Source organism: Glycine soja, chromosome 6 (genome assembly GCF_004193775.1).
Source record: "Glycine soja cultivar W05 chromosome 6, ASM419377v2, whole genome shotgun sequence".
NCBI classification, from domain to species: Eukaryota; Viridiplantae; Streptophyta; class Magnoliopsida; order Fabales; family Fabaceae; genus Glycine; species Glycine soja.
In genome coordinates, this window is record NC_041007.1 from 15856731 (window position 1) to 15918694 (window position 61964).

A 61964-nucleotide genomic window follows, 5' to 3' on the forward strand; every position below is an offset into this window, starting at 1 on the left:
TGTAATTAATGTCATTCAACTACAGTGAACATTTTAGCATGTTCTAAAATAGGCGTGAAACAACATGCTTTGGCCATAATGTAATTTTAATAAGCTGTTTAATTTATCCCATTAAATAATCTCATTATATTTTATAGGTATAATTCTCTAATATGTTTTAAGATGATTTGTTGCGGGTATTAATTAGTTGGTTACCGGTGCCTTCGCATGGGTCACCTTGATTTTTATGTATTTCTTACATGATTTTAGTATATTATAATTTGTTTAAAAATAAATATTAAATATACATATTTATTACTTGGTGAGAATAAAAATAATTAAATTATTAATGTTTAATAAGAATAATAGAATAAGAAATGCTTATCCGGCCAATATTGCATAAATTATTTTAAAACAATAACTTAAAACTTATTAAAAAATTTAGTCTCACAGTAAAAGTGTCTCGAAAAGTATTAATTAGAAGAAACACCAGCAAATTAAAATAGCACAAAATATCCATGCATCCACTAGGTAGTCTTTTTACACATATTTAAAATAGATATATTTATAAAATTAAATTTATATATTAAGAAAAATGTAAATAATTATTTAAGTTTTCCAAAAATGCCGAAAGAGTTGAAGTATTAAAACAGAGAAATATATGTGGTTATAATTTCATAATTATTTCTTATATTCATTTAAAATATTTATAGAATTGTATGAGAATTTTAAGTTAAAAAAATTATAAAGGATTTAATTTATGTTTAATATTTTTTTTTAATTTTGAAATGTGAAATGATAAAATAATTCAGTTATTTTACAACACTAAAAAAAAAAAAAAAAGTTTCTCCAAAGTAGGGCGATCGACCTCAGGTGAGTTAAGTGTGTGGATGTGAACAAAGTGTGGAAACACGATGTTCTAAAAGGAAATGCCCTCATTTTGTGGATTACCAAGCTCTTGAGGATTCCAATTTCCCCCCATTGCCTCAATCAGGGATTGACCATTAGATCTGGTCAATGTAATCGGATGAGCATCCAATTCCTTTGAATCCACATGTATATAATCTAGTCCCCCAATCTCCGTTTGAGCCCTCTTTTGGGAGTTGGGGGTATTCCCAGCAACATTAATGTTCAGTTGTGGGGTGATCGGTGTGTTTGATCCACCAACGTCATTCACAACCGTCATCGCAGTAGCAATGGTAGCTTCTCGTCTCTCCTTCTCTGCCAAAAGCCGAGCCATTTCACACTTTGTTAAGGTCATGGACTTCTATGTCGTCCTTTATGTGTAATCATACATACAATTAATAGAGGTCAATACAAAAAATCAAAGAAGAAACAAACAACGAATCAAAATTATACCGATGTACACCCTAAAATCCACCTAATGATACTCAAGTTCAATAATCGTAGTTAAGATTATCAAACTCGAAAGTTTATGTAAATTCGTAAGAGTTCCATAAACTCGACTCGTGGAATCAACTCGTAGACTCGTAAGAGTCCACTTCATATAAAAATAATAATAAAATATCTATAAATAGCATACCAATTGAACATTTCAACAGTATAATAAAGTAAAATAGTAAATCATAAATTTCACAATACTTAAATAACTAAGTGTAGTAATGCATCATTACTAGATAATAACTTGCAGATGTTATAATAGTGGTAGATTATTCCCATTAAGGATTTGATGTTATTAGAGAATAATTGTTTGATGCTATTAAAGGTGAGAATTTTTTATTTGGAAACAACACATTAAATGAAAGTATGTTGAACACTAAGCAGATATAAAACAATCCTAAAAATAACTTAGATTTTGGTTTAATTTTTTTAACTTATTGACTCGTTGACTCGGTGGTAAACTCGAGAGTCTACCTAAAGTTTACTAAAAAGAGAGTTTACACACGAGTCAACTCACAGAGAGTAAGTAGACTCGTAAACTCATAAGAGTTAACGAGTTAACTCCAGAGTTTAATGACCATATTTCTAACTATCTTGAACATTACAGTATATAACGTCAGTTGCTTAATATCTTCAATTCCAGCTTGCTTGGCATATGAGTGGTCCTCCAAGTCCACATTCTTATTGTTTTGGGGATTACTAGTCCAATAACTCATAAAGTTGTCTAGAATATGTACGTTTTGTGCGGGGGGACTAACTTTAAAAACTTATCTTTGAAATTTTTATACGACAACAAAAATAACATCAATATTCTTCATCCTCTAACACTATTCACTGATACCCACAATGTCTTTTTGGTTTTTGTAAATTCAATAAAAATGGTTAAATAGGTTTGCAATCGATGACAGACAAAGGATTTTACACAACAAATTGAAAACCTTCACAAAAGTCTAATTGTTGGGGGTGTAGTTGAGTTGGGGGCCACGTTTAACATCAACAACAACCCTTTTTCAAACTTGGTCAAAAGAAACTTGATTCTTAGTTTCAAAAATAGAGTTTCATAAAACAACGCAAAGTCAAACACATTCCCTTATTGGTCAGTGCACGTTGGCTCACCCACCAAACATGGCTTTATGATAACGTTTTCATCATAACCATCAATGGTTAACATGAGATCGTTTTTCACCCGCTCTTAGGACAACCAGTCTGAATACATTGACCTCGCTTTCATGACTTCCTCCTTGGAACAAGGGTATAAAGTCCCGTAATCCACCTCTATTGTTTGGCACAAAGACGCTTGGCGCCCACCTTCATTGATCAATGAAGTTGCGCAACGGTCCCCTTGCCATCCGACAACTGGCCTAGTGGATTTTGCCTCTTCGAGCTTCCACACTCTAGGCTGTGAGATTATCTACCTCATTAGATGTATAGATTAGAAGGTGGGCGATCAACCTAGTGGTTTTATCCTCTTCGTGCTTCCACACTTGTGGCTTTGGGACTGTGTACCCCATCAAATGTATGGATCGAAAGGCAAACGATCAACCTACCTCTTGACAAAACTCTTGGTCGAGCCACTTTTACTCAAGTGTCTCGGAGTCCAATTGTTCTTATTTATGTGGCTAGTTAAGTGTCTTACACTATTAACAAACATGTGACTAAAACCTTAGATGTAAGCAACTTTAACCGTGCATGAGAATCTCAGGGTGATGGATCCTCACGAGAATATCAAATCGGTAAGTTACAATACACCCATATATAAATCCTAGTGCTTGATCTAGAAAGACAAATTACACTTGACACTTGATTCATTTTTCAATAACTTTTTCCTAATAAACATTATTTGATGTATTTTAAAAAATTAAAATTTATGATTATTTTTCAATAACTTTTTCCTAAAGAACATTATTTCTAAATTACCTCAAAATTTAAAAAGCTTTTCATATCTTTCTTCGATCTTCATATTCATTTTTGTAATTTATTGTGTAAAAACTGATTTTTGTTGCATTCAGAAAAAAATATATTTTTAAGCAAACTTATCCAAATAGAAACCATTCTATTATTATTATTATTATTATTATTATTATTATTATTATTATTATTATTATTATTATTATTTAACTTAATTGTACTTATAGTCTCTTATTAAATATTGTAATTGTATGATTTTAATTTCTTGGATTCTAATTGGATCCCTCTAAAAAGAATATTCTAATTGGATCAATGGGACTCTTTAGGTATCACAAATATGAGATTTAGTCTCTCAAATTTTAATTATGCCAATTGAAATTTTTAGTTATTGTAATTGTATAATTTTATTCTTTTAAATATCATAATTGTGAGGTTGAAATTATTTTTCTAAGGAGAAAAATTTCATAATTATAATGCTTTGAAAACTAAAACAACTCAATTATGATACTAAAAGACTTAATTGACAAAATTAAAATTTAAAAAAAATAAAAACTACTTGTTTGTAATATCTAAAGGATTCAACCAACAGACTAAAATCACATCTTTATAATACCTAAAGACTCGATTTGTACATTTAGAACTTAAAAACTAAAATGGCGTGATACCTTATAGATTAAAAATATAATTAAATCTTATTATTGTTGAAATAGCTAAGTTTTTACAACTAACTTGTTTGATGAAAATTAACTACTTAACATTGGACGGTGAAAGCGCGGGTTTGAAGGTAGTGGTCGGAATCAATGGTCAAGTCAAATGATGTTTAGTTCGAGTGATAGTGTCTATCCCTTAAACAATTGAACACAACGTTACTATTTGTATATCGTCAAATACCTTCATGATGCCAACCGGGAACAACGCGGTTTTCCGTGACCTCCAAATTCCACAAACTCTACATCAAGCTATGACGTAAGGGTTGATGTTACAAAAATAAAATAATCCTAAATTCTCCTATGCACTTGTACGGAAATTAAATGCATCCTATATCCTAACTTTCTTCATAAAGTTGGGAAATTCATAGAGAGATTTCTTCTAAAATATAATATTGTTAAAAATATTTCTAAATCTTTCTATTGGATCTTTCCACCAATTCTCTTGCTCACTTTACCTGATGAGTGTTGATTATTTCTCTGTTTTCAAAATATTAAGTTGATTTACATTTTTATATGAAATATTAAAAATATAATGGAACAAGATAATTGTGTGTCATCAACATAATTAGATATAATTGATAAATAATATTATCTCTTAAATATATTATGAAGAATTTAATTCCTACCTATAAATCAATAATTAAGCTGAAATAATTTGGTACATAGGATATAAATACAACCGCGTACATGTTAATTCAAACCATTTATACCAAAAATTATAAAATTGTAAAAGGATTTTGACGTAAATCGTACAATCAATAAGAATATTGGGGTACCCATGCCAATCCCACATGCATGCACTGCATAACCTGTGTGTCCCACAGCCTCCACAACATCTTATTCTGGAAGACTAAGACTGCCACAGACCACACAAAGTTTGTGTATATAAACACCTGAACTTCTTGAATACTCCAAATGATAAAACTTGTTTCTCTCATAATCTCATCATTGGTCCAACATAGCCCAGCCTAAAATTTAAGTAGCAGAAGCTAGCACTAGCTAGTTAGGTTTAATTTCTGTCTTGTAATTGAGACAATTAATGAAATAACCGCACAATTGATTCATGATGAAGAAGAGAGTAGCAAGCACCAGCAATGAGTCCTCTAAACTTGATCGCAAAACCATTGAAAGGAACCGCAGAACTCACATGAAATCCCTCTGCCATCAGCTTTCTTCTCTTATTCCTCCCAATCTCAAACCAGCCAAACCCAAGGTACATATATAACAACAGTCATCTACACATTTTTTTCTCTCTTTTAATTGAACTCTTCACCTAGAAGTTACCAACTAAGAGTGTGTTTGAAAACCCGTTTCCATGAAGTTCTCACTTTCCGAAGCACAATAGGAAGCAATAATTTGTTGCTTGTAGTTGAACGAAAGTTTAAAGGTTTTCAACTGCAAATCAAACACACTTTTAGTGCATGTTTTATTTAAGTTTGCAAAAATATTTTAAGTCTTGCTTCTTCAAAATTGTTTAATTTGCAGGAAAAATTTTATTTTCAAATATAGTTTTGGGAGATAACCAAACATGATTATAAACTAATTTTACTCTCAAACATATTTTTAGATATTTTTACCTGAAATGTGAACATACCTTAGTGGATGTTTGGATGTCAATTACATTCAAAATACTTTTACTCACAAAGTAATAAATTCTTCTATCTTTATTTTTGTCTTTGAATCCGAGAATGGACATTGAAATTCCCAAAAGCACATTCCTAACTGCTTTGATGAACTTTGTTTCAAACATAGATGTAAAAATTAACTAGCTAATTGAATGTTTTCAGTTGATGCTAGGGCTGCAGGACCAGCTGGATCTTGCAGCAAGGTATATAAGACAAATGACAGAGAGAGTAGAGAAACTGAAGAGGCAGAAGGAGCAAGCCATGTCAAACCAAAGCAATGATGGTAGAAAAATGTTCAACAATAATGTTGAGTCCAAATTGCCAATACTTGAGCTAAGGGACTTGGGTTCCGGCATCGAAGTGATATTGGTGACTGGGTTGAACAAGACATTCATGTTGTACGAAGTTATTAGTGTGCTCGAGGAAGAAGGTGCTGAAGTTGTCACTGCAAGCTTCTCAACTGTTGGGGACAAGATATTTTACGTTGTTCATGCTCAGGTACAAGTAGACATTTTTTTTCTTGTGGATAAGGGTATTTATCGGACCAATAAACCTCGTATACAAATCAAACTAGTCTAATTAAATGAGTTCAGATTAGTTTGAGTTACCTATTTTATTTTATTTCAAAGTAAAACCAAATCTATTACAATCGGTTAAATTTTCAATTTCTTTATCTAATTCTTTGTTTTTTAAAATTTTAATTATGAAAAAAAACTATGTTAGCATTAATTACTACAAAATATTTTATATTATCATCCTACCATAAATCATCATTTATGATATTTTTATAAAATTATCTTAAAAGTTCATATAAAATATAATTTGTAATTGATTTGATAATATAAAATCGAGTATATATCATTAAATTCTTTTTATATATATATATATATATATATATATATATATTTATTAGAGTATTTAAATATTTCCTCAATGTTTTCCATTTTATCTATTTATTTTAACTTTCTTATCTAATATTATTAAGTTTAGCCTACAAGTTCTTATTTTCGTTAGGCTGATGATTGATGTTATAATTTTGCCTAATTTTGATGACCCTTTTTCTTGTCTCAGGCTAAAATATCAAGAGTGGGAGTAGAGACCACGAGGGTGTATAATAGACTTCAAGAGTTTATTGTCCCACCAGAAATCTGGCCGGAAGATGTGTGAAGGCTTGAGAGTTATCCCTGTCTTTTCTATCACTGGCTAGCTAGCTGTATATGTATTGTTGCCTGGCCACATGCAAATTGATAGTTTGAGAGCTATATCTTAGCTGTGTACCAAAATAATAACAATAATATATATTAGTTTTTTCTTAAAAAGGCAGAAAAGAGAAATATATAATCTCTTTGTTTCTTTTAGTCGAATTAAAATTATAAAATAATGCTAGAATTGGGTTTTCAGCTAAGCGGTCAAGAAAAAGACATCTCAACGATGGGAATAATTAGTTAATAATCTTTAAAGAAAATTACACAGTTGAAAAGAACTAATGCGATATATTATATGCTTTAATTTACGGAAGGATCGATAATCCTATAGCGTCAATTCGACAGGCAATACGAAAATCATATTAGACTTTATTTTTTAGAGGGAAATTCACCTTTATAGACTTTATTTTTTAGAGGAAAATTCACCTTTATATACTATGTTATATTGTTAGCTATTTCTTTCTTATCGATCCCGTAATTTCCGTCTCTTCCTTCTTTTATACATGCCAAATATATTCTCTGATTTCGTTTCACACTGAATAGCAAAACCCTTTCTCCCAATTTGTATAATTTTCTTTTATAAAATTCATAAGCTTATCCAATAGAAAATAGACAAATAAGATTTGTATGATTTCTTACTAAAAAAAATTCATAGCAATGGATTTTACGAAAAGAACTTTCTAAGGATGAGCCTAGTGTAAGGATTATTAGTCTTGTCCTTAAAATTTGTGGTAATTAAATTCTTGCAAAACAAACGAAATCACAATCACTAATTTGCTTTCAAAGTAATGACCACAGATTAGGACAATAATAATAATAATTTCAAGAAGCAAATATGCCACGTGTTCACACGTGCTCAACGAAAATATTCTTGCTTAAAATGGAAATTAAAACTATGATTTTTGTCCATTTCCTGAAAAGGGTCACCAATTGGGTACGTTCATTTTGAATTTGTTGCGCCGCCGGAGATTTACAGCACAAATGTGTGAACTCAACCTACAAAATTTCGACTTAATTCCATGTATACATGTGTGAATAAGGGCATGTATGCATATAAGACAAAAGTCAGCACATAGTTAAAAGAAGAAGGTTTATAATAGGAAATTAAAGCTAAAATTAATGGCTTGAATTTACCAAGACCAAGTTCATGTATGTGTGCAAGCTAAGCTAGATAAGGGGCCATGAACTTGAAAAAGTGGTTTGAGGTCAAAAATTGCGTCTTCAAGTCACGTTTTCAGTACACTGATAAGTGATCATATTGTTTGATATGAAAAAATTAAATTAAATATTTGTTTTTGACTTGATTTTACGTTTAATCTCTGTACTTTATATTGCATGTGATTTTGTTTTCTCAAGTTGTTCTTAACTAATGATTTTTTTTCTTCTATTATTAAATTAAATGAATTAGGTCTCATTAATTTCCCTTCATTTAAAATTCTCAATTTATTTTTTATCCAAATATTTTAGGATTTATGATAAATTAAGACATGGAATCATTTTATAAAATAGAAATAAGAAAGTGGAAACTTGAAAAAATAATTATTAAAGGATTTTATAAGAAACAATATTAGGGTTTGAAGAGAAAAAATTGTAGATTTTTTTTTTATTTTGAAATAAATTTGATGTTGGGATTGACAAATTTTCATGATATCAAATTAATTTATTCAATTATAAAGATTTTTAGCATAAACTGAGAATTTAAGGGCTTTTAAGCAAAACAAAATCAATAGAGAAAATTTATAAAATTCTGAAAACAAAACTTAATTTAGTTGGGAGGCAAAAATTGCACAGTCTAAATTAGGGAGACAAATTAAAAAAATATAATTAACTTATAACTAGATTTCTTTCTTTTATCACATAAAGCTATATTTCTTTATCGATTATGTTCTTGTCAATACTTGAAGGTTATCTTCAAATAGGTTGACCGTGTATAATGTTTTAAAAGTGAAAAAAAGAGAAATCTAGTTATAAGCATGGTGATAAGCAATTAGAAGATGAATTTGATGATGCATTGCAATGGTCGCTAACATGGAGCTTTTCTCGTATTAATGGTGGTGTTTCAATGGTATTTGGAAGCACCAAAGGATGTTAGACAAAGGATATAGAAGTCCAGGAGGGGGTGAATTGAATTGTAAAATTGTTTTCTTCCAAAAAGCAATTCAATCACTTAAAAAAAATCAATAATTTAATTAATATTGTTTGTTTAAGATGTATAGAGATGGTCATATATGTAGTGGTTAATGAAATGCAAATTACCATAATATGAACAAGAATCTAAGTGTTCAACATAAATATTCAAGAAAATACATAATATTAAAAGTATAGGGAAAGAGAAATTATACACATACGAGATTTCATATTGATTCCACGATTGTCACTATGACCTATATCTAGTCCTTGGCACACTCATACATAACACCATGTTAACTATACTTTTCCTTACATTATGTTGTTTTAATTATAAAAATGGGAGTAATTTTTTTTTGCGTTTAATCGAAACATTTGTAATGCAAATTTAAAAATGTTGAAAGAAAATGTCTATCCCCAACTATAAAAAAAATAAAAAATCCTATATAAGAACAGTTAGGACCAAGACTATCAGCATTAGAGTATGTCACTTTCCGATTTTTTCGACTCCAAGAACGATTTATTTATGATTGTTGATTAACGCCTATATTTAAAAAATGAGGTGAATTGAGGTGAATCAATGAAAAAGATATGAAGAAAAGAGAAAAAGTGACACATAATCATATAACAAATGATTTGATAGAAAAAAAAATAGAGAAAAAATAGAATGAAAGTAAAATGGAAGAGTAAATAGATACATTATTATACATTTTCTTTAATTATTCACATATGTTCGGATAAAAACACTTATGTGTCAACAATTCAACATTATGTGTTTAAGATACACGCACGTTTAACTTGATGTTTCAGTTCACAATTTAGCTGCGCAACTGACTTCAACTTTTGAACACTGAACTGTACGTGAAGAACTAGCATTGGATTGGGATTCAATTGGATTCAAAGTTTCAAACTGTTGTTTCACGTCAATAAGATATTAAAACTTAAATCAATCTAGTTTCATGATTTTGGCTTTTATATTTTTCTGATTAACTGCACATGAACATTGACTACTATAGAGCATGCTTTTGGACGATTTTTTGGGAACATTGCGTGCTGTTGTTTGTCTTTATTTTTCGCGGCAAGAGGCAAACCGGAATCAAGTTCAAGACAAAAACGTCATCCGGATAATGTCAGTTCATACTTACGATAATATGGTAATTAAAAATATACTTAACTTATAATGTTAAATTAATAAACATATACAAAAAATATGTTTCTTTTTAATTCTTCCATTCTTATTTATAAAACTAAAATTTTAAATAGTATTTTTTATTTTTTATAAAACTCAATTTATAATGTTTCTTCTATTAATTATTTTTAGATTAGAAATATTCTTTATTAAAAGAAAAAAATGTATTGACAAACTATTATAAAAGGAAAAAATATTAATGATAAAAATAATTTTAATTTTTTTTATAAATTTAAGATAAATTTATTGTTATTAACTAAATTAATTATTCTTTTTAAGTTTGATGAAGTACGTAACTGGGTGGTCTTGTATATAAGAATAAATGGAGTATGATTTTTTTTATAATTTTTATTTCAATTTCATATTATTATATTTACTTTTATCTAATAAAATAGAATAATCATTATTAACAATGAAGATTTCTATTAACGTTTTTATTTTTAAAAAATATGCAATTTTATTACTGTTTAACTACTTCATTCACATTAATCCTATGTGAAAAAAGATTAAATAAAGTGAAAAATAAAAATTATATTAATAAAAATTGAATTCATAACTTTTTATTTATAAACAAGATAATAAATCACTAACACACTTCTTTTATTTAATTAACTATATTAACATTATTTTCTATGTATTATTAATCAAAAGTTATTAATTTTTTTTCAAATTATCAAAATTTATAAATTAAAAAATATTTAATATATAAATTTTTTTAATTTTATTTTATATCATTTTATATGTTTTTATTTTGAATAGTCTACATATTTTCATTTTTATTTTAACAATTTATAATAAATTTCATAAATTAATATGTAACTTATTTACATAATTTTTTTAAAAATTTATTTTAATATGAAGATTATTTTTAGTCTAATTATTTATGTTAAACTAAAAAGTATTTATATATTAAATAATTTTTAATTTATAAATTTGATAATTTGAAAATAATAAATCTTGATTAACGATACATAGACAATATTATTAATATAATTAACTAAATAAAATAAGTATTTTCTTTTCTTTTTTATGAATAATTTTACATAAATAATTAGAATAAAAATAATATTTCTATTAAAATAAATTTACAAAGAGTTATGTAAATAATTTACATATGAATTTATGAAATTTAATTATAAATTGATAAAATAAAAATATTTAAATTATTCAAAATAAAAAATATAAAATTATATAAAATAAAGTTAAAAAATTATATATTAAATATTTTTTAATTTATAAATTTTGATAATTTGAAAAAAAATTAATAACTCTTAGTGATATATAGAAAATAGTATTAACAAATAGAGGTTTATTGTTTTTATTATGAAAAATAAAAAAAAATAAATGTCCTGATTTAAAAATAGAAAAATAAAATTATAATTTAGACTAAAATCTTTTTTCACTAAATATCTATATATATAACACGTTTATGTATAGATTACACTTGGTACATATGAGACAAAAAAAAATTATTCTCTTTTCGTAGACAACTTATAAGTCACAATGTTTATTTTAATAATTAAAATAATAATTTTTTCTCTCTTATAGATTCTTTTACGTGGTTTCTCTCTAATAGTTGAATGACACAAATTAAAAAAAAAGGTTTTTTTAAGGCAATGTTTATTTCTTTTAATAAATACCAACTTTATCTTCATTTTTTTGGTGAGTCCAACTAGATCTTCATATCAGTTAATAATGACTACATTTATACATTTTTAAAAATTAAAAATATCACTGTATTATTTTAAGTTAATTACTATATACAATAATTTAATTTTCTTATAAATTGTATACCAACGTCATGCGTACATAATTAATTAATGGCATTAAATATAATATGATCATTTTTAATTTATCTAATGTTAATTTATGGATTAAATAAAATTAATCTTAATTGTGTGATACATTTAGTGATTTAGATGCATATCTTATTAGATGCAAGTTGATTAAAAGAAATAGTATAGGTGCATGTTATCTTTAGATAAGTAACTAAGGAAGGACGATAGATTTAAAAAAACTAAAATTTAGAGAATAAAGAAATCTCCACTTTAAGTTTTATATGTTTACAATTATAAAAATGTTTCAGAGTATCATTTGGCTTCTTTCGCAAATTAAAAAGTTTATAATTTTTTATCAAATGAAGATGATAATAATTTAAAAAACTAGTTCTTTACTCTATTATTTACTTATTTATTTAATTTTGCATATGTTTCACTTTTCTTTAAATTTAAAATTATAATGCTTTATTTTAATAATTTAGAGAATGATACAATTATATTGTATTCTGAAAATATACATTAATAAAATGCCTTAAAATACAAATATATTATAAACTAAATCATGTAAAAAAATTATAGATTATATTTTCACTTTATCTTTTAACCTTGCATGCATGTTGTAATCAAATATTAGAACATGTCCACATGAGACATCTTAGTTGACAGAATTGGGAGACATGCAATGTTAGGAGTGTTCAAGCTGTTTTTCTGCGGTTGTTGGCATTCTCATCTTTCTTGTACGGATTGCTCATAAGTTCATTTGCATAAGTTAAATGCTTATAAAGTTAGGCCTTATTATCTGGGCCCTTTGCTACCTATGTATGTAGCATATTTTAAGGGTTAGGCTGTATTGCCTAGTATAGCAGAACATGGTGAGACCATTCGATATATGTCTAGACATTAGAGCATTGAAGATTAAAAAGAGCACACACCTTTACTATGTCGTTTTTTCCCTAGATTTTTTTTTCAAAATTAATCTTATTTGTAACACAATTATATAGAAAATATTCTTCAACAAGATTCGAACCTTAATTTGTTATATATAAACATCTTTAATTCTCTTCCACTAAATGAAATCCCATTAATTTATTTTTGTAACAAAAAGAACCCTATCAATTTTAGTATGTCAAGTATATTGCACTTACATTAATGAAAAGAATCATATTGTTGAATTGGTATAGGTATAAGTAGTTCAAAGTTATTCATTTGACCATAAGCAAACAGTGGTTGAAAAAGTTATATATATATATATATAATATTTAGAATATATTAATTTTATTGTTGATAAGATGAGATGGAGACTTAAGAGAGAGCATTGTCGTTTCATTTACATTTTACAAATATTTTAGCATTAAAATATAAAATAATATTAAATTTAAAAAAGAGGAAGTGTCATGAGCTGATCAGTTTAAGTGACATGAGGGATATCATTTAAAGCACAGCGGAAAAAAAAAGTTATATATTAACTTGTATAGTGTAATGTAACTCGAAATTTACAATATTTATCTAGAAGGCTTAGTCACTCATATGTGAGGTTAGAGACTTATTTTTAATTGGATATTTATTATTTTAAATAAAAAATAACGGGCGATGCATTTTGTATTGAAGTTTTGGGATTTTGTTTTACTCTCTATGTACGACTTGGGCTTAGTCTGTTTATTATTTTTTAATCAAGTTTGAACAAGTTAATTGTATATTATTTGGAGTACGACTTTGCCATGCGATTTTTTTAACACGGAGCAAGTCATAATTTAGAAGTACGACATTGCTCTTTTTAAATTTCTTTTAAAACCCTAGATAAGTCATACTAACACCACTCAATTACAGGAGCAATAATTTTCATGCATTTCATATATACACTTTATTATTTGCATTATTTTTGTTGAGGTATCTCAGTACATTTTTTGTTGTTGCTTTGGCTAATACCTAGTTAGTTAGAAGGAAGTTTATATTAATTTTGATTATCAGTCTTTTAGTCATATTCTTTTTTTATTAGAAATCTGGATCCTCTCCTGCACACTCTTTTGGTCATGGTTAAGAAAAAGAATACTTCTCAAGCATGGGGCAGCATATTTCCTAGCCACTAATTAACGAGCTACCAGCTCAGCAATTCTAACATAATTTGTTAGATGTAATCCACCAAATGCTTGGGTGGAACGATTCTCCTTTTGGGGGTCTGTAGTTGGTGCACTTGCATTGCGTGGCTGGTGTTGCAGTATCTCATTCCAGTCAAATTCATTAAGAAAATTAAAATAAAAGAATAATGATAATAATCCATTATGAAGAATAAATTCATAATTAATTATGAAATTCTGGCAAAACAACTACTTTGACATGCAATAACATTCATAATTATTATTATTGTTGGAAAATGCAAACAATATAATTTTTGCATATTTCAGATAAAATAAAAATGTGTGAAACTCACACCTTTTTATTCATACCTATTTAATTTCCTCCATACATATTTTTATACAACCAAACAAACTTGCTTTTTTTTTATATTTTTCTCCTATTTTCTCACCATTCTCACCTACTAACCAAACTGCCAATTTCAATTAAATTATTTTGCACTATTTCAATTTTTATTCTTATTTTGACAAAAAGTTATAGAAAATTGAATGAAGAAAAACAAAGAAGGATGATTTAAAATAAATAAATAAAATGATAATTGAAAAATATTTCTTTTATCTGTATAGACAGTGATCTAAACCTGTCTCTCCCTTTGAACTATGATAGGCAACTAGCCTCTTGTTAGGCCAGATATTTTTAGACCAAGATATTGGCACTTTCTATTTAAACCTCTATTTTTCTAAGTACACCCTCATACTCCCCTTTTTATATCTTAATTATCCATTATACTCTTTTTCTTTAAAAAAGTACACCCCTTGCAATCCCTTTTTCTTTTTGAGAATTTCTTTTTGAAATAACATTTACTTCTGGAAATATATTTTTGGAACTATAATATATAGTTCTGGAAATGATATTTCCAATAGTAATAAAATATTACTTAAGATTGTTAACATTGTAAATGCTTATTTTACACTTCATATTTGCCTGTATTATTTTTATCCTATCATTAATATTCTTTAAATCCTATCTAAAATCTTATTTTCATCATATTTTGTATTGTTCTTTAAATCTTAATTTTTAATCTCATCTTCACCCATCTTCATTGAATAATATTGTGTATATTACATGTAACATTATGTGTTTTCTCTTCAGGTTTTTTTTTGCAAGTTGAAAGAAATACAAAGTAGCTGTTGTGGTGCCCTGCATCATGTTTTTCCAAGAGTTGTGGCTAAGGAGCTTCTACAGCTCCAAGTGCTTGGAATACGGTTGTCTGATAATATAGAGACTATTGTTGAAAAGAGTCACGGTGGTGATGCACAAAATGAGATTGCTTCTATGAAATTGGAGTTACAGAAAGTTGAAAGTGAGAATTAGGGTGATGGATTAGGTGAGTGAACTCGGAGGAATTAGAACAAGGAAGTGGAATAAAGGTGATGTGATGATGCTTTAGATGAGAGAGTTCTTATGAAATTAGAGGACTTGGAACTAACGATGTTACCAAGGCTTAGAAGCTAGCTTTTGCAAGGCAAGTTACAACTTCAAGTGATTGAATGTCCCATATGAAGACTTTCTGTCATGGAATTGTAATCACCCCAAGTCTCTCAAAAGTATGATTAAGATATTCGGAGGAGATCGAAGAAAAAGAGATTTGAGACGGTGACGTTAATACCACTATAGAAAGATAATCAATACATCAACCAAAAGTTATGAATCTCTATTTTTTATTCCTACTTTCAGGGTTTATATTAACACTCTAATTTCGTTGAGTGTACGTTCAGAGTAGCAAATTTTGAAGAAACTTGAGTTTGTCATCAAACTCTCAAAGCAAGAAGCTATTATTTGGTTGGGATATTTAGGTACGCTATTTTTCATGTTTTGATTTTTATTACCTTAATTTTTTTTATCTCTCACCTTATTTGGCTTTCAGTATTTTTTTTCTTCGATATTTAGGTATGTTATTATGCGTTTTTCCTTCAAATGGAGTTCAAAATTAGGGTTTATAGAAAAATAAAGATAAAATAAAAACAAGATTTTAGATAAGATTTAAAGAATATAAATCATAATATGAAAATAATACTAACATAATATGGGGTGTAAGACAAGCATTTATAACATCAATTTCCTTAAGTGATATGTTATTACTATTGGAAATGTGTTTTCGGAATAACATCTACGTATTCCAAAAATGTGTTTTCAAAACTATGATATATAATTCTGGAAATACAAATTTTCAGAATAGGTATATATTATTCCAAAAAAAATCATTTCTGAAAGGGAAAAGGGATTTCAAGGGGTGTAGGCGTCTCTGGAAAAGAATATAATGGGTAATTAAGATGTAAAAAGGGGTATGGGGATGTACCTAGCAAAAACCAAAGTGTAAATAGCAAGTAACATAGTTGCCTAGCCCGGGATGATCAACATTAACCGAGGTTCAGGATTCTTGAAATCATATATTGCACTGGGAATGGGATGCATCCTTTTCTGGCATGTCGATTCCAGACAAGGTATGGCATCATGCTAGAATCTCAGGCCCCATGTCCTATTTAGGTCTAAACCAAATTAAGTATTGACAAAGAGATTGTCATTCAGGTCATTATCTTAAAGACTATTTCCTATTTTACCATACCCTAGTTACCTTACTAGTAATTAAGATTGATGACATTAGTTTAGAAAATCTCATGAGACCTATGAATATATATCACCAAACACCTATAAATAACAAAGGCAAACTCTGGTGCCGTATGGCATCTCCTACCTTATTGTTACTCTAGACGTCAAAGTCTTTATTATCATTAAGACTTAAGAGCACCACCATCACTTACCAGAGGTTACACCAGATTCTCAACACTAGAGTAGAACCTTCTACTTAGTTATTGACATCCCTAAAAGCAACTCGTTGATCACTATTTTAAGTTCATAGAATTGAAGCTTTTATTCAGCATGAGTTTTTGTCATTAAAAAAAAACTAATATAAAAATTGAAAATTAAATTTTTTTTAAAAAAACAAGTAATTAGTTTATTTAAGAAAATAAATAAGTTAAATTGATTGCGTTCAGAGTTCAAAAGGGCTGATTAAAAAAAAGCACGCAACAAAGGAGGGCAGGAGTTAATTATTAAAAAGGCGGGACGGAAAAAATAAACCAAAGAAACAGAAAGAAGGTAGAGATTTTCAAAATCGTAGAGTATAATTTGAATAAAAGAACATGCACAAAAAGTAAAACAAAAATTGAAGCACAATAAGAGAGCAAGATAGAGGTACAAAATATATTTGAGTTAAATAGGTTTTGTTACATGAAAGTTTAGAATATATTATACTCGCATCCTTTTGTTTTTAGTGAATTGCATATGATATTTCTCTGTTATTTGACCCTGTGTTAGTGAATTGCATATGATATCCTATAAAAAATCGTTTTGAGCTTCCTCTTCAATCCATACCAATATTTCACACTTGTGAAAAAAATAAAAAGAAATAATCACGTTCACTATTTTCATCGGATTCCAGAAATTGGCATCATTTGTGTTCCCCCTTCAACCTTTGCTCGACCATTGCTTGCAACTCCTCCATCAAAGCCGTCGAACAAGAGCCCCTATTTTTTCCTTGTCTCATGTTTTTATTTTTATTTTTATTCTCTTTCAGATTTGAAGCTGTGAGGATTTTACTTTGGGCTTGTTATGACTTTTTGTTTTCTGGGCCGAATTCCTCTTTTAGTAGGCTTCTCCTATGTACATCCAGCAATTTAAATAAAGTGACAAAAATTTCCTTCACTTAAATTTTAAAAATCATCTCCCTGATATATTCATACTCCTCGGCCACAACACTTCTTCCTCTCTCCTCCGTCTCTGCATTTTTGTTGCTGCACCACCACCATCATTAGCATTCCTTTGCTCTATTGAGGCCGCCCACACCACCACTGTGGTATTCTGTCATCGAAGTAAGTATTTTTTTGTTTTCTTTTTTTTTTTCTGATTTTCAATTATTATTGTTGCTTTTGTATCTGTGTAACACATACAGATTAGTTAACACATACAGATTAGTTAATCTGCATAACCCATATCGATTATCTTATTCGTATTCGTTATACAAATTACTTAATCTTCATATTAGTTTGATGATGTAATCCGTATTAATTTTATTTATTTTTTAAATAATAAATGTTTTTTATTTATAAAAAGTATTAGTTTGATTTTTGTTTGTAAATAGTTATTTTATTTATTAAATATAAATATATTAATTTGTTTTTTGTTTGTAAATAGTTATTGTTTATTTTTTAAATAAAAATAGATTATTTAAAATTATGTTTTAAATAGTAATTGTTCTTTTTAATTGTAAATATATTAATTTTATTTTTTGTTTTAAATAGCTATTGTTTCTTTTTAAATAAAAATATTATATTTTGAATTATGTTTTTAAATAGTGAATTTTTTTAATTGTAAATATATTAATTTTATTTTTATTTTAAATTGATATTGTTTATTTTTAAATAAAAATATTTTATTTTGAATTATATATTTAAATAGTTATTTTTTTAATTGTAAATATATTAATTTTATTTTTGTTTTTAAATAGCTATTGTTTGTTTTTAAATAAAATATATTATTTTGAATTTTTATAAATAGTTATTGTATTTTTTTAATTATAAATATATTATTTAGAATGTTGTTTTGAAATAGTTAATATATTTTAATAAAAAATGTATTATTTTCATTTTTGTTTTGAAAAAACTATTGTTTTATTTTTAATTATAAATATATTTATAATTATTATATATTTGTTTTTGTATGTAATTAATTAATTATAGTGTTTTTTTAAGTTGCTTTTTAATAAAGAAGTTAATTCAATATAAAATTAATTAAATTTAAAATTTGAAAATATATATATATATATATATATATATATAATAATTTTTTTATTTATGAATGATTGTGGTTAGAACTAGAGATTAAGTTGTACTTTAGGCAAAGTTATTGAAAAAGCCCTAAAGAGAGAAGATAAGATAATCGTGATTCAAATGAACCTTTGCAGTAACAAAGGCTCACATCATCCACACGTAGACAATTCATAGTCATATAATACATTAAAAATTATAACCGAATCATATGTAGTAAAATCAATTATTTTATTCAACTTAATTCTAATTCATGAAATTATGACCACACAAAACAATCAATTTTTTAGATTAGAACAACTCAAATAAATTGTACATAAATTACAAGTGTAAATTATCTTACAATTAATACTATTTCCAAAATATAAAAATAAATAATTAAAAATTAATTATCAATCTACACTTATTTAAAAATATTTAAAACAATAATATGAATTACATTTCAAATAAACAAATAAATTTTCTATACACATTAATTTAATTTTTTTAACAATCATACTAACATATTTATATTTTAAAAATATTAAATATTAATTTTTTTTATTAAAAATTTGTATAACTCATATGGATTAATTAATTTGTATGAGTTATACGGATTACGTAACCTATATAACTCATACAGACTATGTAACCTATATAATTCATACGGATTAACTAATTCATAAGTTATAATAAAACTTACAGATTCTTTAATCTATATTTTACGCAAAAAAAGAGTAGAATGCTGACGTACCTCTTCAAAATATCTTCGTTAACAATCAAACCAACTATCACCACAAACACCACCGTAAAACTTTCACCTAGACCGAAGTGATACAATGCACCTGTTACAACAATGAAAAAATCAGAAGAAACAGCGACAAGGAACGAATGAGTGCACTACTATAAAAAAAATTAATTAAAAGCAACTAGAAAACACTAAAGGGCATTTTGAGATTTTTTTTAATGCTGAGTGTACAAGCAATGCACCTAGGAATGCCCCTTTTAGTAGGCGGTTTAAGTAGTGAGATTTTGTTTAGAGTGAGCTTGTTTAACAACCGTTTGGGATTAATTGCTTTAATCAATTTTTTAAGAAATAAAAAAACTTGAAAAAAGATAAAATGATCAGAAACTTCGGTGGGATTATGGGTTGGAAATTTGGAGTTAGGGCAATTTAGATTAATTTCTAATTTGAAAGAGTTTTTTATAGCAAAATGTTAACTCATTGGCAAGTGTACCAAATCGTCACAAGTAGTAAAGTTCTCGGAAGTCCGAGTGTCGAATCCACAGGGACTTTGTTTGTACTTAGATTAATGCAACTCAATTTAAAAGCAAGAGATAAGAATTTAGAATAAAAGATAAAGCAAGATAGAAGATAAAGTAAAGAAAATATAAGATATTTAAAGATAAACTTAGAAGAGAAAAGAAAAGATAAGATTCTTAAAGATAAAATTGGAAGAGAAAAGAAAAGATAAAAGATTGAAAATCAAAATAAAAGATAAAATATTTAAATTGCGGTATGATAAAGAGAACTACTTCTACGAAATTCAAATAAAGGAAAAATAAAATCTATATAATAAAATTGCTAAAACCTAACAAGTCTAATCAGCCTAGATATATGGATTCAGGATTTGTCTGTTATCAATACCAGTGAACTAATTCTGCCCCACATTTATCCATCTACTTGCCCCTGATGCCTCACGATGACAAGCCTACCTTAATTACCTATCTTCCAAATGCCCTTTGCGAAGACTCAATAACTAAGATGCATTAGGATTACATTCTAGATGTTTGCTAAAGCATGGGCATTGGGGCATTAAGTCATGCTAACCCAATAATTTCTTTCTTTAATTGTTCTATTAAGCGTTACCCTCTCCCGAGTGGCCTAACCCTTAAAACCGATTCACGCATTCATTCCTTACCCCTAATTAGGCTTTACCCTCTCCCGAGTGGCCTAAAGACTAACAGAAAACAAAGTCCGAGATGCAGAATAAGCAAGAAAGAAAAGCAGATAAAAGATACTGGAAGAAAAACCCTCTAAAAGATAACCCGATAATTTCCTTCTTTTAATGTTCTCTTAAGCGTTACCCTCTCCCGAGTGACCTAACCCTTAAAACAGATTCAAGTATTCATTCCTTACCCCTTATTAGGCTTTACCCTCTCCCGAGTGGACTAAACCCTAACAGAAAGCAAGTTCAGAGATACAGGATGTAAAAAGAAAGAACAGTAAATAAATAAAGAACCTGGAGGGAATTCCTCTTTTTATTGATAACTCTTGAAATGCTCCATACATCATTGGCTTTTTAGGCCTGCCAGGCCCTAGCTAGGGGGATTAGCCACTCATGGTCATGAGGGCTTTACAATGAGAGGAGGGGGTGAAAGAAAGGGAGTAAATGAAACCCCTAGGAGAGGGGGGTTCTGTGGTGGTCCTGTCCCTTGGACTGACTCTCTATTTATAGCTGCTGAAGTGGGCTTTGGACCTTCGTAGGCGCGCTTAGCGCGTGTACTCCGTGACGCGCGCTCAACGCGCGTATTGGCTTGGGCCTTCTTTAAATTTTCTTCTTTTTTTCAATTTTTCTGCCCTTTTTGCTTGTTACACCTCCAATTTTTATATCTGCAACCAAAAATTTAATTTAATTAATTTTCTAACTTTTAATCACAAATAACTGCTAAATAATTAATTTCTGGCCAATATTTGACTAATTTTCTACTATCAAAATACAGTTATTTAGCAGTTATCACAAAATCTCACTGATAAGACTGTTATAAGGTAAGAATACTTGGATTTTGTTAAGTTTATAGCAATTTGTGGAATTAGATAAGAGAATTCATCAAAAGTTGAAGTATATAAATTAATTTTAATTTATGTTAAACGTTTGATTTAATTTATCTTTCAATTTATTTTATTTTTCTCTGAATGTGTTATTTTTTTTAAATATTTATTCAAACGAACTTTTAGACCATCTCGGCATCTCCCATGTCTGATTCTAAATAGGGTTATTAAAATAAGAATTTTTTTTCTTATTTTAGTGTAGTAATGGAGTAAAATGATATGACATCTACCTATAGAACTGGTTCTTCTATAAGAGCCCAGTTCATAATAATATGCAACAAAAAGGTAGGGAAGTTAACAAATTTTCCCAAAAGATAAATTAAATATAAATAAAGAAGCTTATGGTTATCGAAGACACAAAGGTGACAAAGGAAGATACTTAGATACAGTCGAGGTTGCCAAAGTTGAGGTGGCAAAGGAGCTTCAAGTGACAAATGTGGAGGCTCTGTCGAAGAAAGCATCGAAGAAAAAGGGGGAAAGACAAAAGAGATAGGGAATGAGGGCATTGGTCAAGGGGTGGCAGAGGTTTAAATAGGGGAAAGTAGTTGAATAAATTAAATTAGTGAATAATTAATTTAAGTGAATAAATTAAATGAGTGGAAATCTTAAGTGAATTTTCTCTTGACCAAATAATCGATTATTTTAAGTGAATAATTAACCATTTGTGAACTCTTGCAAATTCTAGAAAATAGAGTGATCAAATCATGGATCAATATGTTCTAGTAAATGATTATATTGTTCAGTTTTAAATCTAAAGTTAATTACTAGTTCAATTTTACCATATGGATACTTAAGTGAGTCATTCAAATAAGGAATTCTATCTAATATGCATGCATCACACACAATCATGCAAAATATAGAAAATCAAGCAACCTATGATCCTAGTGTTCTCACTATACAAGGCATTTTACAAATACAAATGCATCATCAAAACCAACATGACATAAACAAATAAACCAAGTCATGATCATCAAAGAAAAGCCCAAAAAAAATTAAGTCAAACACTGCCTAAACATTATACTTTAGTACATACTTCAAAATTATCTTATGTTTGATTTGGATGAGTTAGTGCAAACTTAAAAGAAAAGCAATGTTTTAGATGATCTTTATATAAAACCTCCATTCAAAATTTCATACTATTCTTTTTTTTATGATTGACACTTAACCATTTTATTAATGAGCTAGTTCTCACCAAACAAACAAATTGTTAGTTTCAATTGAATTATTTTAATGTTATTAATGAATTGGTTAAATTAACCAAATTATTCATATTTCTTGTATATTTTAAGAGTATATATTAGGCTAATTTTGATGTATATGAATGATGCAATAAACAGTTTTAAATTAATATGTTTATTGTAGATATTATCTATGTAAAAGGATATCTCAATCCATTGCATCCACATAGTTTAATCCTCTCCTCCACATACACATATGTGTGTATTTGTCTCTATATCTATGTGTGTAAATAAATATATGTATGTGCAAGAAAGAAAATAATGGTAAAATAAGCTAACTTGACCCGTTATGACTCACCCCGTCTTCAGCCATCCAAAACAAATGTGCTTTGATTTGTTGGTGGAACTTGGTTGTGTCTGTTCCTTGGAGCAAGCGTTGGAAGGTAATGTTAAAGGTTAACATCAATGGTGTTGTGGAGAAGCCGCTAGAGGCTACAAAGAGGGAGGGGGAGTAAGGAGTGGAGAAGAGAAATGAAAGAGGAAAGAGGGAAAAAAAGTTGTTCCACAACCAAGAGAAGTTGTGGAGGGAGTTGGAAAAGGAATTTGATAAATAAAATTGATCTAATAATAAATAAAAATGATCTATGGTAGACCACTTATAAAAGTGATCTATTGTGGCGTCACTTTAATTATAATAGATGGTCAATAAATTAATTGACAAAAGTTGAGAAATTTGGAAAGTAGGGCAGAACTAAATGGAGAAAAAAACCTTGAGGTAAAATATGAAAGTGTAAAAGTAAGGGAGTAAAAAATAATATTAACCTACAACATCACTTTTATCGTTAAAAATGAAAAGAAGTTGATAAATTCCGTCTATTTTTTTACATCAATCTCTTTTCAGGTACTAATGTGATAGGCATTTTCTTTTTTCTTTTTAAGAAAAAAAATGATAATTTTCAATTTTTGAAGAGTAATGTAACTAATTATAGTTTTTTTATAAATTAAAAATGTGTCTCATTCCTCTTTTAAAACGCCATTAATTTTTTTAAAATGAGAATCATGTATCAACTTAACACTTAATAAAATTAGTTTTTTTTTATACTTAAGATGTATTAGACCATTTTATTTGACATTCAATTAATTTCTCCGAAAAAATTAAACCACTAATTTTAATTAAAGAATACAAGTGCCAAACTATCCAACAACTTTTGGTACCTAATAAAATCATTAACGACATAAATTAATTCAAGTGAAGGAAAGAAACAAAATATCCTATATATTTAATCTCCAAACAATTAAATAGTTTTTTTCCTTTTAAAATTCCAAATGTGTTCCAAAATTTTGATTAATTGTAATCTTGTATCTCATTTTCTTACAACTTACTTTCATCCCATTTTTCTTCTATCCATCTTCACCTTTTTTTATTACATCATATATTATAATTATGTTTGGCAAAACATCCTAGTTAATTTCTAAACTTTTTACTGGTTAAAAAACTCATTTGATTGTTTGATAAATAAATTTGTTAGTAATTTTTACTGTTTTTTGAAATGCTTTTGAAGTAGTATTTTTTAAAATATTAGTTTCTAATTTTTATTTTTTTTCTTTTTATAGTTAGTATATTTATCAAATTTATTACTTATTATTTTTAAATAAATCATGATTTTATTATTATTTTATTATTTTATACTTTTTAACTATTTTAATGACTAATTTTATTAAACACGCTTTTCAACTAGTCTAATAAATTACTTTTTTTTTTTACTTTCAACTAACTTTTGAGTTAATTTTTTTCAATATAATCTGTATCTGTTATTATTTTTTCTTTATTTTTCTCTATATCATTCTTTTTTAATGCTCCAATCCACCACAAATTAGGTGCATCTTTATCTTTTACCCGAAACTTCTCTTCAACGACCGACTGAAACATTTACTCTATCAAAATGTAACCGCCAACGACAATTCATGGCAGTTGGTGAGTGATCGTACACACGCATAAAAACACAAGAAAAAGAGAAAGGAGAGAAGAAACTCATGTAACCAAATTGAGTTAATAAATGAGTTAAATAATCATTTTCGTCCCTAAATGAGTTAAATTCGTCTGGAAGGATAAATATTCAAATTTTAATTCCCAAAAAAAAGTACAATAAATTTATTTGTTATCGTTAATTTCTGTTTATTACTCTGAAATTTCTAATATTGACAGTAACTTATTCAAAATATGATACTCAAACAAAAATGTATAGTCATTGAATTAATCCTTAAAAAAATGAGATTCAACTTGATTTTGTTGATACAATAGAAATTTTAGAATAATAAACATATTATGTTTATTATTATATTTGTTGTAACTTATATTTGCTTTCTTATTTTTTTAATCGTTTATTTCAATGTTATGATTGCAACGATTAGAAGGGGGAAATGAAAATTATATTATATTTTGGATAAATAGTTATTTTCGTCCTTGAATGTGTAGAGTAATGACAAATTTGTCCTTGGATCTGTCGTGTAAATTTTTTCATTAACGATAACAGACAAAAGTTAATGGATAGATGAATTTGTCGCAATTTTTTCATTTTTGAGGATTAAAATTTAAATTTTTATCCCTCGGGAACGAATTTGTCAACGCTTTACACATCTATACACAAAAATGATTATTTATCCTAATAAATGCTAGTAGTAGTAAAAAAAGCAAGTAAAACTATTGTTCAAGGGTATTTTTTTTCTAAATTACTAAATGGAGATAAATTTTAAATAAATATTTATAAAGGGATAAGTCATAAGGTATCTTATGACTTCTAAGTTCAAAATCGTAAATTATTTTATAATTTTATTTTTTCTTTCTTTTTTATTGAAGTCGTAAAGTTTGCAACTTCTTAATTTTTTTATAAATTATTTATGACTTTAAAGTTATAAATAATTTTATTTAAATTAATATTTTTTAATTTTATTTAATTTTTTATATTTTTATTTAATACTTTTTATATTTTTTTTTCCTTAATGTTAATAATTTTTTAACTAATTGTGTACATTCCAACAAGTTCGACTTTATAGACATACATATAATCATAATTTCATTTTATTAATGTTTCATTTATAGAAAATATATTAAATAAAAAATATACAAAAATATAAAAATATTAAATAAAGCAAAAATAATATACAAATTAGTATTTTTTAAATTAATATTTTATTTTTAGTTTTATTTAATATTTTTGTATATATATTTTTATATTGTTTTATCTAATAGATTTTCTATAAATCAAACATTAATAAAATGAAGTTGTGGCTATATGTACAACTTTCAAATTAAACTTAAGAAAAAAAATCCTTATCGTTAGAAAAAAAAATACAGAAAATATTAAATAAAATATAAAAAGCAAAAAAATATATTGAATAAAACAATATAAAAATATGAAAATATTAAATAAAAAAATATTAAATAAAACTAATAATAAAAATATTAATTTAAATAAAGTTATTTATGATTTTGAAATCATAAATAATTTATGACTTCAGAGGGTATTCAAAAAATTTCACTTAAGAAGTCATAAATGTTTTTGACAATTTCAGTAAAAAAAAATAAAAATTATAAAATAATTTATCACTTTAAACTCATTGTAAAATATCCTACGACTTTTTCTTTTTAAATATTTATTTAAAATTTACTTTCATTTAATAATTTAGAAAAAAAATTACCCTAAGAATCGTTTCGCCTAAAAAAAATGACATACATGCAATAAATGTTGTAGATTACAGCGATAAACAAGTAAGGAAGGAGGTGAGCCGGGGGAGGAGACCGGGTGGGTCAGAGGCACACATTTTACGCAGCAATTCCATGTGCCCACATGGATAATTGGAGAGACCCTCGCAATTTTGCGGAGGGAAAAACACACACAAAACCAAAACATGAACAATTACAACAACATCATCAAACGACAACTCAAACACCCACAACCATATCTCGCTAATTAACACACTACTTCACCTCCCCTCTTTTCACGCTCCACCATTAACCATAAAGTTTCAAGCTTTCAACTTAGTAGGGGGTGAGTGAAAAACAACAACAAGAAGAAGAAGCAGAGAAAGATGAAGGAAGGAAATGATGGGTTTGTGAGAGCAGATCAGATTGATCTGAAGAGCATCGATGAGCAGCTCGAGAGGCACCTCAGCAAGGTTTTGATGAAGCAAAAAGAAGAGGATGATGCTGGTTCTGATCATTCTCGACACTCTAGTTCCTTTGCCACTGCCACTAAGTTCAAAAGTGTGGCGGGGAGTGCTGGTGCCACTACCTTCAAGAAGCAGAGGCAGGAGTGGGAAATTGACCCTTCTAACCTCATCATCAAGAGTGTCATAGCCAGGGGAACCTTCGGCACTGTCCACCGGGGCATCTACGATGGCCAAGATGTTGCTGGCAAGTTCGATCCATTTTTCGCTAGACTTAAAAAAAAAAAACTGCATGTTTTGTTTTAAAAAAAACTTGGCTTTTTCCAGATTTCGCTGTTTTTCCTTTTCAATTTCTCTTTTTGGAATGGAGTTTTAGAATTTGGGTTTGGACTTTGTTCAGCTCAAACGACTGGAAATCAGGATTCTCTCACTTATGATCATATCACTAGCTAATACGAGATCTCCTACGTACCCCTCACACTGAGGACTGGACATCTCGAATATGAAGTTCGTAGAACTTGACATCTTTGGATGGTTCGATAACTCCAGATAACGAGTGACTGGACTGGATAAGCCTAATAACAATTCCTATAATAAGTCCTAAATTATATTAGAATTTGAATTTGAGTTTAACTTAACTTAACGGGTCACTAGTTACCTCCCACATATGTGCATTAGTTTGGTTATGTTACTAGTTAATATGAGATCTTTAACACACTCGTTCATGTTAAGGAATGGACATCTCGATCAGCCTAATAACAATTATTTTGGTAGACCTTAATATCATCTTACAATTTGAGTTAAGGTCTAACTTAACTCAAAATTTAGCTCAAAAAGTGAGAGTTGTCTCCCATTTATATACATTATTTTATATTACTAATCAATGTAGGATCTCAAACATAAACCATGCTGTCAGTTAAGTTGGGTAAATAAGAATGAACCCATTTAATTTCAAAATGAAAAAATTGGTTCATCATCGGGGAAACTCTGTTTTCTTGAAAGGAGTGGACTTTTGCGATGATTTGATGATGGATTGTTTTGGATCCATTGCTATACGTTTTCTAACTCAAACATGACATGGGGTGTTGTCGTGCATCGGAAAATTTATGTGATTCCAGTTGAATGTATTGGTTTTCTTGGGAATGCTGACTATAATTTAAGTAGAATTATTATGTCTTAATTGATATGGTGGTTTGCTTTTCTGCATTTGACTGAAAACTGTTTTGTGATTATTTAATTAACGCGCAGTTAAAATGCTGGACTGGGGTGAAGAAGGGCACCGGACAGAGGCTGAAATCGCTGCCCTCAGGTCGGCGTTTACACAAGAAGTTGCTGTTTGGCATAGACTTGAACATCCTAATGTCACTAAGGTGAATTTCCTTTCATCATCTTCAATTTTTCTCTTGTTGTTGGTTGAGTTTGTGGATTAAAATGTTGCGTTGCATTTTTATGGGGTGAGATGGGGTAAAGTTATTCAGTCCTCTGTCTTCCTCTATAATGTCAATGCCAAGCTGCATTTGGATTTATACTGTCTTTCAAAACTATCAAACTTTAGATCTTTTTAATTAATGGTCTATTATTCCAACCTATTTGGCTTTCAGGGATTTCTTTTTTCACTATGTTACCCCCACCTCCCTGCTGGAAATTGTGAAATGGGGTTTCTTTTATGTTGTTGCAGGCCTTTTTATGATACTTTGATCATCTAGCAAATTTTTTTATGAGCATGATGTATGCAGGTTTCCTTCTGTAATAGTATTCTAGATCTTTTTATGATATTTTGATTTTATGTGATACAAGTAGTTCTTTTTTTTGGCTAAAATGTAATTTTCGTTGTCCTATTTTCTCAAATTTACGTCTTTAATCCTTATTTTTTAATTGAGACATTTCATTTCCACTTTTGAAAAGCTCACGATTTTAGTTTTTTATTATTTAATTGAGACATTTTATCCCCCACTTTTAAAAAATTAGCAATTTTAGTTCTTGTGGTCAATTTCAAACATTGATCGCTGTATTCTATAAACGTTGACGGATAACTATTTGTTTATTATGCACATGAAAAATGTTTTTGTTGAATTATTTAATTGCTAGTAAACTTAATTTATTAAAAAAAAATAGGCATTCAATACGTCTGAAATTGACTAAGGGAACTAAAATTGTATATTTTTTAAAAATGATGGATAAAATGTCTCAATTAAAAAATAGGAAGACTAAAATTACAAATTTTTTAAAAGTGGAGGATAAAATGTCTCACTTAAAAAATAGGGGGACTAAAATTACATATTTAGAAAAATAGGAGGATGAAAATTACATTTTAGCCTTTTTATTTTATTTTATTTTGAAGCTTATTCAACATATATGAGCTTCCCTGTCCTACAAATTTTGTTCTCCTATTCTTTATGCTGATAATCAAATTTGGTTTGTTAACCAAGGATATGGAAGTTAGAATAATTTAAGGATAATAATGGTTTTGTTGGGTGAGTGTTAGGATATGCAAGTTGAAATAGTTGTTAAGACTGTAGAGAATCTTTTCAGGAATATCATTTGCAAAGCTTGCAGCGTCAGTTGCATAAAATATGACCATATTAACAAGGTCTGGAGCTCATTTTCCTTCAATGTTTAGATGTTAAAAAGCAATTTATAAGAGAACTCTGTTGATTATCTCCTATATAAGAAAAAGTAGTACAATTGTAATTCAAACTTCTGTCACTTTAAACAGATTAGATACTCTTTTGATGTAGGATTAGATAGTGATAATAGGGAAAAAAAATTGCGGTTTTGCTCTATGGCCTTTCTATATATTTTTCTTTTATTGCAACTTCAAAGTTATTTGAGCCTGAAAGAGGGTTTTGGTATGGTGGATTGAAATGAAAGTGAATAGGTATTTTCCATATGGGTCTTTATCGGTATTTATGTTGACCAAATCTTGTAAATAATTCAACCATGAAAGATATTCTATATCTTCATACAACAACAATGTGTCCTGGTCTTTGTCCTACTATTTTCTAGGACAAAAGATCTTGTAATATCGAGAACAAGGCTAGTCATAATGCTCCTTCCTACTCTTCATAACATTTTCTCTTTTCTGTTCTATCTTATGACATTGGCACTTAATACCTCCACCCCTTTTCAAAGGGCATAATGCACTTTTCTGTAAGTGTTTTTCTTTCCTAGTTTCTCAAGCAAATTTTTTTTCCTTCGTGTTTAGTTTATAGGGGCAACAATGGGGTCTTCAGAATTACAGATACAGACTGATAATGGTCTAATTAGCATGCCAAGCAATATCTGCTGTGTCGTTGTAGAGTATCTTGCTGGAGGTACGCTGAAATCTTTCCTAATAAAGAATAGGAGGAGGAAGTTAGCTTTTAAGGTTGTCGTCCAGCTGGCACTTGATCTTGCAAGAGGGTATTTATCATTTTGTAGTTTTACGTCAATGTAATTGTGGTTTAGCCGGTTATGGCCAAAGACTGTCTTGTAATTTGTTTTGATAGATAATCCCTCAAATTGAATTCACTTGGTTTTGCAGGCTGAGTTATCTTCACTCTCAGAAGGTTGTCCACAGAGATGTAAAGACAGAGAACATGCTGTTGGATAAGACACGCACTGTCAAAATTGCAGATTTTGGAGTAGCACGCGTTGAAGCTTCAAATCCAAACGACATGACTGGGGAGACTGGTACGCTTGGTTACATGGCTCCTGAGGTGTGTAGCCAGTTTCCCTAGAAACTTTTACCACAATTAAAAATTTTTGTATGAGCATATATTTGAAATTTCATCATGATGGAGATAAATCATTGTAATTGTTGATCTTTAGAGTCGAAGCATTAGTGCAGTGTCCAATACTCACTTGGTCTGATTGGAAATGGGAATATCCTGTCCCCATGTGTTATCTGAGTGGGGATTTATTTTCCCATTCTTCAGAGTCATTCATAACTTGCATGCATTCTTCAATAAAAAAGGTCATATAAAAGTATTAAATATGTTCAAAGACAAAACTTGTGTAATTGACTACTCACTCATTTGACAAATGGGTGGTGGTTTCCAGGTTTTGAATGGCAACCCCTATAACAGGAAATGTGATGTGTACAGTTTTGGCATCTGTTTGTGGGAAATATATTGCTGTGACATGCCATATCCTGACCTAAGTTTCTCAGAGATTACTTCAGCCGTGGTTCGCCAGGTACATCTAATTCTGGTTTTGATTCTCTCACATGAGAAGTGTGTGTTTGATACTGTGGATTCAGATCTAACGAAGATATTGATTTATATTTTTTTTATGAAATTTTAGAATCTGAGACCAGAAATACCAAGATGTTGCCCAAGTTCTCTTGCAAATGTGATGAAGCGATGCTGGGACGCCAATCCCGATAAACGGCCCGAAATGGATGAGGTAGTTGCCATGATAGAGGCTATTGACACATCCAAAGGTGGAGGTATGATCCCTGTTGATCAGCAGCAGGGTTGTTTTTGCTTCCGTAAGCACAGAGGACCTTGATCCTTACTCCAACAATCTATTATGATTTTTAGCTATTCAAAGAATCAATAGGTATCTATGGTGAGAAAACAGGGATTGGAAAAGCCAAAATGAGAGGGATATACAATAGAGGGTATAGGAAGGAAAAGCTGGTGATGTGTCAATTCTTATGTAAATCCATAACTTATTTTCTTTTGTTCTTCTTACTTGACTGGCCTTGTAACCTTTAAGATTTTCATTATATTGTTTGTAATCTTGATTGATGTGATTAAATTGGATCTATTTGCTAGATATCCTCTCATCTGCTTGTTTCAGTAGTTTTGCTTTAAAACTTGCAATATTTTACAAAATGTGGTGTAGTGGTCTTAAATTTTTTTTTATTGGTAAATATTAATTGTTAATTTTAATTTATTAATGGGAGGATTTAAACCTTGGATCTCTTCTCCTTTTTCTTTTTCATTTATTACTATATCAATCTTATATCTTCTAATAATCTATTACTTAATTATGGATAATTACAAAAGGAGCGGAAATGAGAGAGAAATCAAGCTTTACAGCATTTTTTTTTTGAAATAGATCAATCAATGCTTCTAAAGGTTGGAAAAGTAAATAATAAAAAAATTACACAAAATTAGTATTGTAGAAATAGGTCTAGATTATAATGTTTGGGATACTAGTTCATTAATTATTGTATAGGTTCATTTCTATTTTTTAATCCTTATCATTTATTATTGTACATCTACATTGCACTTGTTCATAATGATATCAGAAGTTCAGTACTTTCCACTATACTACTGCTTCATATTATGATCTTTCCAATAATCCTTGTATGTTCACATGTTTTCAATCGCATTTTGACTTTTTTTCATTCAATTTTTATTGCTCATTTTCGTGGCTTATAGTTACTTGAGGAGCTGCTATGTATAATCATTAATCAACAATGACATTTTTTTTTTGGCGCATTCATCAATTTCTTGCACAGAGCACATCTAGGCATCTAGCATATTCAACCACCATTCCTACCATGTTACTCACTTTGCTATTTCGCATTACGCCGAGCCCTTCTCGTCTCCTTTTCTAGGGATGATCGGATCAGATTTTGCCTACTTTAACTCTGCAATCCGAACGAATCCGATTATAGTTTGATTGATTCGGATCGAATCATCAGATTTATTATTAAAGTAAAATAATAAAAAAAATAGAAAAGTAATTCTAATCATATGCATCATGCAATCTAATATATTTAACTCAAACTATTATTAAACTATGTCTTACTTATTATAATTATAGTAATAATTGATGAGTAACCTTAAAATGAAAAAATATAATAAAATTGGGTTGGATTAAAAAGCTCAAACACTAAATGTTAACAAAAAGGAAAAAAAATAAAACATACAAAGTAATCAATTGGATTAGATCAAATTGAATTTTTAAAAGGAAATTTGAAATCTGATCCAAACTCATTAGATTTATAATTTTTCAATCTAATCTAAATCAATATGAATTTTTTGGTTTGCATCAATTCAGATTTATTATATTATCATATTAATCCGTGATTATCCTTTTCACACCACTTACACACATTATTTGGCTCTTTCTACAGTACATTTTCATGGTTTTGGGCAGTATTAGTCTATTGGTTTTTATAGCCACTTACCATGTTTGAGTCTGAGACTCTTCTTCTACCAAAATGTCCATTTTCATTTTTAAGTTCCATAATGTCAAATCTTCATTATGGAACCACTCAATTATGGAACCACTCAATAGTGAAAATTATGTGCAATAGTTGAGTTAGATTTGGGCATTTAAAGTTCAATCCATTGCAAACTAAACCTTTTAATTTTGGGTCTGTTTCTAACCATTGTTTAAAATATCTAGATTTGGATGGGAGGGATGGAGGTAAGGGGTCGGATAAGGGAGGGAGGCAAATATATGTGTAATTTTACAAAACCTTAGGATTAGTATAATTTATTAAAAAAAACAAAAAAAAGGGGGGAAACAAAACTAAGATTTCCCTAACAGCATGAAAGGCATATATTAGAGTTGGGCAAGCACTAGAAATAAAGGTTAAATCAAGATCAAGAATATATAAACAAATTGGGTTTCTTCCTTGTGCTTCAATGGCCGATTAGGATGATACATATGGTGTTGACGCTTTGCCCATAGCCATAAGGGTTGAAATTAAACTAGGATGTCAAACTCACTTTAGCAACGTCTTCTTGTGTATCACATAAATCAAACAATAATAATAATAATAAATTAAAGTATGAAAATAGATGAGCGAAACTTATTATATAAGAAGTGAGACCCATGTTTTTTTAAACTCCAATAAATTTTAGCTAATAGAGTGTGTTAATTACTAGCATTATATTTCTCAGGTAATATATGTAAAAAAAAACTTTTTTTAAAAAAATTCTAGCCTAGACAAAGATAATATTTTAATAAGTGGTTTAAAAAATGTTATTTTTTTTTTATCATGTTAGTGGTACGGAACATTCACCAGCTTTGTTGATAATTTTGTTGATGATTAATATTTGTCGAAAAAATATGATTCACCTTTGATGTGCTTCTTCTCTATCAATCACATTTTTTCATCCTTATTTTAAAAAATTGTATTATTAAAATAAGAAGAAAACCCTCTAATAAAAATAATAATATATCTAATAGGCACAATAATATTTTATAAGAGAACTTTATCTAAACACTACTAAAAGTCTTTTAAAAACATTTCTTCGTCTGTACTTATAAGACTCAGGTTTGAAATGATGTTTTTTTATTATAAGACTCAATCTATAATGTCCCTTGTATTAATTATTTTTAAACTATAAATACCCTTCATTAAAAGAACAAAAAAATGTATTAACAAATCATTAGAAGAAAGAAGCATTAATGAAAATGATATTTTAGAAAAAAATTATAAATTTAAAATAAATTTATTATTATCAACTCAATTCATCAATTTCTTAAATATTAATAAATTAAATAATTGAGTCGTATATATAAAAATGAAGGTAGAAGTGGCATGACAGGTCAACCTGCTTTACCCGATCAAAAAATGGGTCAACTTGTCCCACTTCATATTTTGTATATGAGTTTAAAGTGACGACTTGTTCTATTTTCGGTATGGTTGACCATCAAAATTAAAATATTAAAAAATTATAATAATGAATATATTTTAATTAATTTTATCATTTATAAATATTAAATAATAAATAGTTACTAAAAAATTGAATGTATCACCTTAAATTTTAAATAATAATTTATTTAGAAAAAAATATAATAATTAAATAATAATAAATATATGTATAAAATATCAAAATAAATATTAAATTGTTTTTTTTAATAAAAAATGGATTAACGGATTGGTTTACCTTACTTTTTTTTAAATCAATTTTTTTGGTGGACAAAAAAATGAATTGAAGGATTCAAAATCCCAATCAGGTTAAAAAATCCGTTTTACCACCCCTAAATTGAGCGAGTAACTAATAAGAAAGTGCCGTTAATTTATTCCATTAAAAAAAAAAACAGATGTCATTTATTCCTAGAAGACAAACTAAAAAGTGTAAAAAAAAATATTTGAAAGCAAGATGATTAGTAGTTATCAATGTAGATACTATGCACAGAGATTCAAGAATGAATATATATATATATATATATATATATATATAGGTCATAGACAACAATTATTCTTAAACTTATTGAAATAAAGATTAATTTCAATCGTGTGATACGTGGTTGTAATTTATTTAATTTTACATACGATAAAAATTAAACATAAATTTTTCTGTTTAATAGATTATTTCCGTGTATGAACACAACAAAACTGACCATTACGACGTGAATCCTAATATAATATTACAAAATTCATTCTATTACCAAATTAACATTAACCTCATTATTTTATTCAGCCATTTCACTCTAAACCAATAATTTGTTATAAAAGTACAAATCAATATATCAACTATTGAATACGGCTAATATTGATAATTAAAATTTTCTTTGGGTTTCACTTACGAGAGACTTTCACACTTTTTGTAGACAAATACTAATCAGTGCTTTGAATATTGAATTAAAATTTTTTAAATAAAAATATCTTTATTAAAATGTAATATATAATATTATGATATTTATGATTTTTCTATACTCTTTTAATATTTTCATAATAAATATATATTTTTAATTTTTTAACCAATATTCTTAAATACTGGTTAACCTGAGGTTGAGAAACTTTGGCACTTTAAAAAGTTAATAATGGCATCTATAGTAATAAAGCTCCAAACTTGATAGCATCTTTATACTTTGTTTGTAGTAAATGATTGGATTTTATCTATTCTGTACTATGGTTTCCACTCCAAACGCTAATCGTTTGGTTAGCAATAATTGAAGTCCATATATTATACTATGTTAATATATAATTAAGGGCATAAGAATATTAGCTAGAATAATAATAACACAGATAGGTCTAGGACCAGCCTTGTGCTCACCAAACATTAGTCTATATGCAACGCACCTAGTTGTCCATAGCCATACTAATTGTGGAAGAAAAGGGAGTAGTGCAGAAAAAATAAATTTAAAATAGTGCTAATGCTTGACAAAGTTTCATATGATGGAAACTAGAATTCGTATAAAATACCAAAAATATATTAAATTGATTTTGAAGAAAAAAAAAACTTTGAGCCGAATAAATACAAGCCACATGTCTGAAACTAATTGTTTGGTGCAACATACAGACAAAAATATGAAAGATAAGAGAAAATTTTAGAATTTAAATTTAATAAAAATATATTTTTCCTTATTCTTTTTTTTTACTCTATTTTCTTTCCTTTGATTGATACAAACAGATAATGTTGTAATTATATTAGAAATTTTATACTAGATAATGTTGTCATTATTATTATCTGATGCAATTTTAAAATTGAGATATGTTGTAAGTTAGTTCCTTCGAACTGCATTTCCTCGAACATGATCAATATTTTTATTATCTTTATTAAATTTAATAGATATACTAGATTTCATAAATATTGTATATGATAATATTTAGTTATATATTATTTATAATAATAAAAAAAATATCTTTGTTTGATTTACATATTTTGTTAAGATTATTTGATTATGTTTAACAAGCTGAGATAGTTAGAAACTAAAAATTAAGAATGAGTCGGAGGTAAAAAAGTTAATTTATTAAATTGAAATTAAAAGTATTTAGTAAGATTATCTGTTAAAACAATTAAAGGATACAAAACAACAAAAAATATGAAATTATGGTTTATTTAAAAAGAAATAAAAAATTTGATGAATATATTAAAGGAAGAACATATAAAAAAAACTAAAAATTAAAATTTAAAAAAATATTATTTTAAGTGGTATTTCATGTTAGAAATTACCACTAAAAAGTTAATATAAAAAAATATTTACCGAATACTTCGTAGGTCATTGAATTTTTCTGCATGGATTGAGGACATATAAAACACTTTAGATTCTAACGTATGAGTCAAATATCCTTTCTGCCAAGATGATCACGAATGATATTTTAATAACAAGTGTTGTTTTGTAATTTTTATCTTTCTTCTTAGCAACACGAGTTAATACTATTGCTAATATACCATTTAAATTCAGAATAATATATATATATATATATATATATATATATAAAGAAGATTTCAACCAATTTTGAAATATCATTTTAAATTTAAAAGTATGGACATAATTTCATACAAATTCGTTATGCAAATGATTTAATAAAAAATTTATCTTTAAGACTTATAACTTAATATCAATTTGATAATAAAAATATAATTTATTATGAAATTATTTATTTTTATCTTCCAGAAATCAATGTCACTGTTTTGGGAATCAACACAAAAGGATATTTACCCGTAGATTACTCAATAAGATATAAAATAAATTTACAACATAATTTAAATTTAAAAACATGTACATCATTAATATTTTATATAATAAATTTATCTTACTTTATTATATATTATTAATATTAATATATTCTCATGCATTGCACGAGCTATTGTACTAATATATTAAGGATTAAAAGAGAAAAAATATTAAAAATTAGAAATTAGTGTATTTAAAAATATTATTTCAAGTATTATTTTAAAAAATATTAAAATTTATTAAAAAATTTAGTAATAAAAATTATTTATCGAATAATTAAACAAATTTTTTAACTAATAAAAAAAATTAAAAGCTAAGTGAATTACATGGCACAATGTAGCTTTTATTCTTCAATTGCTCTTCAAATCACCTCCTATATGTCAAATTACCCACTAAAATCACCCAATCTTAAAAGCAAATATTAACATGCTTTAGCTTTCTGCTTATTATTATTATTATTATTATTATTATTATTATTATTATTATTATTATAAGATAAATATTAACGGTTGCTTTTAATACATTGGTTAAAATATTAAAAAAATAAAATACTTTTATTGAAATATATTGTTGATAATTTTTTATGTTTTTCTATAATTTTTAGAATTAATAATTTATATTTTTAATTTCCTATGACTTTTTTAATCTTCTAACAAGATTATTATTATTATTATTAGTTGTTGAATATACACCGTGTGACTGAAGTAACACTCTAAGATCAAAAGTCCAACACCTAATGAAAGCATGTAATGTTGTAATTACATTACACATACTATATCTAGATCTGTTTTGGATTTTAGTGAACTTCAATCTCCATGGTCTTGACACGTAGTTCACGTTGTAATCTGTCAACCACTAAAGGACATAAATTTTCAGTTGTCTGATTTGGGTGATTTTATTAAGTATTTCTAAATCTTCTCATTAAATTTTTTACTTATTTTTCATTTAAATATTTATTTATTTCTAAGACTCAATTATCTAATTTTTTAAAATAAAAATGATTAATTTAATTAATAATGATAAATTTATCTTAAATTTATAATTTTTTCAAAAATAATCATGTTATTAATATTTTTCTTCTTAATTGTTTTCTAATAAATTTTCAGAGACAAAGAATTAAATTCATATATTTTCTAATATTTAAGCATCAAATTCCACGATATTAATGCATCAACTTTTCTATATAATGAATTCCTTTAGTGTGTTTGGATGAGAATTTGAGAATTTTAAATGTTTCAATTTAAATTTCTTCATTTCTAAAATTTTGTGTTTGGATAAAAAATTAGATTTCTAAAATTTTTTGTTTTTGGAACAAACCCGTTGACACGGTTCTTCTCCAACACCATCATCTCTTCATCTTTAGGTATAGCATCCAGCGTGGCATGCTGTGGCACTCTCTTCCTCGGACTCAACTGAATCGTCTTGCTCAGAATCATCGGCACGCCAGAGCAGCACCCGACAACGTAGACCTCGATCAACGGTGCGGAAATCCTGAGCTGTGGCCCGAAGAACGCAGAGCACCTCGACCCGACGGAGCCTGCCACTACGTGGCAGTCCATGCCTCACCCGGAAGCCGAAGCCGGAGCCGAGCCGGCTCCCCAATCAGCGTCGAGGCGCTCCAGCGAGCCATAGAGGAAGAGCTTTTCGTTCTCGTAGACCTCGAAGTCCATGCTGACGCTAAGGCTGACGATGTCGATGGCGATGTAGGTGGCCTTGGCAGCATGGCAGTCGACGCGGCTGCGCTGGAGGGGGAGGGTCCTGGGGGCGGAGGCGGGGATTGGGGCAGCGTTCACGACGAGCGAGACGATGGCGTGGTGGAGGTTTTCGGGAGAAGCTGTTGCAAGAGAGAAAATAGTGAGAGAATGAAGGAGCCAGAGAAAGTATCATACAACACAAAAGAATTTTAAATTCTTTCATAAAATGAAAGAATTTGAAATGCTAATATTTAAGTTAACTAAAATCTCTGAACAAAATACTCAAATTTCAATTTCTTTTTAAATTTTTATTCAAACATCTTATTTAATTGAAAAGTAATTAAAATCCTTTAAAAAATTGAATTACCCTATTAAATTTCTCCATCCAAACATACTCTTAGATAAATTGAAAAGAGAGAAAATGTGATTTGTAGATAAAATTACCTTATTATTCTTAAGAAAAAAAATGATTTTTTTCATAAAAAAAAATTATTAGTGACTTATTCCTAAAATAAATAAGGACTAATATGTTAGCCAGCATACAAAAAATTATAAATAACTTAATTGTATATCAATAATATATATATATATATATATATATATATATATATATATATATATTTTAATTTTTAATTAATGTCCCCAAGCACATTCGTTGGCATTTACCATATAAAATAAATGCGTTATGATGAAAGCAACCAGTTAGCTTACCGTTGTTTCAGTCGGTGGTGGTTGTTTGACCTGTGTTTTAATTTGTCCTCTTTGAGGAGCAAACAAATTTCATCAGAATCAGACACTTTCAACGGTTTGAAGGAAAACCAAGGTTGGGTACCCAGTGAGTGAAAAAATATTAGGCCAGATTATTGATTATTAAGATGGAAATTGTGATTTCCTTGATCATACTCTTTATGGGGATAGCAATTTTGATGGTCATCCATGTCTGCGTCGTGGGGAGGGCCTTCACAGGGAATAACAGCAACAACGAAGAAGAATTTACTCATCGCAGCATCAGTGCCATGAAGAGAATGTTTGGCGGCAACAAGGTTGGTAACCTGAAAAACCTTCCTTGCTTTGAGTACGAGGAGAAAGCATGTAAAGAGAAAGGGTGTTGTGGCCTTGTGGATTGTGCTGTTTGCTTGGAGAATTTTAAGATTGGTGATGTGTGCAGGTTGTTACCCAATTGCGGCCACAGCTTCCATGTACAGTGTATAGATTCGTGGATTCTGCAAACACCCGTTTGTCCCATTTGTAGAACATGGGTTCATTCACCAGTTGTGATGAGGGAACAAAGTGCTGTTTCTGAAAATGTAGAAATATCGACTGCATAGTTGAATTTGATCCCCCAAATCAGCCTTTGTCTCAGATTTTTTTTATTGGTACGAATTGAAGATAATCTTACAACAATTTACGCACAGTTGAATCAACCGAGCTAGACTGTGCTTGTACAAAATTTGCCTTGGTGTCAGATGTAATTTCTTCAATGTGTATAAGATCATTTTTATTTAATCATCTTATCATGTGAATATTTGTCTCTCTCTCTCTCACTCACATATTTTCAATGTTTCACATAACTATTAGAGATTAACACAATAATTTCAGTACTGGAACAATTTAATTTGATTAGAATTATGCAAAGTAAGGATCAATCAACTAGCATTTTTGTTTTCTGGTTGGTATGCGTGAAATGCTTATCCTTCTAGACAGCTGGGTATGGTGGACAGATTTTCAGCCCAAAGAGTGTGAACACCGTTACAAAATAGTGAATGTTTCTTGTCTTATTCGTCCTATCTTATCGAATGGACACAACACAACTAGCTCTGCCTGTTTGTGGTTGTTGTATTGTATTTTGGACAGTATGATGTGGTTCTGGTACTTGACCACAATCTTTGAAATTTTTCACCATTCTCCATCTGCTAATAACGTAGATAAATCATTATATTATCTTTTAGCTAACTGTAACTGTATATAGATATAATAGATAACGCTCTTCGAAAATATTCGGTAGAGAATTACAATTTCCTATTCCTTAGACTTTTCGCTATCCAATCAATATACTTTATACAGGGATAAATCATTATCTTGTGACTTGTCTTTGTCTTAGTCAATTGTATATGGACATAAAGCGTTTATTTATTTATTTATTAAATAATCACTCAATTCCAGATTTAATCACAATTAAGATATGTATGGTTATGAGGAGAGAAAAAGAAAAAAAAAAGAGAAATCAAGAGAAATAGATTAGAAATACAATTAAAAAGATAAGTAATTTGGTCCAACAAGAATAAAGAAAAATGCATGAGAAGTATTTAAGTTAAAGTGATATTTAAGTTAAAGTGATTTAATAGGTTTATAAAAGAAAAATAATTAATATTAAATAAAAATATAATTTTATCTTTTGTTAAAACTTTTTGCATGTTTCAACTCATGAAAGAGTGTCAAAAGGACAATACTTTTTAATGAATAATTTCTCTTTTTATTCGCGCAATTGAGTGAAGATAAAATAAACATCTGAATTCCATGATTTTTTTTTTTAAAAAAATTCTGCACAATTCACAAAGTTGTGCCAGTTTTTTTGCCCTTTAAAAAAATATTTTTTTTATCATGGTGACATTGAGATTTCAACCTAAAAATTTATCTATATTACTTCAAATTCTCACCAATCCTAATGGTTACTTATTTTCTTATTTTAACATTTAATAATTTCACTTTGTTAAAAAAAATTATATATGTGATTTACTAATTATGTTTTTTTTAAAAAAAAGAAATAATTTATAATATTGTTGTATTCAGATCTAATGTTAGTTTTGATTCAGCTTCGAAGAAGAAAGCCATCTGAATTAAGCTAATTGGTTTTCTTAAATTGATTGGTTTGCTATTAATTAAATGACCCAATTATAAGTTCCAAAGATTTGAACTATTTTTTTTTGGATCGGTTTAATACTTTAATTGCTTGACAATATGGTAAAATTTTCGTTTAATGCTATATCAGTCTGAGTTAAATAATCTTCCTTTGTGAGGTTTTTTTTTTTTTTCTTTTCTCAAAGTTATGATTACAGACTATAAGAATCAAGATGAGAAATATCTTTAATGGCCGAAGGATCACCAAAGCAATATAAAATTCAGTTAACAGCTTCAGAAAATTAGTACTACTCAGTTAATGGGGGAGTTTGACCAAATATGTTGAGGGGTCATAGTATATATTTAAAAAATTTAAATGTAATTTCAGTTTTTTATTTTTTAAAATCCGTAATTTTAGTCTTTTATTTTAATATAAAAATATTTAATTTATTTATTTTAAAGAATTTGTAACTTTAGTCCTTTATTTTAAAAAGAGACATTTAGTGCTCAACTTTTGTAAAATCTTTGATCTTATTTCTTCTGTTAAATTAAAAGTATTAACTATTAAAAGACTAATATTGATTATGACATGATTAAACAAATAATTTTGTGTCACATTACTATGTTTGGATTACATCATATTATTTTCTTACAAATCAACACTTTTCGAATTTGATGAAAAATCAAAGTTGTAGATTTCATCAAATTAGAGGATTAATATCTCTATTTTAGAATAAAAGGACTAAAATTATGAATTTTAAAAAATATGATAATAAAATGTTTTTATTTTAAAATAAAAAAAAACTAGAATTATGAATTTTGAAAAATAGGAGAACCAAAAACTACATTTAAGCCTATTTACAATTATTGTGTCATACATAAAATAATCATCTTTATCCATGTTTTTTTTACATAGATCTACTACTATTCCCAACAATAGAACTTGAAGAAAGGTCACATCCAAGGAGATGAAGATTGAAGAACTCACAAATAAATCATTAGAAGTCTAAAAGATTAGAAGAAAAATATTCTTCACCAACATTAAATCAACAAAACAAGGGGAAATCAAATTAATTAATATGAGAAAAGTCAACAACTAATAAAGATAATGGAGAAAATCATGAAAGGGATCTAGAAGAATCATTTCAAGGGAGTGTCTAAGATTGACTTCGTAAAATTTGGTCCATTAAATATAAAACATGAGGTGTTATATTGTAGAGTTTTAATTCAAAAAATGAGGTGTATTTAATGCATAATGAGAATTAAATTTTTACCACTAAGGTTTAGGTGATTTAAATGCAAAGTGAAAGATTACATTTTACTAGATAAAACCTATTTGAATTGATGCATTAAAAGTTATTTTTTATTTCAGCTTTGAAGAGAACTTATTTATTACAGTTGGTAACAATCTTTACTATAAATAGAGAAGAGAATTAGTAAAGAAGACACATATGAAGAGAGAATGCGTGAAAAGAGAAATTGAGAAAGAAAGTCACTTTATTGAAAGAGAAATGTTTTTGTGTAAGAGTGTTATCACTTCTTGTAACTATTGAGTGGGGTACTATGATTTATAGAGTGATACACAATTTAGGGTGATTACAATCTTGTAATCTTTGTAGTGTTCTCACGATTCTTTGTAGACGTGAGTAATTTTGTTTGAGGGAATATTGTTGATTATCCAATAGTGGTATCAGAGCTATGATCGGGAACACACAAAGGTTTGAGATACCATTATTTCATGGAAAAATAAATTTTATGATTTGATAGAATACCATTCAAAACCTTTTGGTGCAGCAAGGTTTTGATAAGGCGTTAGAAGATGATAGGCTAACTTTTATAAATAAAATCGAATGGATTAAAATCCAAAGGAGGGCTGTGAGCACAATTCAATTAGTTGTTGCTTTCGAGATAAAACACAATGTGTTGAAGGAGACAACATCGAAGGCCTTGTGGGAGAAGCTCAAGAATATCTATGCATCAAAGTCTCTAACCAATCGCTTTTGTTTGAAGATGGAGTTGTATCAACTCAAAATGGAGATGGAAGGAGATCTCCATGACCACATCAATTAGTAAGCTAATTGTTGAATGCAAATAATAAACTCTCTGATGAGGAGCAGACGTTGTTGTTGTTGGCTTCACTGCTAAGGTTCTTCAAAGCTTTGGTTCAAACATTGCTTGTGGGAAGATCAACTTTGAAGTTGGATGAGGTGACAACCACTCTTAGAGAAAATGAAACAATGATGAGAACTTAAAATGTTGATGATGAACACTATGCACTAGCTCTGGTGGAGTCTAAGTGAGGGAGGAATCATTCAAGGAGATATGATGGGCCAAGAAGAAGATCAAAATCGTAATCGTGTTTGCAACGAGATATGAGTAACATGCAATGTTACTATTATGATGAGAATGATCATGTGCAAGTGATGTACAAATAAATGAAGAAGGATTTGAAGAAATTAAGAGATATGAACAAAAATAGTGCCAACTCCCACGCTAATGTAGTAAAAAGTGAAGATGATGTGTTTTTGACAACAAACGATGAGGTTGCTAAAACAAAATGAGTGATGGACTCTAGTGTCTCAAAGCACATTTGTAGAGATCGAAAGATGTTCAAAAATTTAAAAATCGATGAAGAATTCGCCCATTTCAAGTTAGGAAATGATGGAAAAATAAAGGTTGAAGGGAGCATGAAGATGAAGCTCCATGATGGTGTTATTCGAACTTTCTCAAATGTGAGGTTTGTACCTTTTACTATTGTCAAGATCATTTATGTGGAGGAGATGACATCACAAGGATACAAGTATGTTGGTTCAAAGTGAGAATGCAAAGTGCATAAGAGAAGACACTTGGTGTTACGAGGACGAAAAAAAAAAGACAACTTTTACTATTTGGATGGACAAGTCTTAAAAAGGAACTATGATAACAAAGTGAAAAAAAAAAGGTAAAATTTTCTAATGTTATAGAAGTGTAGGGAGACACTTCCGTTGAAGGAAGAGTTTGTTTACTTTTAGATTGATCAAAGGATATTTCTCTTTTGGGTTGAGGAAAAGAATAATGGAATTCCAAGCTAAAAGATAAGGTACATTTAATGCATAGTGAGAATTAAATTTTTAGCCAAAGTAATTTTTTTTTCAGCCTTTACGTTAATTCTTCAATTAGGAAATTCCTATTTGGAACCGATGGGCACCAAGAAAATGGGGAACGTGCAACTCAACTGCACTATTCACCAGACTGGTTCATAGAAAAGCATGCCCACCCAACCCCAAAATGAAAATAAGAACAATACAAGCACTCAATAACTTTAAAAGCATATATATTCAAGAAGGTACAGAAAAATCATGTCTCTATGTTCTTACATTTCTTTCCAAACAAGGCATAGTTTTCATCTCCTTCCAAGAGCTCAAACACCCAACCCAAGACATAGCGCATGTCATATCAAGCAATAATAACTAGCAGGTGGTTTAGTTCTTCTCGGTGTTGCTCTCCAACTCCCTTCTCAACTGGAGAGAAAAATCATCACTAACATCATCATCATCCCAATCATCCTCCCACTGTTGAGTCACTTCCTTCCCTTCTTCCTTGTCATCCCACTCTGAAAGTTGTAATACAAAAAGTGCAACAGAAATAAGTAACATTAGAATGACTCCCAGACCCCAAACAAAAGTTGAATAAGCATTCTCTAATACCCAAAGAACTTTCAAATACCATCACTAGAAACAATAAAAAAATAGAAAATAAAAATAAAAAAGTTCAAGCAATCAAATGAATCTTAATATCAGCATAAATCAAAAACAGAATCAACTGCATTAAGATTGAGGAGCTAACTAATGACAGATTAATGCCTTGTCTGGATGCACTAAAGCAGATAGAATATGTAGTGTATGGTAAACATGATAAAAACAGATCAGAATATGCATAACACGAGTTCTCATCCTGTTTAGTAAATTTTATAAATAAAACAGAACATAACATGGGTGGCTTTTAGGGTAGAGCCCCTGAAGTGTGCTGTAAATATACATCTTGAAATTTAACCTGTTACTGTAGAGGGGGGAGTACTGGTTTTTATGTTGTTGTTGTTATTATTATTTATTACTACTACATTTTAGTCCTTGAAAACAATAACTGTTAAATTGCAATAAAGTCCTCCCACCCAGTCCATCTTTCTCACATTGCTTCTGTTACTAGTTACTACAAAGCTCAGCACCATTACTTCTAACAGGAAAAGAAAATTTTAATCCCTAAACAATTGTATTTGCACCGCAAGGTTTAATAGCCTTCCCTAAGTGATCAATTAATAAATTTCAATTATAAACAAACTTCTTGAGCCAAGAAACACACCATCTTATCTATACATCTATACACAAGAATAAATAAATGTCAATCAATCTTTAGTTTTTTTATTGATCTTAAGAAGTAAATGCATAAATGTCCATTTCATTATCCATTAGTAAAGCTTTGGTGGTTCAAAATTTCAAATCTAGGCCAGAAGGTCATTTTTAACTATATATTCATTCAAAGTTAAAATTTGAAGTTGAATAGAAAGCTCATTTGCGAAAAAAATGAATTCATAAAAATACTTCATAAAGAAAAGGTGCATATAAGATATTAGAAGCAACAAGAGCAAATCAAACACTGCATAACACAAACTGTACCTTCAACGCTAACGAAAAATGGGAAATGTAAGAAAAGAAGGGAAGAGATTCATTTCATGAAGGAGAACGAGGTAAGGCATGGAGCTTCACGATGTGGGTTTATGGTTGGAGGTGTTGCTTTGCAGTGGAAGTGCCACAGCTTTGTGGCACAGTGTGAGGGTGGTGGCTCTAGCTGCAGGTAGTATGGACCGTGGTTTGTTGAGGTGCAGAGATCACACATATATGGGCAAAAAAATTGAAACAGGGAGAAACTCACAAATTTAACTGAGTATCCTAACTGATCTACATATAAATTTAAGGTAGCGACTCTTATTGTTTAATAGTTCAAGAAACTGGGGTTAGAGGCCAGGCCACCCATAAAATGAGTTAAAAATTGATCTATTTTGGTTCTATCAAAAACAAAAAGGAGATCAAGGAGTACGTAATAGAAGATATAAGATATATCCATTCTCTTCTGTACATACACCAAATGCTATAGGTCCAAACCACCGACTGATGTTGAAGGATCAGCGGATGAGTTGTGGATTTGTGGTTAGGGGTGAAATGGCACTCAAACCCAGAGCTAGCTGGTTCTCCACGAAATGCATTGAGGCGCAGCAGTTGACTAGTCATCTGGGGGTAAAGCACTGTTTCCGTGTGGCTGCAATAGTGATACCAAATCGAGGCAAACTCTGAATACTAGATATGATCTCAAAATAACAAGGTCCTGGCTCCACTCAAATGTGCAACAAAACGTGATAAAATCCCTAATTTATGATAAAATGATGACGGATAGGATTACTGATCGATTTCTTAGGGATCAAAGCGTCAGATAGGTAACATTCAAATCAATTTGAAAGATACAGAACAAACATGGGCAAAAAACGAACAACAACATAAAATTGAAACAGGCAATTTTTTTTTTTGTGGATTTACCTTCATTGATTTCGAACTCTTCGAACTCGTCGTCGTCTTCGAAGAGATCGATCTTGACGTCATCGGCGGCTGCTTTTGGTTCGGTGGCCATGGACAAAGCTGAATCTGCAGTTATTTCGAAACCCTAAGTTCGTATAATTGATGAATTCATTGATAAAAAGAATGGGGGAAATTAAAGAATGGGGGAAATTAGGGTTGATAAAGGGTAATGATACGGTGTGGCAGTGTCATGAAAACAAATAGAAGAGAATTCATATAATGAGAGTGAAAACAGTACTTACCGGCTGATGAAGAAGAACAGAAACAAAGAAGAATAATCTGCTGTTGCTGCTTTTGAATGAGGTAACGTTCTCAGCACTCAGTGCGCTGTTTTAAGGGATCAGTCTCCAGTAGTTGTTTATTTATGTTCTTTTGGGCCTAGGGAATATTGAACTATATTGGGCCAGTTACTTAGGAATTTGGGTGTAATTTTACTTGTATTATTTTTCTTAAAAAAAAAAAGAAGAAAAGAAAATTTTCTCCTAAACTACTGAATATGTGAATCACCCTTTAGGAGGAGCATGTCGACCAAACAAGAAAAATCCTTTAAGATACGTACTGATTATTTCTTTGTCTATTTTATGAGCTAATTACATAGATTACTGACTTTATATTGGTTGTGTTTAAACAACTTAAAAAAAAGATTGTGATAGTATAATTTTTTAGAAATTATTATTTTAACTTAAAATAAAAATACTATTTTTTTATAAAAAAAATTCAGTTTTTTTTTAATTAGAACAATGGGTGAAAATTTAGAACACTTAAGAAAGAAATGAGGTAAGCTCTAGAATATTTATTATTATTAGATTGAAATATAATAACTAATTAGGTTTTGTTCTTTAAATATGTGGTTATGAATTCGATATTTGTTTTGTGTTTATAGAAAAATATTTATTGGGAGATGTCAACTAAGAACACTCCAAGTTTTGAGTACTAATAATATACCATAAGAAAAACTATTAGAATTCTTCTATTATATTTTGTATAAATATGTTGTTGTTGTGTCTTTGTTATATTATATTTATTAATAAAAGAGTATTATATTAATTTCTTATAGTTAAAATGTTTGAAAAAAAATTTAAGTCTAATATTAGTTTTATGATGACAACCCTAGATAGACTATGTTATATATTGAGTTTTAGTTTTTGAGGTTTTTTTGTGTCGTTGGAAAGCTTGTTAAAAAGTTATAATTCATTCATACACCTTAAAAACTAAAATCAACTTCTATCTGAGAGAAAATCAGTTTCAAAGTAAGTCATTTGATCATGAAAAACACTTTAAGTCCCACATTGGACAAATATAACTTCATGAACTCCTTTTTTTCTCTATATATAGAGGAGACCAACAAGTCTTATATTCACCAAAGAATTAAGTGGGCTTAACCTTAACCTCAGGACTGTCAATGCGTTTTTGGGAGTGGTCACAAGATCATCTTCCTTTTCCTTGTTGAGGAATTGCTTGTGTTGTGGAACACAATTATTTGATTTGGATGAGTCATGCTTGTTTTAAATGTATTTTATATCTTTATGACTTCTTTAATGTTTTAAATTTATTGTGAGATGTATCTCACTTGCTTGTTTGGGTTTGGAGGTGAGTCTCTATAAAGTTATGATGATGATACTACATGAGAGATTTAGGTTTTCACTTTATATTATTATTAATTTTAGGGTTATAGATGTTCTGAAACAATGTAAAATTGCGACATAAGTTTTATTCATTTATCTAAGGATTAAATTAATAAGTAATTTTTCATCATATTTTATTTAATATGCTTTGTACAAACTTTGGGGCGCCAAGATTTATTTAACATGGAGTTACGTTATTTATCGATTTATTTCCCTTAAGTTTATAAATATTTGATATGTAATACTCTTATGGTGAAATAAGTATTTTTTTTTTAAAAGTCAATACATCATTTTAATTAGAGTCTGTTACAAACGAATTTAGAAAATATTACAAGTATATGCATCTTAGGGTAGAAAAATGTTACATCAACCCTTTAAATAAATTTCAACATTTAAAAGATTAATTATTAACTTTCGAGTTGATTCAAATAAAAAAAAATAAAGAAAACCTCAAAATTTAATTGATTTCCGACGTGATGGAAAAGGTGATGGAGACTATGCAAGGATTTCCAGTCACAAGATTTATCGATGAAGCCAGGAATCCTCCATAGTCCATAGTCTCAACCTTCTCCATAAAGCTCTCCACTCTCAACACGTCCAACTTCAGTCCCATGTGGTCTCTCATTCCTGTTCGTTCTTACATGCATTATGACAAGTTCCCATGTTTGTTTGATTTGATTATAGGTTAGTCTAGCTAATTTTCAAACAAAAACATAAACTAAATGATTTTTTTTGGGTAACTAAACCGATAAATTTTGGAGAATCAATTTTTTGTTTGTCCTCGGTACAATTAAATTATATCAACAACAATAAAGGTTTTATTCTATTAGATGAAGTTGATTATATAATTTGTCTCTCAAAATAATTAACAACTAATTAAAAGAGAGGCGATGTTATTTAAAATAGAAAGATTTTTTTTACCTTAGTAATGAATGCAATTTTCAATTGACGAGACAGAAAAGCAATAGGCAAAACGGAACATATGATTTCAATCATAAATTTAGTCAATTCATATTCATATATGTAAGCAAGTAAATAAGGACAAGTGATTTCAATTATAAATTTAGTTGGCTGGGTTGGGAAAAAAATATTTTATCAATTTGAACAAACATAACTCAATTACCGTTATGTTGTTTGGATTTGATTTTTTTTTAATTTGTTGAACAAATTTTATTAAAACAATGCTACTTTACATTAAATATTTTAAAAAGTAATAAAAAATGTTTTAAATTAAAAATAAGCTTAAAAAATTATGGTAATTGAGATTGGCTGGTTTGAGTATGCCTGGGTTAAAAAAAAAATCAAAATTCAATAACTAAACTAATTAATTGCTTTTGGTTATTTTTTTTTTCAGCAAAACATTGTATCATTGATAAGATAATAATGGTACCAGCAGTACCGAAAGTAACATACATAGTTAATAACACCCAACAGATCAAGAGTATTTATGCTACTGCAGTTGCATAAATAAAGTATAATTAACCTCTTCATACCATAGCCCTCTTTTACAAACCAAGTACAAATATAAAAGAAACAAACCCCGCCCCATACATATGTAGACTGTGAGGAAGAAGAAGCTCCCTCAACAGCGGCCATACCCACAACTACTCCCAAGTCACAAGCCGACATACGCCCAATACTAATGAATGATCAAACCCAAACATTGTTAGGAAATACATTTCCTAAATGAAATACCATGCTCGCGTTGCCACATTGCAAATGACAACAAAATTACAAGCTGAAAACTCCTTCAACCAAGACCATACTGAGAAAGAAATATCCTGTTTCAGACCCTCCATATTAACATCAGAACCTTGGAATACACAATTATTTCTCAACCTCCAAACCAGAACCACCCTATGTATATATATATATGGCTGGGTAGTTAAATTAAACTAAACCATGCTCACCCTATATCAACATCAAACTGTACGGCTAAGAAATAATTGGATCATTCATGTACGTACATCGAACGGGAAGACGAGGATCCTAATACATTCAGATACAAATGGTTCAACAGGAACAAACATTTTCTAGGAACATTTGAACTATTTTATTTTTAAGCAAAATAATTATTTATTTTAAATTATTGTTTTGTTAACTACAACATTAAGAACTCGCCTATTAAAAAGCTTTTAACGGTATTTAGGGTTAAGAATAATTTAATACTTATATAGGCAAAATATAATTTGATTTCGTTCATACTCTTAAGAGATTAAATATTAAAAATAGAATGAGAAAAAAATTAAATGAAACGTATCTAAGTTTCATTTCAAAATATTTTGTTTTTTATATTCCTTGCTGTATCGTCTGCCAAACATAGCGCAAACCTAATGGATCCTATAGCTAAAATCGAATCTTAGCAAAATTATCTTGCCAAATTAATGAAATAAGAAACTAAGGATTAATACCTTCCTAGCTAGGAGAAAATTTAAGTCAGGTCCCTATATATCCAAAACATTAACTTTGTTGAAGTTCTACTTTATATCAATCGAGTTTGTGCATGTTTGGAAACAAATTATCAATGTTTTTTTTTTATTATTATTTCGTTGAATAGTTAAAAGATGTAGAAGCAAAACACGTGTTTGGAATAAATTTATTAAATGTGAATATGACACTCTCAATATTTGAAGTATGTAGAAGCTACTTGTAATAGCTTTCCAAAGTTGTGAATCCACTTTGATTCGATTCAACGTAAAAGCAATTAATTAATAAACACGTTGGAAATGCATGTTTGTATTAACGTTTCTAATCCATGTTGTTCTTCTTATTAGGGCAAAGACAAGGAGATGACGCATAAGCAAGTCTGAATTAATATTGCTTCTGCCGATAGATATAGTTTTCACGTATCACAATTATGCGATTTCTCCATGTACGTACACGAGTATGTTATTTAATTTCTGCAACTAATATCATGCATAGACTTATTCAGTTGAGAACTATACAGAAAATCCCAGCGATGTAAAAACTACACATGTATTTGAAACTAGCTCGTTGGGTAAAAAACACGGAGCTAATTAATCTCACAAGTATAATTAATTCGGTAAAAAGGACCTAAACCAACTAACGATATAATATTTACCGCGAAAAAAAGAAAAAAACACTACCTAGTTCAAGTTAACCAACCTTTGCCGCGAGACAGAGGAACCCACGGTTCCAGAAAACCTCTTGTCGCTGAACTCAAGTATAACATTGATGAGCGCACGCGCTTTCTTGGCCGCGTGAGGAGTACCGTCCGTCAGAAGCGAATACAGCGAAGGCATAACCGAAGCCTCCTTGGCCAGAACACCGGTCACTTCCGCACCAACATTAACACAGAGAGCCAGCAAAATGGACGCACAGTACTCCTTCCCTGAGCGCGAAGTAGCAGATTGCAAAATCTTAGCCACCAAAGGCAACGCCTCTGCTCGTAACAGAGCATAAGCCCCTTCCACACTCTCCGCCAACGCCACCAGAACGGCCAAGGAATCTGTAACAAGATTAGCGTTACCCGAAGAAGCTAACGTATTAACAAGAACAGGAACCGCACCCGCTGATAACACAATCGCGTGGTTTTTCCGACGCAAGAGAAGTCCGAAGATCGCAACCACGGAATTGTTTTTTCCAAAAGTTGTTTCTTCTTTCACCATTTCCACCAACGCGGGAATCACATCGGGGTTTTCCCCTATTAGTTTTCGGTACTCTTTTGATGAAGAAAGGTAGAATATAACCGCGGCTGCCACGTGGCGCGCTTCTAAGCTGAGCCCTCTTTTGAGAACTTTGAGAATCGGCGCCAAGCCTCTGCTCTCAATTATGAGTTTCTGGCCGCTGGTGTGCTTCGAGAGCTTCATCAGAGCACTGATTGCGCTCTCTTGCAAGTTTCTGTCGTCTGCGGCGAGAAGATCCAAAAGTGGCGGCACAGTTCCCATTTCCACCAAACACGCCCTGTTGAAAACGCTGGACTTCGCCAGCAAACGAATCTCGTACGCTGCTTTGGTTTTCTGTTCCTCGGTTCCGAACACGAGCCTCCTGGAGAGAAACCATGACAAAAACTGCATGGCGTGTGCTGCGGCGGGGCTGCCTGCGTCGCTTGTTTTGGTTACTGTTTGATTATGATCAATCGGATTCACGACTATAACGCCGTTTTCGGAACAGAATTTCTGGATAAGCTTTTTAAGCGCTGTGTTGGGGACAAGTTCTGTGCTGGCAAGTTTTTCGCGTGTTTTGGGACATATTAGGTTTCCTGAATTAAACCATTTCTGAATTGAGGCTCTGTTATAGGTCTGGCCAGATGATATGGTTACAGGATCAGTCATTATCTCAAGCGAAATCGGACACCGGAAATCTTCTGGTACTACACAGCTTAGCATCTCCATGCTGCACTTTGCTTCAATTTGTTTCATTCCAGAAGATTGGTAATCAATTGTTTCAAATATGACAACTCTAGAGTAACACAAGAATCCTATTAAACTATTCAGCAAACTAACCTCTTCCTCATTGAAATCCAATTCGTCTTCAAGGAATTTTATCTCTTTGTTACAAGATGTCCAACTTTTTATCTCAAGGTAATTGAGTACTGATTTCACTACGTCCACGTCAGGCTCGATTCCTCTCTCGAGCTGGGCCAGAAGGAAACGAAGTCGTTTTGCTTCATTCTCGTCGTTTCGGTCGAGTTGGAGGTTGCCTCTATTGGCCTGCTTGGTCACTAACTCAACTAGCTCTTTTATTTCATTGTTTATATCAATGCAACACACGGGTATTGCATCTAGTACTATCGCCACTTCGCGAACGAGGACGCGAAACTGCGTAGCGATGAATTGGGATTTCGTTAGCATCCAGAGGCGCGCGCTTTCGCGGGAGCAGTCTTGCATTAAGAAGTGGATCTTCTGGAAGGTGACGTGGAGGTCAGAGAAGCAGAGGCGGATAGAGTGAGGGATGATTGAACCACGGTCGTGGAGTTCTTGGAAGAGCACGAGGAGAATCGCGATCTGGCGCGTTGTTTCTCTAACATTTCTGCGGTGAAAAACAAAGGAATTGGAATGGAAGTTGCATATGTTTTGGGCGAGGGTGATGAGGGAGGCGAGGAGGGTGGAGGGAGATGTTGATACGCAGGGACGCACGGCGGGGAACGATAGGGGACGGCGTTGATGTTCGCATGAATTGTTGATTTTATCGGCCATTTTTTTGTTCTCAACAAAAGGGGCACTGACAATTCTGTTTCTGAATATTCTAGAGCTTGGTCAGGAATGTCCAACTATTGTTATAAAGTGGATGGGTTTGGGTTTGTTCTTGCGCTGACCGGATACTTTTCTTCAAACACCTGGCAGGCACAGTCCAAGAGCATCTACAATTTATTTAAACACCCTATGTTCAAATTCATTCCAATATTAAAATTAAAGAACTATATGATTAATTTAATTTTACGGGTTTATAATATTTAAAAATATTTTATTTGTCATATAAAACTTTTAAGTAATAACTATTTATATAAATAATATTATGTAATATGTTGACATGAGAAAAAAATTAAATAATATTACTTAAAGTTAAATAAATCATCTAAATATTTTTATTAAAAATGTTCTTTAAGTAAAAATAATTGAAGATTGATTTGGAAATTAATTAATGTTGTATTCATACTATTCTTACCCTATGAATTATGATCTGGACTGAGAAATTTTTAAACTTTTTTTTGGTTTTTTCAATTAATTAAGTATCAAATATTTAATTACAAAAAATTAAATATTTTTAATATTTTTTGTCTTTTGATTGAGTATTTATACATTTTAATTTTTGTCTAACAAATTATTAAAATAAATTTGTTTTAAATTTAAAATGACATAAACGTATTCAAAGTATTACATTGCACGAAAGTTTTGTTGCAGTGACAAATAGTTTGTTAATTGTTAAGGTAATTAGTTGTTATATACTTATGATAGTTCTATGATTTCTTGCTCATTGGTTTATATATATATATATATATATATATATATATATATTGCATCATATGAAAATTAAGAGCTTGTAAAAACAAATTTTAATTTTATAATTTAAATAAATGATTAAACTTAAAATTGAAGAAAATAATCCTAATTATTCATCTATCATTAATTAACTCTCTCAGTCTCTCCTATTTCATTCTCAATAGCATTTTCACTAGACATGGTGACAATTTATATATCAGTTTTATTTTATGGACAATGAAATGGGTAAGAACTGAGAGGAATAAGGAAATTCCTTTGGGATCATACGGGACAGTGAGCTCGAAGTCCCCATGGGCCACTACAACCGACCATAGACGTGGACATATTAGCTGGTGACGTGTGCCACTTTTGGAATGAATACAAACTCTTGAAGCAAGTAACTACATTCGTTGAGACAAGATTTGTTCTATTTTTTTGTTTTAGGCTTAATACCTAATTTAGTTACTTAGTTGATTAAAACGTTCAATTAGGTTACTTAATTTTTTTTATTATATAATTAGGTCCCTTAATTTTTTAATTTTATCCAATTGAGTTCTTTCCGTCGTATCTATAAAATAAATTGATAGAATAATCTGACATTTAGAATTTTTTTTAATGATGTATACATATAATAATGATTTTTAGTGGTTATTATTTTTATTATTACTTTTTTTAAAAAAAGGTAAAATTCTCAATCGTTGAATTTTATCATTAAAAAAAAGATGATATCATTAAAATCACCCATTAACAATCAGGGAGATTGTCTCAAAGCGCACAAGTAGTTTCACAACTAATTGTGCAGGGAATAAATAAGGTTAAGATAGATCCTACGATAGTAACAAAGTATGGTCTCCATTAGAAACTAAGATAGTCACACCCTGCAACGTACATGGATTCAATCAACTCAAAAGAGAAATTGCTTGCTAAATTCTTCAAACCCTAAATCCCTCCAGTATGGCCATTCACCTCCTCCAAGTAAACCATCCTATAACCTTCCTTTTTCCATATATAATTTTTTAATTGTACAAAATTGGGTTTGAGTTTTGCATAGGAATAACCAGCACTCTGGTTTGTATCTTCAAAGTAGTTTGTGCTTGTGTTTATAACATACTATTTTGAAAAGCCTAAATTATTTCAAGAAAGCCAATCAAGATATACATGTTGGTTAAGGAACATAGCGTAAATTGGAACTATAGTACAAGTGTTGTAGCTACTTTTTCTTTTTTGCTCAGCAAAGAAGTATTTTTTTTTATAAGGAATTAATAAACTGGTTGCCACAAGATGTGTCCATCACAGAGTTATACAAACACAACACAGTAAGTGTGATACTGCAAACGTGATCTACTAAGATTTCGCTCTAATATTGCACCCATGTATCAACTATATTAAATCAGTCCCATAACCACTAAACCAATTAAACCTTGCCCACTCATGAAGACAATGGTAGTTTCCTTCACTCCCATTACCAATTCACTACCCCATACTTCCCTTTTTGAACTAACGCAATTGCTTCAAGCAATTCAGGAGATCTATTTTCCAAACATATAGGGATAAATGAAAACCTTTTACCATTGCTTTACACCAGTTTCACGCTCTATATTTAAATTCGTCAACTGCAGTTTCAAAATCCACTACATCACTTTTGAATATGATAGCGTTCCTTAGACTCCTTATTGTCCAGATGACCGAGACCCACACGCTCCACCAATCTATCCACAGAAGTGTGGTTTGCAATCAGCTGGTACCACCCTCACTTCTCCTATCTAAGAGTAGTAATTTGACCAAATCGCGAGGGAGAAGGGACAATCAAACAACAGATGATTTTTTTGTTTCCTTAGATGATGAGCATAACACACAATTGACACTAACAACAGTAGGTAGAGCGTTCCTTTTATGCAGATTCGCTTTACACTGGATTCTGTTGTCAGCTATCCTCCACACTGGATTCTGTTGATAAAACCTTTTCAATTATAATCAATATCTTATTATGAATAATTCCGACAACATCGGAAGAAAAAATGGCATTCACTTATTACTAAAAAATGTCGATTGCTTCTCATCCACCACCTTTCCCAACACCCTCCCCATCCTATTTGCCAACACCTTTGCAATGGTTTTATATAAGCATCCAATAAGGAAAATCGATCTAAACTCCTCCAACCCAAGTGCATTTTCCTTCTTAGGAATAAGAGTAAGGAATGATGCATTAGTTTCCCTTGGGAGTCTTTGGTCAAAATGGAATTCCTTAAAAGCCCTTACAATGTCAACTTTAACCATCTCCCAACATGATTTGATAAAATTAAAATTAAAACCATTCGATTCGGGACTCTTGTTTCCATCAAAATCCCATGCTGCCTCCTTAATCTCCTTTTCTTGAGAAAGCTTCAACAAGCATACCATTGTCTATCTCATTCTTCCATCCAAATCATCCATTTAATTGAGGCACTAGATCCAACCTCTCCCTCCATCCTTGAGAAATATCTAGAGGTTTTAGATAATGTAGTAGTTTTAGTTTGTTTTTTTAATCCATAACCTTGATTTGCATGGCTATTAAGATGCCACGTGGGCGTAAAGTAGAAGGCAAAACTTGCATTGGACCAAGAGGCATTAGCATGGAGCTCACTGATACCATGGTGGTGTTTTTAAGAGCCACAACAATCATTTCTCCAACATAAGTTGTGGTCCAATAGTAAAAATTGTAGAATCTTAACCAATAAATTTGGCTTCCTGCACATGTTGAATATTTGCATCTAGATTTTTTTCTCGTTTTATTATGTGATATTTTATTTCTTTTTAACTCTTTCTCATTATCTTGGGATTCAATTGACCTAGTTTTCTTTGTTTCAAAAATAAAACTTGTTTCTCTTTCCTTAACGACCTCATCATTGAAATTCAATAGATTGATTTTTCGTTTCTGTCTTCCTTGATTAATGCCCTCATCATTATATTGTCTCTGTGTTTGCCGTTATCACCATGCCTAGATTTGTTTTGGCATTTCCCTGCGTAACAACTACCAAATCATCATATAGATCTGACTAACACAATTAATATCTATGACATGTTCAAAATTAGGGTTGAATGTGACCATTGTCAAGCATTTGTGTTCGAACCATATTTTTTTTTATTGCGTTAGTCACTGTTGGTGGATTAACTAAAACTTCCCATATATCTTCATTATGTGACCATAATAACCATACAAAACTAAGACGAAGTTTGATTGAAAATACATGAATGCAAAAACATTTTTCCTTCAAATTTTATCTCTCCTTCAAGTAAAAATAAAATAAAATTTGTTTCTAGCTAGAAATCAACTTTTCTCTGCATTTTCTTTATATTTTCTCTCTAATTTAAAAAAACTAAACAAAAGAAAATACTTTGTTATTTGTGTTTTTTTTCCTCTCTATTTTTTTTCCTCCCACTTTCTCTCCAACCAAAAACACTTAGTTTTTTTTTACAGCAAACATACCATTAGTTTTTGGATCACGTTGTAACATAAAATTAAAAAAATATTGTACTATTTTTAAGTATGAGTCTTGTTAATCAGAATATTCTTAAGACATTGATTATGGAACTAAAGAAAGAAAATATTTATTATACAAATTACAAGAGAACAAAAGAAAAGTTATAAACAATGCTATTTTGTGTATTTCAACAAACAAAAAAATCTCCTTTTAATTTTTTAATCAATATCTTAAAGTTATTAATTGATATTTGTCTATTTACAAATATTCAATGAGACATATTAAATGCTATAGGCAATGATTTACGTAAAAGTACGATTATTTATTGCAGCAAATTAAAAGAAAAAAGTATTTGTAGTAGTTTTTTTAAGTGTAAATTATTTGTACTTTTGTACTTACGGGATCACGATTTTATGAAACACAAGGAAAAAAAACATCTAAAATATTTCACTAAAAAATAAAATTTTGATAGGTTACGTTATTTTTTTTATTTATTGAAATAAGATAAGAAACTAATAAGCAGTTTTCGTGTTCAAATAAGCTTTTTAAATTTTTCTAAATACCGTCTTAACCTTAAATGAACTTTGGGCCAAACTTGGTGGGGTGCTGAAACACCCACATTAAATAAGATTATTGCTAAAATATGTTTCCTACGTACACCCAATTGGAAAAAGTAGAAATTAAGAAACTAAGATATATCTAGATCTTAAAAAAATAGATATATCTAGATTTTTCTGGTTTTCTTCAATTCTAGTATAGATGTCTACGTATATATGGTCTAACATGAATGCCAATAGGTCCCAATCACAAGTAAAATCATATCCGAATTCCCAACTCATTGTTCGTATTTTCCCATTAGGAATCCCTCTTGGTGTTCATATTCCATGCAATGGCTAGCTTCTGGTATTATTTACTAATCAAATTATGAAGTCGTTGGAAAAGCACTATTCTTGACGTGGACCAATAACATAATGCCCAATCTAACGCGTTTCCATCTACATCACAATTATTTAACAAGAAATAACAAAGATCTAATAATCAAAGGATAAGGAAAATAAAGTTGGCACTTGAAAATTCAAATTAAAATAGAGGAAGGACGAAACTGAAGTCATCGTCCATTTCATTAAGGATTATGGATTGGACACGTGCTAACCCATTAGAAAGAAAATAACTAAATATACGAAGTAAGGTTCACAACGCAGAAGGTTAAGCCTCTCCACATCCGAAGTGGCTTTCGTAAAAGGACTTATTTACGTACCAATTGTTGTTTTTTTTAAGTTCTTTAAAATGGCATTTTTATTATTATTAAAAGTCCTTTTTAATTTGGCTGTTTTCAAATAATTGCACCCCACTGTGAGAGTTTTTGTAACCTTTCCCAACAATACGTGTATTGCTTTCATGCTTGGGAGTTGGAAATCAAAGCTTATAATAAGTAGTGTCATTGTCAAATCATTTGTATATAATCTACACGTAAACATTCCTCAGAAACTTTGCTTCTTCGGATGCCACGAAGACAAAAAAACTGGATTAGAAGAAACATTATTAATTAATACTATATACTAATGGTATTTTAAACTAGCCACTTTACAAATTAGCTTAAATTTTACTTCGATGTAAATGAGTGACTTGGTCCAAATGCATCCAATCCTTCATACCGAAGCAAATATCAATATCGATATTAAATACAAACGTAGTTCCTTTATATACCGACACAAACACAAAGTTCCAGAGCTGCCACTTTCGGTTCATCCCATTATTTTAGGGCCATTAATATGTTTTCGTCACAGGGAAGTTGCTTCTTTCCGAAACACTTATCCAAGTACATAATGAGAATTTGGCAAGTGCCTCCAGGGGTCAAAACCTCTACAAACTTTTTCTTTATTACAATAAAAATAATTGAGAGATATGCGAAATTGTCTTAATTAATAAAAAAGTTATTAAACTAATGTTTAATTGACTAAAAGAAACATATTTTAGTGGATTTGAAATCCTCCACATGCTTGCAGATGAATCATTTTTATCACTCGCGCGTAGTTAAAGGCTGTGAGTGGGTGTGGCTTCGACCACTCGCTTGAAATTTCATAATATTTTAACTAGTATGTTGAGGAAAATAAAAGAAATTCCCAAATTTTCCATACGAATACATGATGTAATAGAGTTTTTTTAAATCGGCATATGAGGTAATGGAGTGAATTTCCCTTTTAAATCCTTTTTCTCTAGGTGTTGATAGTAGACTTTATTTCAATAGATTTTATGTAGTTTCAATAGATAAATAATTTAATTAATTAAATATTAAAATTAAATTACATAATTTATTAAAAATATAATCTAACTCTTAAATTTTTTATTTTTATGATTCATGTCATTTATAAATTTTATATATTATTTGAATTAAAATATAATTAATAACTCAATATTTTGTTTATTTAAAATTATATAAATAAATAAATTTTTTAAAAAGGTAGCAGATTCTCGCAAGTTTCCCTAATCTTGATGAATATGAGATTGAGTTTAAAAAAAAAATGATATTTGAATGTTCTATTTATTTTTAAAATACCCAGTTAATATCCTTCATTTCTTCCTATTTTTTTCTTTTTATTTCTATCATATATATCATATTACTATCACTTATTATATCTATATTTTTTTCTTTATCTATCATTAGGTGTTATTTAGCATATTAAATGGGTTTCCAAATATATTTTCCATTTTGAATATGATAGGAAATGTTCATGAAAAAGTCAAATTCGGGAGTACGTCATACGTGAAAAAGGTTCACCCAGTACTATTGGAATGTCCATAAAAAAGTCAAATCTGGGAGGAGAGAAAAAGCTTTTATTCAACAAATAACTAGCTCAATGTCAAGCAAACTTCCAACACGACCCGCATCTCATGCGTGGATCTCATCCTCATCATTAATAACAAAAACAAGAACATTATCTTCTTCCTATTAGGCAGTTGCAAGTCACAACATTACTATTATCAAATTAATCTCCACCATACACTCTATACTATAGAATGAAATGAAAATGAATTAAAATGAGTTTTGAATTAAGATAGAATTTAAAAGTGAGTCTCATTTGTTTATTTCATTTTTTTTCCAACTCTATTTCACTGCAAATGAATGGATTACCTAGATTTCTGGTTACAACTGTGAGGGATTTTTGAGAGGTGTAACAACTGCCTTAACCTGCAAGTAATTCTGAAGGCTGTAGATACCCTTCTCTCCCTACCCCACCCATAAAGGAATTGCTGCATCAAACACATTGAAGCAATTATTCCCACACTGTTCCTGCCCTTAGTCCTCGCATTATCTCATTGGTCGTATCGAAGTTCTTTGTGAACACGCCCGCGGCTAGACCATAACGTGTAATGTTTGCTCTTCTTATTATTTCAAAATT

The 61964-nt window shown here is 29.6% G+C and overlaps 5 protein-coding genes across 5 annotated transcripts; 3 read left to right on the forward strand and 2 right to left on the reverse strand.

Annotated features, from left to right (window-relative positions):
• Positions 1 to 4905: 4905 nt before the first annotated feature.
• On the forward strand, positions 4906 to 6942 carry LOC114416459 (transcription factor bHLH168-like). Its single transcript, XM_028381328.1, has 3 exons — positions 4906 to 5211; positions 5786 to 6121; positions 6695 to 6942. The coding sequence occupies exons 1-3, from the start codon at positions 5062 to 5064 to the stop codon at positions 6788 to 6790; spliced, it is 582 nt and encodes a 193-aa protein (XP_028237129.1). The 5' UTR covers positions 4906 to 5061; the 3' UTR covers positions 6791 to 6942.
• Positions 6943 to 26633: 19691 nt separating this feature from the next.
• On the forward strand, positions 26634 to 31799 carry LOC114416460 (serine/threonine-protein kinase STY13-like). The gene is made up of 6 exons (XM_028381329.1): positions 26634 to 27285; positions 28287 to 28408; positions 30244 to 30440; positions 30562 to 30736; positions 31080 to 31214; positions 31323 to 31799. Exons 1-6 carry the CDS (start codon positions 26961 to 26963, stop codon positions 31527 to 31529), a joined length of 1161 nt encoding a protein of 386 aa, XP_028237130.1. The 5' UTR covers positions 26634 to 26960; the 3' UTR covers positions 31530 to 31799.
• An 8167-nt stretch (positions 31800 to 39966) lies between these two features.
• On the forward strand, positions 39967 to 40419 carry LOC114415856 (putative RING-H2 finger protein ATL61). The gene has a single exon (XM_028380719.1). The coding sequence runs from the start codon at positions 39967 to 39969 to the stop codon at positions 40417 to 40419; it is 453 nt and encodes a 150-aa protein (XP_028236520.1).
• Positions 40420 to 45197: 4778 nt separating this feature from the next.
• Positions 45198 to 47935, reverse strand: LOC114416461 (protein DSS1 HOMOLOG ON CHROMOSOME V-like). The gene is made up of 3 exons (XM_028381330.1): positions 47778 to 47935; positions 47497 to 47601; positions 45198 to 45521 (listed from the first exon to the last, which is right to left on the reverse strand). Exons 2-3 carry the CDS (start codon positions 47585 to 47587, stop codon positions 45391 to 45393), a joined length of 222 nt encoding a protein of 73 aa, XP_028237131.1. The 5' UTR covers positions 47588 to 47601; positions 47778 to 47935; the 3' UTR covers positions 45198 to 45390.
• A 4185-nt stretch (positions 47936 to 52120) lies between these two features.
• Positions 52121 to 54420, reverse strand: LOC114416462 (U-box domain-containing protein 18-like). The gene has a single exon (XM_028381331.1). It carries the CDS (start codon positions 54317 to 54319, stop codon positions 52268 to 52270), a length of 2052 nt encoding a protein of 683 aa, XP_028237132.1. The 5' UTR covers positions 54320 to 54420; the 3' UTR covers positions 52121 to 52267.
• Positions 54421 to 61964: the final 7544 nt, after the last annotated feature.

Coding starts and splice junctions, on each gene's coding strand:
- LOC114416460 (XM_028381329.1), top strand. CDS start 26,961: ATGAAGGAAGGAAATGATGGGTTTGTGAGAGCAGATCAGATTGATCTG. Junction 28,409..30,243: donor AACATCCTAATGTCACTAAG/GTGAATTTCCTT, acceptor CTTCGTGTTTAG/TTTATAGGGGCAACAATGGG. Junction 31,215..31,322: donor CTTCAGCCGTGGTTCGCCAG/GTACATCTAATT, acceptor ATGAAATTTTAG/AATCTGAGACCAGAAATACC.
- LOC114415856 (XM_028380719.1), top strand. CDS start 39,967: ATGGAAATTGTGATTTCCTTGATCATACTCTTTATGGGGATAGCAATT.
- LOC114416461 (XM_028381330.1), bottom strand. CDS start 47,587: ATGGCCACCGAACCAAAAGCAGCCGCCGATGACGTCAAGATCGATCTC. Junction 45,522..47,496: donor AGAGTTCGAAATCAATGAAG/GTAAATCCACAA, acceptor TACAACTTTCAG/AGTGGGATGACAAGGAAGAA.
- LOC114416459 (XM_028381328.1), top strand. CDS start 5,062: ATGATGAAGAAGAGAGTAGCAAGCACCAGCAATGAGTCCTCTAAACTT. Junction 5,212..5,785: donor TCAAACCAGCCAAACCCAAG/GTACATATATAA, acceptor GAATGTTTTCAG/TTGATGCTAGGGCTGCAGGA. Junction 6,122..6,694: donor TTTACGTTGTTCATGCTCAG/GTACAAGTAGAC, acceptor TTCTTGTCTCAG/GCTAAAATATCAAGAGTGGG.
- LOC114416462 (XM_028381331.1), bottom strand. CDS start 54,319: ATGGCCGATAAAATCAACAATTCATGCGAACATCAACGCCGTCCCCTA.